Raw genomic sequence first — 72,089 nt, forward strand, 5'->3', positions numbered from 1 at the left:
CTGATCACGATTCTGATTTGTCTACCGTTGATCTTTCTAAGCCACTAGTCTTTGATGATCCATCTTCTGATGAATTGGAAACTCCTCAAGCTATCAGGGCACTTTAGCCCGAGCTGATGGTTATGTCAGGTTCTTGTAACCTTGAGGTTAGTTCTTCTTTATATCAAAAATCTATTGAACTTTTCCAAGCTCCTCATCACTCTATTGTTCACAGTGAAAATCAATATATTTCACAGTTTTCGCATCCTCCATCGGAATCACACAATCCTATTGCTCACACATTGGAGGATTCATACGTAGCAAACATTGTTGTGAAACAAAAGTTTTCTTCTTTCTTTATGTTTGCTCGTCTTTCAAGTTTGAAGGTGTGTACATGCCTGTCTTCCACACGTAATGTGACAGTACACCATGATACATTTGCAGAATGCCTTTCATGTGCTTTCAAGCTTTACTTTTCTGTGGATGTATTCAAGCTTCAAACCTATGGGTTTGCACTATTTTATATTTCTGTTATGATGGTTTGCTTGGATATCTTTCTTGTCAATCATGCTCTCACCTACACGGGCCAACCAATGCACCGATGGCTACATTGGAAGTATCACTTTACATGAGTTGGCCTATGCTCTACTTAGGTTAGGAGTAGGAGTGGTGTTTTCTTTCTTGTTTTCTTTCTTAATTTGTTTTTATTTGTCTTACTTCTTCCCTTTTTTTGTTTTCTTTTGTACTTGTAGGTTAGTTCTGCATGAAACCATGTTTGGATTCTTAGACAAGCAGGGTGAAATCCAAGAGGAACTTGTACGACTATTAATACTTGGTTATCTGTCTATCCTCTCTCTTGATGTGAATCTTGAATTTCTTCTAGTCGATGATACACTGATGGAAAATACATTCCTTTCAGAGAGAGTCATGGTGAAATCACGATGCTTTCACTCTTAAATATTATTTCCTACTCTAATCGATTTTGTATTTTTGGTTAACCCTTGTCCACTTAGTCAATTAAAGTAAGGAGAGGGGGGAAACTTTAACAAGTATGTCAGAGGTATATATAAACACCCTTCTCTGAAGGGACAACCTCTTATGCTCTCAATACGTCAAGATCCCTCTTCCACCTCATGAAATAAATAAGTTCCTATGCACAGTTCTTTGAAAAATGAAAAAGTGGAAAATGAAATAAAGGCAAAAGAAGAGAAAAAATTCCTACGTAGGGAGGTGAAGAAAGTAACTCCATCAGGGTACTGTCCAACCTTGTTGGCAGCAGAGAAATGCTTGTGTTCTTAAAGTGACTCCATCGGTGTTACAGGGAAAAGTGTCTACACAGAACTGCTTATCCCACTAAGGTGTGGTAGCTACCTTAGAAACAAACAAAGTAAAGCTACTTTCATTTTTCCTTTATGAAATATAGATGAGAGAAGAACAAAGAAGACCAACCTCTGTCTTGCATTTATCTCCTAGTTCGATTCCTCTCTCTCTTGATAGTCCTTCGCTACTTGCTTCCTTGTACGCCCAGCTTCATAGAGTGCCTGTAGGATCAAAGTAGCATAACACTATACAAGAACATGGATCTATAATCATAAACAATCTAGGATCAGATGTAAATTGACCATACAAATGCATAAAACATAAATGACACAAGAGTATGGAGGAAAACTTGAATAGCTTTTATTGATAATCAAGAAAGAGCCAAGGGAGTTACAACCAGTTGTTTTGACCCAACATCATCCTCTCAGCAAGTAAGCCCTTATTCACCTCATACAAAGCTTAGATCACCCAACACTATGATGTTGTCTCAAGAAACCAACAACAATTCCTTACAAGATGCAAAATTCCAGCCTCTGGATCTCTGGGATGAGGGATCCATATATAGATACCTGTAAGGGAGATGAGTCAGCTTGTGATTTGATTAGTGTCTTCCCTTTGATAGTTCTTGCTTCCACTTGGAGATTGATGATCTCTTACTCATCCTTGGTCGAACTCAGAGAGGCAAGTGTCACAGGAGAAGTTTCTGGAAGATTCCATGCCTCTCTACCTCGCGGATTGACACTTCCATTTGTCACTTCTTGCCCATCGCACCCCATAGAAGGGATTTTTGAAATGCAACACACCCACAGAGTGTACTTAGGTGATATGCAATGCACTTTGCCTATGGAGCAGCTGGAATGATCCTGTTTTGACCAGTTTTGGGTAGTTTTTCATGGAGAACTTCTGGGAGAGGCTGTATGCAGTTGACCTTGTTCCTTTAGGGTTAGAACAACACTTTTAGGGACTTAGGAGCCCTTGGTTTATGGACATTTTATGAATGGTTTTGCAGTGCCCAAAAATGTCTATAACAGTTGCCCCCTAAAGCATGAGGTCATTAATTTTTTGATGTCGGGTGAAATGCTTTATTATGAGGATCCGAAGTTCTTTCAAGCTGGGAGGAGACCTGTAATAAGATACAATACAATACGTTATCTTCATAATATTTTCATGATCTAGTTGAGGCGGGCATTCCCATGCTCAGCTTTATAAATTCATTTTCATGTACATAGGACAGACAATCGTCTGAGTGTAGACTGATGATTCTGGTAGAGCCATCATCCCTTTGATTGGATGATTATCTCTGCAGCAACGATGTACATTTGATGTATTTATTTCCCTGAATATATATCGCAGCCTGGATGGGTGAAACTAGATCCGAGGTCTTCAATCTCGTTCGATCTTCACTCGAAGTACAAGTCTATCCATGTGAGAGATGTTCTGGAGTCGAACATGGAAAGATATCGCCTGATTACCAGCCAATGATGTAAGCTGTTAACAGGCACGAGAGGAATCACCGATAATGATAATGACCCTCAAGGTACTGCAGTACAATTTACGTGGTGTGAATAAAGGACTTGGCGTCGAACACCATGCAAAATCTTTCGGTCGAAGGTCATTGATGTAAACCTGTCGCCGGAAGTGAGAAACTTGCCATTGAGGCATGCAAGCTTCAAAGTACTGAACAGGGTGTTCCTAGATCGACTTCTTGGATAATGAGCTGATGTCGACAAGAAGTGATCCATCATAGGAGGGCCTTAATGAATCCCACATCAATGACATGGAACGGAGCAAATGATTTTAATGGAGGTGAAAACGATCTGGTGATATAAGGTTCAGGGTGGCGGTCATGAAAGAATGGAGTGTAAATGTATTGCAGCGGGTGAGACACAGGTGAATTCTCTGAATGACTTCTCTTGAACATATCGGCGACACTGACGTGATGGATTGGTAGCATTAACCCCGAATGTGGATGGTGTGATGGGACCATGGTGATGTGACCGGTGAATGAAACAACCCAAGCCGACTTGGATGCGGAGTGAAAGTGTCATGTTCAAGAGCGACTTGCTACCAACAAAGTTTCTTCAAGTTTTCTTCCCAATTTTTCCCCAGTCATTGCTGACCAGTACCTCTCTATTTTTGTCAAGCTTGAGGAGGATAACATATGCTTGTTCTATAATTTTCCCTTCGGGCAAACCCATCGCTATGTTTTAACGAGCCTAGCGCTAGTGAAACTTGTTCTTGTCTGCTATGGAAAAATTTGTCGCTATTAAGTTTTAACGAGTTTAACGACAAAGATAACTCGGTCCTTTTCAATTTTAGAGAGTCTGAAAAGGGACGTAAAGGAAACTCCAAAATTAATTTTTCGTCATCTAATCCCTTAAGTCCGAAAAAGTATAAAACAATACAGAAGGGATGAATTTTCGATACTTTTAACGAGCTGAAAAAAACAAGCGCTCGATCTTTTTGTGTAATAATCCCTCAGGTCCAAAAAGATTAAAATCTAAAGGAGCGATAGCACTTCCGGTCCCTTTAACGAGCTGGAGAGGCCAATGGCTCGAAAATCTTTTCATATTTTACGAGTCAGTTGAAAAGAGCTTAAAGGAGACTCGTCTTTTGAGGAATGAGTGATAAAATTTGGTAGTAGCTGATTCTAGGTAAGGTTTGGAATTTTCCAATCACGGCAGTGTTACAAGGATGGCTAGTGGGATCACTCTTCGCAGCTGTTCCTCAAAAGGGGTAAACAATCAAATGGAGGTGAATGATCGGCCAATACAGAGTGGAGGTGATGATGAGAACACGACCAAGGCTTTAAAGGCTGAAGTACTACATTCACGATGGTTATTTACTGGGAAATAGTTCATTTTTTAATGAGCTTAAATGCGGGGAGAAACATTTGCTCATGACTCATGTTTATGTTTTAACGAGCTTGAAATATGTGCAAAACTGCTCGATACAACGGTCATTTTTTGATTTTACCATAAATAGCTTTGTTCTTTCAAAAATTGTACTGCATTTTCAATTGCTTCATCAAAATAGTTAGAAATGAACAATATATGTTTGAAAAATGAGTCAAAACACTAATATTTTACTCGAACTACGTAAAAAGTAATTTAAAAGTGCTTTTACCTCTCACTTTACCATTTCATTTGAACTTTGGTTTGTTGGAGCTTTGGAGGTGCTTTTCCCCCTTGATTTTCATCAGCTGATTCCGGGAGATTCTGTGGACGATTCTCGGCGCCATCTGGACCAGGTAGGAGCTAAACCTGAGCTCTTTCATTTCATGCTTTCCATTTTGCATTCTGAGCTTGATTCCTGGTTTTTCTGAGCCTCTGGGGTTTGAAAAACTCGCCCTGGCTTCAGCACACCCCTTGTGTATCGAAAGGTGCGTTGGATGTTAGCCTGTCTACTGGGTAACTAACATGCAACGCACCCAGAACACTATTGTAGGTGCGATGGGTGCAAGGAAGGAAGTTTATGCACAGTTTTTGATGGAAATTTTGCCTGTCTCTCACCAAAATCAGGATCTAACTCTTCTCTTGTTTGTTTTCATAGATTTTTGGAGTAAGATGACTATTACATGGCGAGAACGTGAGCATGAAGAAGAGGACATGCTTGCTTTACATGATCCAGTTACAGTAAATGCATTGCGGAACTGTGGCTTGCTAAAGTTTTTCCGCATTTCTAGCATGAGACAACAGATCAACTTGCTGCAGTATTTGCTCGATGCTTGGGATCCTACCAGCCAAGTGTTCCAGATTAGGGACAAATCCATCCCCTTGACTGTAGTGGACATCTATTTCTTGACCGGCTTATCGAGGCAGGGTGCCCCCATCTCTTTATCAGGTTCGGCCTGAGGAGGTGAATCTGTGAGAGATTATGTTCGTAGATATTGCAGAGAGGGATCTCAGCCGAGTAAAGACGGCAAGATCATCATCCGTGACGTCACTGACAGGTCCCTGAGGACTATTCTGTTTACTTTTGGTAGGATGGCTGGTGGTGCGGCTCTTCATGTAGCCAACCGATCTTATATGCAGTATGCCTTGGAATGTCTCCAACCGAAGGTGTTCAACTGGTGCGACGCAGTACTCCTTGTGATAAAAGAACAGTTGACCAAGGTGAAGAGTGGGAGGTTGAAGAACTTTGGGTATGGTTCTATCTTGACCGCCTTCGCCTTGGAAAAGATACCACTGATGCAGCCGCAGTATATTGCACTCGATTTACCTTCACCGACTGAACCACGTATGCAGAGATGGGTCGACCATATGTCTAGGCATGCTGGTCAGTCTCAGATTTCCTTTTTTGATACCTTCTTTGGGTGGTTTTATCGTCAGGAGATGTTTTATTCCGAGTATCCATATGCTGGTATGGACTTCCGGGGTGACCCAGATTTAGTACTGCCGGCTGGCGAATAGTGGGGTGCCATTGGTAAATTCTTTGACCATATTCCTGTTTATCATTTTTCTTTTATAATGTCCTTGTGCTTTATTCTATTAAGACTAATCAAAACTCATGTGTTCATGCAGATGTCGGTCTCGTTCGGCCAGTAGTACGCCTGAGAGTGCCAGCTGCTGCTCCAGCAGGAGAGGTTGTTTTGTTACATGGAAAAGTGTCTACACAGAACTGCTTATCCCACTAAGGTGTGGTAGCTACCTTAGAAACAAACAAAGTAAAGCTACTTTCGTTTTTCCTTTATGAAATATAGATGAGAGAAGAACAAAGAAGACCAACCTCTGTCTTGCGCTTATCTCCTAGTTCGATTCCTCTCTCTCTTGATAGTCCTTCGCTACTTGCTTCCTTGTACGCCCAGCTTCACAGAGTGCCTGTAGGATCAAAGTAGCAGAACACTATACAAGAACATGGATCTATAATCATAAAAAATCTAGGATCAGATGTAAATTGACCATACAAATGCATAAAACATAAATGACACAAGAGTATGGAGGAAAACTTGAATAGCTTTTATTGATAATCAAGAAAGAGCCAAGGGAGTTACAACTAGTTGTTCTGACCCAGCATCATCCTCTCAGCATGTAAGCCCTTCTTCACCTCATACAAAGCTTAGATCACCCAACACTATGATGTTGTCTCAAGAAACCAACAACAATTCCTTACAAGATGTAAAATTCCAGCCTCTGGATCTCTGGGATGAGGGATCCATATATAGATACCTGTAAGGGAGATGAGTCAGCTTGTGATTTGATTAGTGTCTTCCCTCTGATAGTTCTTGCTTCCACTTGGAGATTGACGATCTCTTACTCATCCTTGGTCGAACTCAGAGAGGCAAGTGTCACAGGAGAAGTTTCTAGAAGATTCCATGCCTCTCTACCTCGCAGATTGACACTGCCATTTGTCACTTCTCGCCCATCGCACCCCATAGAAGGGATTTTTGAAATGCAACGCACCCAAAGAGTGTACTTAGGTGAGATGCAACGCACTTTGCCTATGGAGCAGCGGAAATGACCCTGTTTTGACCAGTTCTGAGCAGTTTTTCATGGAGAACTTCTAGGAGAGGTTGTAATCAATTGACCTTGTTCCTTTAGGGGTTAGAACAAAACTTTTAGGGACTTAGGAGCCCTTGGTTTATGGAAATTTTATGCTTGGGGTTGCACTGCCCAAAAATGTCTATAACAATCGGGGTACTGTCTAGGCTTGCTGGCAGCGGAGCAACACCAGAGATGAAAATAAAACTATGATATTCTATTTTACTTGTGAATATATATATATATATATATATATATATCCCTCATCCCCAATCGAAGCAACTCAGTTTGACTTGGTTTGTATGCGTGCTACTGATAAGGAGAATGGTTGGGACAACATATTTAACTCAAGCTAGTGAAGAAGCTATGACAATCAAAGAACTGGAAGAGTTAGACTGACGTTGCACGTGATAAGGTCCATACAGAGACATGGAGTTCTACCACTGTGTTGCCAATTTTGTAGCGGATACAACCACCCTCCAAAATTTTTCTTATGCTTTGTTTTGGAGCCTCCCTCCTAAATCACAACAACTCATCTTACACCGATCCATGTACTTGTGCTTTGATTGAGCGTCATCCTTTGCATCTTGACTTGTGCTTACCTACTTGGTTTACTGTCTAACCCACAAGTAGATCTCTTGCCTTGGTTTTCATCCATTTCTGGGCTTGGCTTAGAGAACTGCACAATCCTTGAGTGCAACCAACCTTTCTCTCGGGAATTGTGTAGTCTAAGCTGATAGTGAGCCTTCAGATCAAGAATTGGGTAGTGCTAGATGGCAGCCAACTTTGAGTTGGGAAATTGCGCAGAACATGAGAGGTAGACCAGAGCCACTCAACCCAGAAATTGCACAGAACCAACTACACTAAAAAATTACGCAATGCATGAGCCAAAGAGTTGCCCGGTTCTCCCTAGAAATGTGCAATCTCTCCAGGTAATGCAAGGCAATTTTTCCCGAAAAAGAAAAAAAGCATCCCAAAAAATAGGGATCTATTATTAGTTTCGTGAAGGTGGCACATTTCTATATTTAGAAGTTTTATCTAGGTGTCATTTTTGTCCTTGATCTTAGGCATGCACGTCATCAATTCCAATTTTCTCAATTCTATTATTGGGCATGGGATCCCCCACAACATGTTTTTGGGGCTTAAAGCCCGAGTTTTGGTCAATGTAATGTAAAGACTCCGCGAAGTATGGACGTGGAAAGCGAAAGTTTAGGATGAGTCATAGGGTTGTCCGCCCTAAGAATTTTAAAATAATATCAAGATGTGTCGGCCTACCCATGGTCTACAGACCATGGGATTGTATAAATAGAGCGAGGATCTAAGTGTAAAGATAGGTTTTGAGCAGGCAATAATAGATAGATGCGAAGGCATGGTTAGAGGATAGAAGTGGATCTGAAGTGTATTGGGTCATAGTAGTAGGAAGAGGCTCTGCAGCTGAGTGCGCAGAGGCCTAGTAGAGTCCGCAACTGAGTGCGCGGACCCTTGCAGCTGAGTGCGCAGGGCGGAGTCGGGTTTGTAATTGAACTGAACTTGAAAAGGATTATTAATAAAGATAAGTTTGATTTGGAATATTGTGCATCTATGGTTCTGTTTATCTTTATGCATTTATATTGGTTTTGATTACGTGCACTTACTTGAAAGTTGAATAAGTAATAAGAATATTGGGCTCGCACAAACTAAGTCAAAACACTAATATAATAGCGCAGTAAGGATCGAGATCAGGATAGTACTGTATTCGCGCCCCTTATAGAGGTGCGCACAGGCTACTGCGTGGAGTAGCAGAAGCGCAGGTTCAGACCGCGAACCTCCAGAACCTTCATCAAGACATCCCTAGGGTGCGGAAACCTGGTTCTAGTACCCTCCCATACTACTTCAGGTGATACCTCAGTCTGCATTCCAGGACTGTTGCCGAAAGGGCCAGTAGTACCGGGATTTGCTTGGATAAATCACTTCTGAACCTGGGTCAAGCCCCACGTAGCCAACAAATGGTTCTGTTGCTGGGACTGGGATCTGCCTAAGGGATGTCTGATGTCATGCCATTGGAACCCAACAAAGAAGAAAATTGAAGAGTGGTTGGACAAGAAGATTCATGAGTTCGCGACACAGGAAAACAAAACTCCACAAGTATCTGAGAAAAAGTGGTTGGATCACTAAGTGTATACAGAAATCCATGAGATTTTCTTTGCATCCTTTCCTTCTTAACTGTATGAGTGGATCGCGAGGTTAGATGACAGTCAGGAAAGGTGTAGGGTCACCAAACCAATAGTGTGGACTCCGGAATTAGTGCACAGACTAGAGGCATCAGAAGATAAGATCGCGCGGGCTGTTGACCATTGGCTCGACCGGATAATAGGGGGATTTATCACTGAGTTTGCAATAGAGATGACTGTGAGCTACATCGAAGTAGAATGATGTTTTCTCAAGGGACCGCGAGGTAAGTACATTAAATCTTTGAATACCTAGATTAAGATGCTGTTATGTGAAAAGAGGGACATGCAAATACATTAATGTTTGGGACAACGCAGAGTAGAAAGATCTACAAAATCAGCGAAGAGTTACAAAACAATCCCTTAATTTCATCTTCGCAAGAGAGCGAGGAAGAGCTCGCTAAGGTCTCTTCGAGAAGCGCGGTCAGTTTGATAAGGCAGCACATTCTGCAGTTACCATCTCCAGCCATGCCACCTCCAACTTCACCTCCCTCACCTCCATCTCCACCCACTCCACATCCACCACCCCCACAGTTCAGCATGGCAAGCACGATCAAACTACTCATATTCAGAGGAGTAGGGAATGAAGATCTTGACCAATTCTGGTTCGTGGTAAGAGTAGTATGGGAAGCACAAGGTGTCACAGATGACGATATTAAGAAGGCTACGTTGGTGAGCATGTTGCAGGATTGCGCATTGACATGGTATATCAAGCACTGTAATGACCACCCAAACGTAGGGATAGCAGAGATCTAGAATGCGTTGAACAGAGAATTTAGCAAGCCAAAATCGGAGGCACAATCAATCATTAGGTTTAAAGAGATCGTGATGCTTCAAGGTGAGACCCCCTGGGATCTAGACCAAAGGCTAAAGAGTATGATCACGCATGGTTTGTCACATCTCTGACACTGCACTTGAGGACGACGCTGTCACAACAAAAACTTTCCACCTAGGCCAAAGCATTGGAAATGGAAATGAGGTTGCATGAGACCCCGATACAAGACCCTGGGTTAGGATTTCAACAATCCACACGCAACTACAGAATCTATGCCTGGAAATGAAAATTTTGAATCTGGATAGAGCACCACGGCCAGAGGTGCACGAGGAAGTATGGTGCATAAAATGCAAAGGCCAGGGCCATGACCAGGATAACTGTCCAGTGTTTGCGAACTACTTGGCAGGAGGGGGGCCAATTCCGTTGAGACCAGAGGCATAGGCAAGGCTGAGTGCGGAACCCGCATTATGGTGTGCGATCTATCAGATAGGAGGAAAAAACACGATGGATAATTGTAATTTGTTGTGTTATCAAAAAATAAGGCCATGATAGGCTGCTGATCAGGAAGACTTTGAGTAACTATTTCAAACCAACTTTTGGCTGAGGCTTGGCCTACCCAACCTGAGAGGGCTCTCTCACAAGATTAAAGATATTTGATAATGAATTAGATGGCTAACTCTATGAAACAAGTGAAGAAATATGAATGGTTAAACATGATCAGTAAGCATCCATTGGGCTTATGGATTCAATAAATGCTTCTGTATGACAATAAAATTAGCTTTACATGGAATTCAGGGCATCTAGAAATCAACATATGAAGGGTACATCAGTAGCATAAAGGAAAACACAATCTACAAATGTATGAAGGAAGTTAGAGAATAACCAATGAATTCTAAGTATCATACATTCATACTACTGCAAATAAGGAGATAAGGAAAAACATAAACAAGCCACCATTGCACCATTTAACTCTTTCTGAATCCTGAAAAGTAAAGCCAAAGTCTGCATTCATAAAAACATAATCTTCTACAATGGCACAATATGAGTCTTTCTCTGAAAATTTCCAACCCTTTGTACATTAGATCTTCTCCTATATATAGAGCTCTTTACATGACTTAGATTCCTCCTCTAGGATGAGGAAAATTCGAATTCTACCTGACCTGACACCTATTGACACTTAAAACTAACTATTAAATGCAAATGACAGCTAACTAGCAGTCCTAGAGACCTAAAACAATTAGGAGTGTAACTCCTCATTATGATTAAAACAACCTTATCTAGGAATTAAACACTCCTTTTGACACCTATAACTCCATGAATTCGAATTTGATGATGCTCATAACCCTCCAGCTGGCCCTTGATGACTCATCCTTTTACTATTCCTAGAAACTAGGAGACTGTTCCTTGCTCTGTTCTGGCTGAAAAATAGGTCTTGGGACAGAGCTCATATCTTTTCATAAGAAATGCATTTGGAAAAACTTAAGGAGGCTTTTGTGAACCAATCCATGCTGAAAAAAATTCTCTTGGTTTTTTGAAACACCTTTCCTACTGCCCAGAATGTGTCTTTGAAAAACAGGTGTAAAACAGAGAAATATGCTTGTGAAAAACTGCACCTACAGCAGTTTCGTAGCGCAAGTTTGGTCCTTCATTTCTCCCAGATCATAATGGATTTGAAGAAATTAGAAGAGGTTTTTGTACTTAAGTATCTTAGGAATGAAAACCTCTTTCACTTTTCAGAGAGGAGTTTTCAACTGCTCAAAAACTCTTCTAGAAGTTGACTGGTAAAAACAAGAAGATAGTTTGACTGATAAGTTGATTGATAAAGTTTGGAGTTCAAAAATGTCTCTCCTCTACTTGTTTTGCCCTTGCTGAATGTTGACACCTTTTAAATGATCCTTTGTAGAGATTCCCCTTCAAGAAGATTTGCCTTTGTCTTTCAACATTGGTCCATGAAATCATAATGTGCAGCTACAGCAGTTTCATAGCGCGCTACGAAACTGCTGTGTAATTTTAAAAACACAGCTTGAGGCCAAAAATTCAACTCTCTTGATCTTTCCTTTGCTTGAAATGGCCTTTCCATCTGCCATGAAGTTGTTCAAAACTGAAAACAAGACACCATTCTTTTAAGGTAAGCGTCAAAAAGGTAATTTGACAAAAATTAGGACTTAGCCTTACTTGCTGTGTGATTTCTTTTAGATAACTTGCTCCTGGTTATTCTTCTTTGTACCATTTCACCTGTGAATTGTTCTTGTATCTTTTATTTGATTTGACCTTTCCCTTTTTTAGCCTACTGGGGTGTGTCTTGAATTACTAATGGTCTTGTGGGCTCCTTTCTTTCTATAGACCCCTCCATGGAATTCCTGCAACGTGAATATTAAAGAAGCCTGCACCGTCTCAATTTCGATCACTGCCTTGCTTGCAATGGATAAGGAAAGCTGCCTCGCTTGATCTTCAAAGAATTCAAATTGAATGCCTATCAATGTGCTCCTCATGCATGAATCCAAACCTAAATCATAACTGAAAACACTTGGCACCTTTTTTTTTTTTTTTGAAATTTGAAACTTGAGCGCACCAAGACACCTAACGAACCTAATGATAAGAATGAGCAGTTGAATGTGATAGGCAAGGTGTATGGACTGACAATTGGTGATGAAAAATTAACGAATTTTGATGGAAAAGACAGTTAGACAAGATCTAGCACAAATCCCTGATTTCATAGCGCAACCAGTGTAAATTCTGTGTTTTGCGCTACGAAATCTCCTAGTTACGAAACTATCTAGGTGTTTTCGTAGCGCACATAGTGTATTTTTGTGAGTTTGCACTACGAAAACTCTTAGTTGATTTTGAAACGCATGTAATTTTCGAAACAGCCTTAACACATGACACTTTGAATAAATGTGGGACCAATGGTGGGTAAAACAAGATTGTTGACCATATTTAACAAAGGGAACAAGACTCCTAGGACTTAGACACTAAAGCAAACATGGAAAAACTAAACCAGGACTAACACCTAACCTTTACAATCAAACTGATGTGAACAATTTAGAAAGTGCTTCTTAAGTGATAACATGTTGCAGAAGTATACATAGACTCCCCAGCAGTTGTTTTGTAATTTCTGCAGATCGGTAGGCCATGATGAGTGCACTTGTCGTAGCTACGAGTTAATTATGGATCGAACCCAAACATATAGGATGTAGACAGAAACACAAGCCCTTGACCCAGCTGTGGGGTTGGCACGTGCTGTATTTCAAGGGTGAGGTCGAGGACGAGGAGGAATGGAACCAGCTGCAGATAGTTAATTTGTTATAATTGCGGAGGACCAGGGCACTATGTCCGTGATTGTACCAACTCGACGAGGATATCCTATTCATACTATGCTCAGTTTGATCATGAAATAATAGATTTCCCTACGATGATCACACAGATGAGTGAAGAAGGGGTATTCCAGCTTCCTCCAACTTAGAATATACAAATGATGAGGTTTGAACTGCACGAAGAAGACCCGAATGTGAACATGATGGTCAGAAGCGGTGCGACCACGAGAGAGGATAAGGGGAGGCAGCCCCAGGAAGATACATGGGTTCGCAAGGCTCCTGCAAAGGAACTTGAGTTTGACTTAGAACACGCAAAGGAAACGTTTATGGAAGCTAAGAAGAGCTTCACAGAGGCCTCCACTTCAGGTAGTAAGGATCAACCAGAGCCAGGAATGGATCCTTCAATGCTCACTACCTTTCTGGAGACATGCATGAAACTACTACGGGACAACAAGGTAGTTAAGGGACTACAGGAGCTGATCACCAGGTGTGCGAGGTTAGGAGAACTGTGCGTAGTCCAGAAATTAGGGAAGCATGCCTTGCGCACCAGAAGGGAAATGAGATTGACTGCGTAGATTGGTGAGTATGAAATGGATCAGGTAATCCTAGATCTAGGTTCAGACGTGAATGTGTTACCAAAGAAAACATGGGAACACATGGGCAGGCCCGCGTTATAATGGTCCCCTATTCAACTACGAATCGTGAACCAACATAAGATTTTTCCCATGGGGAGGTTGCAAGGAGTAACAGTTGATATTGAAGGCATGAGCACACAAATAGATTTTGAAGTGATAGAGATTGTCGATGACAACAATCCCTATCTCGTGTTGTTAGGAATATACTGGGCCACCGATATGAACGGAGTCATCAACTTGAAGAAGCGGGAGATGATATTCGAGAAAAAGTCACTACGCGTAGTAGTCCCGCTAGACCCAGCCGAAGGAGCGCGCTACATTGAACCAATGTGTGATGATGAAAGCGAAGATGAGCTAGATTGTATTTACAAGATAACTACACGAGACTAGGATCAGGTGAATCCGACTGTAGATGGGAGAATCTCGTGGGAGCGCGAAAGCTACTGCACTTCGGATTCAGACGAAGAAGTAGAACGATGGAAAAATTGTTTGCATGAAGTAACAACGTTGAATTGCAACATGATGGTTAGAGCAATGCATTACGTGACCACAGAGGCAAGGGAACTGCTGACATATGATGGATTGACAACGGTTGATGAATTCCTGGGAAAATTTAAAAACGCGGTACCCGAACAACAACGGTTCGACGCGTTGAAGTGGGCGCTGCGTGCAACACTTGCACGCTGGTGGGGAACACATCAAGGAAATTTTGAGGACTAGTGCGGATATAGAAGGATGATGCGCCTACGGTTTGGAAGCCCCCACCTTCGAATGAGAGTCAGGCAGCCAGGATGAAGCAGCTTGCGCGCCCACCTGTGTCGATGGGTACAAACGTGTGTTGTGCAGTCCACACGAACACACCCCAAACTAAGGATCGAAAATCAGAACAGGACACAGCAGCAGGAAAAGTGACGCGCACCACAAACGTTCCACGTAGAAGCATTCAAGAAGGTATGCGGAATCCTGAACAAGTTTCACCAGGCGAGACAAACTGATTGGGACCTGCGCGTACCAGCGGTCCGATGGGCCTCTAGGGCCATGTACAAAAACTTGAGTGCAGAGATGATCTCGAAGTTGACGAGCAAAGTCGAGGCCATAGTTTTGGAAGGAAGGAATCCTCACATAGTAGCTCTCACAGTTGGGATAGTACGCGAGGACCAGGACAAAGGAATTATGCAGCCGCGTGAGGACGAACATATGCAGATTCAGAAAGCCATTCTGCAAGGGAACCTTAAGCTTTGTGAACTCAAAGATCGGGTACGACTGAGGAAGAAAAGCGTGTTAATGGATGCAAATATCAAAGAACTGGAAACTGAAATCATGCAAGCCTGCCGCGTCGATAAACTAAGAATGACAGGACAAGATATGGGCAGCCATTCTATTACATTAGAAGATTTCTACCAAGAATTTGTGGCTTTGCTACCATGGCTGCGACTACACCTTACCATACAAAGTAACCAAGGGAGCGCACTGCATAAGGAAGAATGCACGGTGCTGACTATCGCGAGGGTAATTGAGGAGTGCCCGTGGACTAGGCTAGAAAGTGAATTGAAGCCTCGCACAGGTGGTGTGACCACCTGACTATCCGTAGGGAGCATAGTCTCAGTGCTCCAAGCAGTTGAAAGAGAGCGCGGGACTATAAAAGAGTCTGTATGGGAGTTGCGCGATAAGGAGGTTGCGCGCAGGATCAGTATGTCACAGGGGTCACACCCACGCATAGGGGGTTTCCTGCCGTGCGGGTAGGTTGGGAGGTGACCGTTGGTGTCACTGTTCATGACAAGAGGTCCAATTTAAGGTAAAAAGGAGTGGGTAGCGGGCAATTAAGACACGAATTAAGAGCTAGATTTGGGACGATCTACCGCCAAGAAGGCATTAATGACTTAGAAGTGGGGGGAATGGTCAAATTAAAATTCAAAAGATGCTATAAAATCCCTAGGGCTAGCCTCGCGACAACACTTGGTTGTGTGAGAATTGAGCAGTTACAGAGCAGTGAGCATTGCGTACTCTTACCACCTTTGACTATAGACACGATGATGGCTGCTAGAAAAAGCGTGTGATTCGCCAAAGTTACCACGGAGCCCCATATGGCCCATGAGGAGCCTGGAGAAGCGACAGTTGCTCCAGAAGTTCCAAAATCACCACGAATGCTGCGACCGAAAAAAGATAAGCAGACTATGGGCCCAGTCTGTGTATCCCCAAGAAACCCATGGTTTAGCAAATTGTCAATGGCAGAAAAGGGAAAAGCCGTCACCGTTGAATCAGAAACAGAGGAGGAAGACTTGTAAGCTCTAATCGTTCAAATTGAGGTGCAAGAAGATGCGGCAGAGGATGTCTCACCATTTCCTTCCGCAACAATGTTACCTATGTATGTCCCCTCATGGAAAGGGAAAGCCAAGATACTGAAAGACCTGGAGGCCATGAAGAGTGCGCTCCAGACCCTGCTCCTCCCCGACGGTATAATGTTTGAAGGTCCGCCTTTGGGACGAATACCGACCATGAAGTTCAAGGATTGGGACCTTGTGGACAACGAGAAGTTCCCACACCTGGCCACGGAAAGGTTAATGAAGCAGAAATGGTTGCGCGATGTGAAGAAGGCTGGGTTACTCCATTTGCGATAAATACCCCACTACCACCACGCGCCCATCACCATTTGCGTCATCAGGCAGTTACTGTGCCTGGTCCTTGATGGGTATCTCTGGCTGGAGGAACCTATTCCCATCACGGCCAACCTAATTCACAAAATTTCTCAACTGCCCTTCAAAGGACATGACCCCATGGCCATAGCAGGAAAAAGCAGCGACTTGGCCCTCGCAGAAGCCATGAAGGCCAAGTATAAACTAGAAAAGAAAAAGAGGGGGTACACAATAGCAAGCATTAAGGACAAAGGGGTGCACGTAGCCAACTAGCTTCTGGCTGGCAAGCTAATAAGGAAATTCCATGCCGATGAAGTACCAATGTCTATGATTGCGTTGGAAGAGCAGTGCACAAAGGGGTATAGTTCAAGTACGCGCAATTCCTCTGCGAAGAGTTTCTGACGAACTGCAAGGAGGCCCAGGAGTAGGGTAAGACCTTCCACTACACGTAGTTTCTCTTATCCATCTTGTTGGTTGCAAGGGAACTACTTGAGGATAGTCAGTTTCCCACTATTGAGGGTGATCTGCCCAAAGTCATGAGGTACACCTCACTTTGGGATACAAAAGACGCGAAGAAGATTCGTGAGACGAAGGTGTTCTAGGTGTTCATGGAGGCGAGCATCCGAATGTGGATCAACCGAAGACCACGCCTGTCTCCTACAGTTCATAACAGCTTGCAGAGCGCGACAGAGTTCAAGGCGGATATGCATAACTTGTATATTCGAGCGCACAAGGACCTAACACAGAAATGGGTGAAGCTTCCGTTCATCGCAATGGATGATGCGATCTTCATAGTAATGGAGTCATGGCCTCCAGAATGGCGTGCCCCAGACTTGGTTGAAATGGAGAAGGCCATAGCCCAACAAAGAAAAAAGGACACCAAGCTGCACATCGCACAGCTGGCTGAAAAGAGGCACTAGGAACAAGAAGTAGTCACACAGCAGAAGACGGCTGATACAGTAGCAGCGACGCAGATGGCAGAAAGCACAACAGCACCAACAAGAGAGCCCGAGGAGGGCCAGGAGATGTCCATGGGGCAACAAATCAGGGAAGTGGATAGGACAGAAGAACGTGTGGACCCCATTTCAACATCAACCCAACTCCAGTGGCCACGCGGCCCTAAGAAAACAACTCACATGAAGAAGGTAAAAGCAACGAAGACGTCTGTTGACCCGATCACAATCATAGAAGGTGATCTGTTTGACATCAGTGAAATGATTCACGAGGTCACGAAGGAAGCGCTCCGTGAACTGAGGATAGAGTGGAACACTGTGTTGGGGGCGCTCAGCGCGCAGCTACAAGGCTTACAGGTACAACCCCCCCAAGTAGGTATAATGGCTCAGTACATTGTAGCAGGAACTGTTACACAGTAATTTGTCACTATCTTCATCCCAATCCTCCTACTGTGTCATGTGTCCAAAGTTATACATGCTCATATTAGACAAATGCTCTTTGATGTTGCCAAATGACCCACTTTTCCAAAGGTTTCTGCCTCATCGTGTTTGTTGGATAAATAAACGCGCTGAAGGGTGCCCCAAAATAGTCCGGAAGCGCTGCCATCGCAGAAGTACACCTGATTCCCACGATGGTCGGATTTTATGTGCCAGCGCGACTGTCGCTCGTAATCTTCGATGATGACCTAACTAGCTACGTTATTCCATAGTGATGTCAACGCAGAAGACCAGTTATGTGCCCGCGATGATCCAGATTGGACGAATTTGTTCCAACAGTCGGCCTTCCAGATGACTCCAGACTTGGTTGTTGGCCTAGTTTATGTCGCCCTCCTTTCTCTGGCATGGCTGTTCTGTCATTTGTGCTACCTTCCTTGGAGATAAGCTCATTCTTCCACCTTTCATGGAGACTCCTTCTCCTATTTAAACTCTCACCATTGCTATGTGCTGCTAGTTCTTAGTCTTTGGAATGGTTGCTGATAGTGCTGTTAGTGTTTGTGAGTTTGCTAGATAGCTGGTGTGAGTGTGACAAGTGTGGGATTGTTGATAGCTTGAGGAAGGTTGTGAAGTACCATTGATCTTGTGTAAAACTTGTGAGTGAGAGAGATTTGTATGTTGGGAGATCCATCTTCAAAGAGTGAATGCTTGAGGAACATGCTGGCTAGACCCTTCTGAGAAGGCTTGTGACGTTAAGACTTTGGTTGTAAGCTTACTCTTATTTCATTATTAATGCAATCAATGATGTTTCCTATGTCTTGTATGTGATGTACTTGATTGCTCATGACTTCTTGATTTTGTGAGTAAATAGATCATTGTTGTTCGAGTTACATGCTTTGTTGTATTTCCTTTGCATTGTTTCAGTTTGATTACTCATTAGGAGAAGGAAGTGGAAGCTGGAGCAGCGCAACAGAACTCCATCGACCATCGGTTGAGGTAGGCCTCCAACTATGACTGTTTAAGGAAAGCTATTGTTGATCTGTCCTTGTTTGTGACCAGACCCACTCTAGGGCTAGAGAGGTTGCCTCTGTCCGCAGAGGGAACAATTTCCTGCATCAAAAATTGGCGACTCCGCTGGGGACCTTTGGCCTTTGTTCTTTTCTTGTTTACTCTTGTCTTGATTTTTGTTTTGGTCTCTTTTGAAGTGTTGGGGATTAGTTACCTGTCTTCTGAGTTTCCTAGCCTGATCTGGGAAATGCCCTTATTTGATTAAAGATTGATTGTCTTTGATTTGGGAGTTTTTGGTTTGCCTGTTACTGTTTTGAACATCATCGCGGCTTTTAATTTAATAGTCGCACTGTCATCGCATCACCCCTTTTGTAGTATCCTGTTCATCGCGTAATTACGCTTAACAGTCGCGACGGTTCTGTAAATCGGACCATCGCGGAAAAGTCGTGTACTTTCGCGCTGACATCGCTTTGTTGCTGCGGTGTGTTCTTTATCAGCGCTTGTTGCTTGTGTATCACCCGCGCTGATTGCTGTAGAATTTATTTTTTCAATTCTGCCTCCTTAATCCATCAGTCTTGCTAGTCCCTTACTGTTCTCACTTGTTTGATAACTTGTTTTTCACTGTTTATAGGTTGAGGCACTCTCTTGTAAGCTTTGTGGAATGAATCCTGTTTTTCTTGCTTTGTGACCTAGTTTCATTGTTTCAAGTTTTTGGATCAGTTTCACTTGGTTGCTTGGTTGCTCAGAGATTCGTTTGTAGCTTGCTGTTGGTTTGGTTGAGCCTTCCCCTTTGCTTACTTTAGGTTGATTGTTTAGTGATTTTTATTGGACCAATCTTGGCATTGATTCGATTTCTCTTCACTACCCGGACATAGATTACAATTGTTTGGATCAACCGTTTTTCCACATTTGTTTATTGCTTATTAGTTTCTTTCAGATTAGAGACATCAAAATCAAAAGGATTGCATGCATTTAGTCTACGAAAGTGAAAGTAAATTTGCATTTCAAGTTGCATATTGAAAAGAGAATGATTAAATCTCTCATTAGTAGTATCTGTGCACTTTAGGAATTGATGTCTGTTTGCATTGAGTGGCTGCTTTGTTGTCTTGGTTTTCTTGCTTTTGGAATGATCTCTCTACCCTCCATAGGTAGGTGTTCATCGAAAAAAAAAGGATATTTCATTCATTCTAGCTGCATCCTAGGTTTTGTTATATACATACGGTAAGGCCTGAAAATTGAAACATAATTCAAGATCAACTCTAAAATGAACTGAATAAACCTAACAACGCATTGGAACATAACGCACACTATTTAGAGGTCTAGGCTAGAGACGTGCTCCGGTGTCGTTAAACCTAGTCACTTTTGTTTTCACTCAAGGTTGGGTGATTCTTCCTTTTGTGACTCAATAGTGGTCTAGTACAGAATTGTGCTCCCATGTACTGTCGAGTATATGTTGGGATACCCCACTAGGTTATTATCCTTTATCTCTAGGAAGCCATGTCTGCCACCTTGCAAACTGTAACGCACCGAATACAGCATTTGGGAAGATTGACTGCCGTACGGAAAGTCCTTGGTTTTCATATGACTGCCAAGGTGTATATGCAGTTTTACGGGTTGTTTGGTAAACCTTTTGCCTAGTTCTCCAGAGCAGTCACTTTCATTCCTTTTCGGACTCCCTAAAAGAAAAGGTCCATCTAAGAACTTGTCCTTTTAGGCTCATTAAACCTCGAAAGAGATAGAGTCACCTTTTCGTCCTTTTCTCGACTCTTGAAACATGAAAAGGTCAAGTTTTGTTCCTGCATCATAAAATTTACTGCCCACGAAATATTCCTGGTAACAGTTAGAATTCTTCCTTACAGTTCGATTGTTTTTCAGGCTCGTTCCCGATGGCAACATTCCCTGAGTCTACCGGCCAAGGTATTTTCCCAGATGGGAATCCCAGTCCATTTCCTCCTTTTGGAAATGTTGGTGCTCCATATATGGCAACACTGTCCTTGCCTAGGTTAACCATCGGTTTACCCGTTTGGTTGTTTTCAACCTCGGTGGTCCCGAGTGTCATGACTCCTGTTCCACCATCTCCTTCATCCGAACCATGACATGTTGATTCCAAGGTTGAGCCTATGCCTTCTTCCCTTGTTTCTTCCTCCTCCTCTCCTCCTTCGCCTGGTGAAAGTTTCACATCTAGTAACCAGGAGACTAAGAAGAAGAAGAAGATGAAGAAGAAGAAGATAAAGAAGAAGAAGATAAAGAAGAAGAAGTCCGATAAACGTGAGGTGACCTGTGCAGCTATTGCTCCGAGTAGATCTCAGGTGGGAACACCTTCTGCTCCTCTGCGGAAGGTTAAGTTTCCTTGTAAATTGTGTAAGGGTGACCATCTTCTTCATGATTGTCTTGGCATTCCTAGGATCTTAGAAGTATGGTATCATGATACGGCTCATCCCTCATCGTCCTCTTAAGCTCATGGCGATGCTATCCTATCAACTGGTAACGGTAAGAAGAAAGGGAAGATCCGATTCTGCTGTAGGCTATGTGAAGGCAACCATCCCCTTCACCTTTGTCCACTCATGGATAAAGCTTCCGCCGTTTTGGAAAGTCTTACAGCTTCTTCACCCCAACTTCCCGTTGGTTATCAGAGGCTCTCTTTAGACCCTCTCTCTGTTGACAAAGAGATTTGTGATGCAGGAAAGTGTTCCCTCTGCAGACAGAGGCAACCCCTCTAGCCCTAGAGTGGGTCTAGTCATAAACAAAGACAAATCAACAATAGCTTTCCTTAAATAGTTCAAGTTGGAGGCCTACCTCAATCGGTGGTCGATGGAGTTCCGTTGCACTGCTCCAGCTTCCACTTCCTTCTCTCAATGAGTGATCAACCTGAAACAAAGCAAAGCAAATACCACAAAGCACGTAACCGGATACAACAAATGATCTATTTACCCACAAAGTCAAGAAGTCATGAGCTATCTAGTACATTGCATACAAGACATAGGGAAACATCATTGATTGCATTAAATATGAAATAGAGTAAGCTTACAACCAAGGTCTTGACGTCACAAGCCTTCTCAGGAGGGTCCAGCCAGCATGTTCCTCAAGCATTCACTCTTGAAGATGGATCTCCCAATACACATGTCTCTCTCACTCACAAGTTTTACACAATATCAAAGGCACTTCACAACCTTCCTCAAGCTAACAACAAACCCACACTTGTCACACTCACACCAGCTATCTAGCAAGCTCACAAGTACTAACAACAACACTCCAAAGACTAAGAATTCCAAACTAGCAGCCCATAGCAATGGTGAGAGCTTAAATAGGAGAAGGAGTCTCCATGAATGGTGGGAGGATGAGCTTATCTTCAAGGAAGGTAGCACAAATGATGGAACAGCCACGCCAGAGAAAGGAGGGCGACATAAACAAGGCCATCCACCAGGTCTGGAGTCATCTGGAAGGTCGACTGTTGGAACAAACTCGCCCAAACTGGATCATCGCGGGAACATAACTGGTTTGCCGCGCTGACACCGCTATTACATAACGGAGATAGTCATGTCATCGCGGGAACATAACTGGTTTGCCGCGCTGACACCGCTATTACATAACGGAGATAGTCATGTCATCGCGGGAAACTACAAGCAATAGTTGCTCTGGCTCATGAAATTCGACTATCACGGGAATCATGTGTAATTCCGCGATGGCAACACTTATGGACTATTTTGGAGTGCTCGCCAGCGCGTTTATTTGGCCAACAGACGCGATGATGTAGAAACTTTGGCAAAGTGGGTCATTTGGCAACATCAGAGAGCATGAGCATGAATGAATTTGGACTCATGACAGAGTAGGAAGACTGAAGTGAAGACAATGACAAATTGCTGTGTAACAGATGCCCCCTAAAGTATGAAGCCCGAGAGAGAGGGAGGGGTGAAATGCTTTACGAAACTGACTGAACTAGAACACCATCCGGAAGAACCTGCACGCAAGTACAACTGATATCTTTGATAATGAAGTACATGTAGTCTAGGCATGGGCGCAGCCATCCAAAAGACATACAAAATAGGTCTGTGGTATGGATGTAGCCATCCAACTAATGAGACCATGATGATGGTAAAGGTATGGTCGCAGCCATCCATGAAGACTCAGGCATGGTCGTAGCCATCCATCAATGAGTCATGTAGTCATAAAACCAATCCATGCAGCTTGAACATATGTAATCTAAGTTCGGGGTCTTGAACCCATCCGATCATAGTACAAATCCTAACATGCGAATAGATGTGCTGAGGTCGAGCATGGTAGAAAATCGCTTGATTACCGGTCAGTGATGAAAACCGTTAACAAGCACGAGAGAAACCACCAATAATGCCAATGGCTCTCAAGGTATTGTCCAGCATAATCCACGAAGTGTGAAAAAGGAGCTGAAGTCGAACACTCATGGAATCATCTAATCGATGACCAATGATGAAAGTCGACCGTCAGGTGCGAAGAACTTGCCATTGAGGCATGCAAGCTCTAACGTACCAAAGAGGATCTCTAGATCAATCTCCTGGATAATGAGATGATGTCGACAGGAGACAACCCGTTGCACGAGGGCCATAGTGTTTCCCCCATCAACGACACGAGATAAGGAACAAGAGGCAGATGGCGAAACAGAGTATTCAGAGGAAAAGGCGAGGGTGTAAACTGCAGAAGGATTATACTCTTGAACATGCTCGGCTATCTTTTCATGTTTCAAGTCGAAAAAGAGCTTAAAGACGACTTTTTCGGGATCAAGTTGTATACGAAACTGTCATAATTCCACCACCTGAAGCTTTGCACAAAAACACGTCACACGTAACTCCATTCGATATAAAATGAACAATATCCATAAAAACATAGTTAAAACATCATATTTTGACTATCCATATGGTAAAAATATGAGAAAAAACCCACATTCATAAAATGTAACTTTTAAATTTGCAAAAATCACTATAAAAAGGAATTAACCCATTCATTTTTACTAGAGCATTTTTTAATTCATCGTGGAGCAACTTGGAGTACTGAAGTTAGTGAGTGAAATTCGGCCCCGTCCATGCATCATTCATCCCGAAACTGGTTTCAGGTAGACACATGTTGCCTTGCGCCACATTTTGACGCTTTTTTCATGTGTTTTGGTCGTTCCAAGTGTGAGTTTAGGTGGGTTTTTAAACCAGGTTCCACCACTCGGTCATCGCGGGTTTACCCTATCGGGTCTGCGATGGCCGAAAAGATTTTACACAAGGCGCACCCCGATCATCGTGGAAAAGTGATGTACTTCTGTGATGATTGCGGAAAAAATGAACTACGGACCTCGCGTCATCGCATCTGTTTTTAAATAGATGCGATGACGACGCAAACTCATATTTTTGCAAATTACACGTTAAAATTTTCAAACGAAGTACTAATTCAATTTTCCTCGTCCTGCAGGGTATAATGGCATTCGTCTGGCAAGAACGCACGCATGATAACAATGATATAGAAGCTTTCGCCGATGCGGGGTGCCAAAACGCATTACGGGCATGCAGATTGCTCAAATTCTTCCTAACTCCACTCTTGCGGTCACAACCTGACTTGCTGGAGCTACTGATCAGGGCCTGGAATCCCACAGATGGGAAATTTATCATCCGAGGCCGGGATATCAAGTTTGACTCTACAGACATCTATTTTTTGACTGGGCTGTCTCGTCGAGGTGAGAGGCCCATTCTAGAGGGGCAACGACCCGGGGGTGATTCCCTAGATATGCTGATGGCTCAAGTGTGCCCAGGGGCACGCAAGACAAGGAGTGGGAAGGTGGCAATTCCAACAGTGAACGATGTAGTCCTTCATGCTATGCTTTTCATGGTGACATGGGCAGCGGGCTCCTTAGCCCAACATGAGGCTTCGAAGACTCAGCTTCGGCTGGCTCTCGAGTGTCTCAATCCCACCATGTTTAACTGGGCAGAGACGGTGATGGCAAACATAAAGAGGCAACTCACCAACTGCCGTTGAGGAGAGACGAAGCAGTTTGGTTATGGATCCATCTTACTCCAGCTCATGCTAGAGCGGGTGCCGGCACTACAACTACAAGACATGGATTTGGACTTACCTAAGCCATGTGAGATGAGGGCCACGCGATGGGCTCACGTCATGCCACGAGGAGGTGGCGGGCGACTAGTGGCGTGGGGGACATTTTTTCGAGAGTGGCTCGAGTGATAAACGATCTTCGTGGAGGATTGGCCATATGCCGGCATGGACTTCTGTGGAGATCCTGACATGTAGCTGCCCGCTAGAGAGCAGTGGGATGATGGTGGTAAGACACTTGATCTCATTTTTTTAATTTTTAATTTTTATGATATTTTTGATTTTTTCATGTACATGTCCTAATGACGAACACTATGGTATGTAGATGTAGGACCGGTGAGACCCCTTGGACTAGCTCCAGAGGCACGGAGGGACGCGCAGGGTGTTGCAGCACTAGCCCTAGCTCCTTCGGAAGATGATACGATGGAGACAGTGATCCAAAACCTTGAGGGCCTGCTAGCAGGGATTCCAGATTACATGGGGATTGAGGAGGTCCCCAGAGCATCCCAGATCCACACAGTAGGAGTGGAACCCAGGATGCACCGCCTGTTGAGGTGGGTGGCACGAGCGGCGGTGTATTATAGGGAGCACAACCCACCACAGTAGACACCTAGGTTTTTATTTCCTGCTGGTGATTTTCGAGAGACATGTGTCTCAGATGTACAAAAAACACAGACTCTATTTGGACATGTACACTTATTTTTGAGCGCCTTGGTGCGCCACACGATATATATATACATATATACATATTCCTATGGTCTATTATTGTGCTTTATATGCTTCCTTGTATGATGTTTTGATTATATGTTACACAAATGTCTGTTTAACACATGATTAGCCAATGCATCAGTTAACGTGTTTAATCGTCGTGGAATATGCTGATATGTAATGAAATCAAAATTCCTCTCTAACAATTTAACATGTAAATACAACCTTAAAATGCGATGGTCTCTGACGGAATATCGCCCATTGAGCTGGTGGACAACAAGTTGAGAGTCTAGGTTCACAACCAATGTACGAATGCCGAGATTAATTGCCTTGGCTAGTAACTCAATCACAACACTATATTTAGCAACATTGTTTGTGGTACAACCTAAACACACACCTTCAAGATCTATCAACTCACCATGAGGATCGTAGATCATACATGCCGCAGAGGACAAGTTGCGGGTACTGCGGCAGGCACCATCAGCGAAACAAACGTAAGGTGCACCAGACATCTGCACAAGAAGAAAAAGACACAATAAGTGGCAATCACGCCCTCACACCTAGCCAAAAAACATGAAAACACACGCACACAACACACCTGCTAAAACACACGTATGTACAAACCAAAGTGCATGGAATTCATGCATAGTACTTTTTCAAGTACAACCCGTTTCGAGGCTTATCGAGAGGATTCCCTTCGTAATCAATTAGCTCGTAGGCCCCTTTCTACAAAACTCTCTTTACAATATAAGGCCCTAGCCACATGGGCTCGAGTTTTCCTGCCCCCAGCTTATCATTCGCTTGATCGTAAAGCAGGACTAAATCTCCCTCAACAAAAGAATGAGGATGGACAGTATGATCGAAGTGAGTTTTCACTCTCTTCTTCTGTGCTTCGATAGCTAGAGAGGCTAGCCGATGGGTCTTGTCCAGCCGTTCTAGGTAAAGAAGGCGTTCTTCTACCGGAGTAGTGTTGGGAAGTAATTCGACGGCCAACTTCAACGAAGGGATCTCGCACTCGATTGGAAGGGTAGCCTCCAGTCCGTAAACTAATTGAAATGGAGTGAAACCGGTGGCATCCTTCACAGAGGTTTGGTAGGCCCACAAGGCAGAGAACAACATTAAGTGCTAGTTAGACTTATGCATGCCAACAGTACGTTGAAGCATTGTAACCAGAACCTTGTTGACGGATTCAACTTGGCCATTGGCCTGAGGATAGTATGGAGTCGAACTATCATGCCGTAAGCCTAGTTGGGTTGTTAGCTCGGTCATCATGTGATTACGGAAATGCTTCCCGTGATCAATGACGATGGCATGAGGGACTCCGAACCGTGAAATAACATGGTTAAACAAAAATTGCGCTGCTGTGTGACCATCTTCAGTTAATGTGGGCAACGCCTCGACCCATTTTGTGAAGTAATCGACGGTAACGATAATATACCCATACCCCCCGGCCGAGCGAGGGTTACAGGTCATATAATCAATGCCCCATATTGCAAAAGGGTCGATGGTAACAACAGGGTGTAATGGAGCGGGAGGCGCACGCATCTTTCGCTGGTATATCTGGCACTCATGATAGGAGCGGATGACAAGAATGCAATCCTTAAAGATGGAGGGCCAGAAATAACCGACGCGGAGGATCTTTTGAGCAGTAGCATATCCAGACATGTGACCACCACAGGCACCAGAATGGTAGTCATTCAAAACTCGCTCAACTTCCTCAAAAGTTAGGCATCGGCGGAGAACGGAATCGGTGCCGAGACGGTACAAGGTGTCCCCAATGATATGATAGGGCTGAGACTAATGACGAATCCATCGCTGAGCATCCTTAGACACATTGGGACGAAAATAGGATGTCTATAGATATACAATAATATCCCCGTACCAGGGATTAAGGGTGCTAATTAGGAACAGAGTTTCGTCCGGGATATGGTCCTCTGACCGAGATGGCGCGGTAGGAGATGGAAAAGAGAAAAGTAACTCAGCAAAGACAAGGGACTTCTTAGACTTGGTGGTGGTGAATTTCAAGTCGAGCTCTTGGAGGATGACGATCCACTTCAAGTACTTTCCCCCCAGTAGCTGACGTGGCAGAATGTACATCATCGGGTTACAATCAGAAACCATGGTCGTAGTGCGCAACAAGATATAATGGCAGAAACGTTGGATGGCACAAACGGTGGCCAATGCCAACTTCTCGACGTAAGCGTATCGAGTTTCCGTATCTAAAAGATTGTGGCTAAGATAATATATGACATGCTCAGTGTCATCATTGTCATCTAGAATGAGAACCATGCCAATAGTGGTATCGACAGTGGCCAAATACAAAGTATAGTCGCGATGATAATTCGGAGGACGCAACAATGGAGCAGAAACAAGGAGACCCTTGAGACGCTCGAAGGACTCTTGAGCGACGACATCCCAATGAAAAGGGGTATCTCGCTTCAGTAACCACGTGAAACCTTTAGCCACTTCGGCGTAGTTTGGAATGAATCGTCTTAGAAAATTTGCTTTGCCCTGTAAGCTTTGCAATTGCTGCAAAGAAGCAGGGGGAGGAAGATTCAGAATAGCCTCTATTTTAAGGGGGTCCAAATGGATGCCCTCTCGGGAGACGATAAACTCGAGCAGTCTGCCTGACTCAATGCAAAAGACACACTTATGAGGATTAATCCTGATGTGGTAGTGTCGACAGCGGAGAAAGATTTCGCAAAGATGAGCAGGATAGTCCTGGCATTTTGCCGAATGAGCTGGTAGATCATCCAGGTATGGTTGTACAATGTGACGAATGTCATGGAATTCATAGGACATTGCACGTTGGAAGGTAGCACCGGCGTTCTTCAAACCGAAAGGGAGCTTTTTGTAGGCGAAAGTGCCCCACGGACAGATAAAGGCGGTTTTGTGCTGATCAGCGGGCGCAATATTGATCTGGTTATACCCAGAAAAACCATCCATAAATGAATACATTTCGCTCCGAGCACACTCATCAATGAGCTAATCAATGAAGGGTATGGGGAAGTTATCTTTGGGACAGGCCCGGTTAATATCACGATAATCAACACAGACTCGAATGGTACCCTATTTTTTATTCACAGGGACGATATTAGAAACCAAATCTGTGAGTGGGATGGGGTAAATAAAACCAGCCTTAAGAAGCTTTTCAACTTCCGTTTTAATGGCTGCCGCCTTTCGGGGGTGCACGGGGCGTAGAAGCTGGCGAACAGGCTTAGCACCCGGATACGTAGGTATCTCATGCACCACTATGCTAGGATCAATGCTGGGCATTTCTTCATAGGACCAAGCAAAGACATCACGAAATTCGCGAAAAAGATCCGTATAAAGCTGAATTTCCTCCAGAGTGCAAGTGACTCTGATATGGATATGCTCGACAATCCCTGGTTTCGCAGAGATGTCGATGGACTGGGTTTGCGTGATGTTTCCCATATTTCCTTCAGAGGACACTTGATAAACTTGAATGGGTGTCTGAAGGGGTTGTGATGGGAGACAAGGAGAAAACTGCTCGAGACAGGTAAGCATTTCCCAGTGGGCAGGGAGAAACGAGGAACGATGGTGATGATCAGACCAAGGAGGTTCCTCGAGAGACATGGTCTTGATAATGGCTTCATCAGAAGGAAATATTTCCTTTAAAGGATCCAAAGAAGCGTCATCTCCAAGCCAAGGGGAATGAGCGTACGAGTCGGGAGCCCTGCTCGAAGGAGCAGGTTCAGAAGGGGGAGCCGATGCAGAAACAATTTCGACGTAGTTGAGCTCAGCAGGACTCAACGGCATCTCATCGCCCCAAGATTCTACCTGATCAGCAGGGGGAAGAACCCACGGATCAAAGCGAATGGAAATCATATTGATAGGAGCAACGTTAGGAGGTGGGAGTGAAAAAACACCCATCAGAGCAGGATCTTTAAAAAGTCCAGCTCCCACACTCTCATATGGTTTGGAGGTATGCTCCACAAAAGGCACGTTGCCTTCGGAAGAGGAGGCGAAGAAGGATAGTTGGTCTACGGTGATAATCTTCCCTTGATGAGGGAAACGAATGACATGAAATAGAGATGAAGCCATGGCTCGCATGGCGTATGTCCAGCTACGTCCCAGAAGGAGGTTGTAGGTAAGATTAGCATCAACAACTTCAACTTCCACTTCGACCGTCTTCCCTTCCAAAGAAATGGGCAAACGTTGGAGTATACCATAAGGGAGAGATTCTCTCCCATCAAAGGCTTCCAAGGTTGTAGGAGACTAGCTCAGAGTCGAAGAACCAATAGCCTTCCAAGAGGCAACAAACATGATGCAAGTTGAAGCGCCTTCATCAATGACTGTACGATGAATTGTTTTGGAATTAATAATGACCTGTATGAGGAAGGAAATTTGGTGAGGCAGTCTCAGTATATGGCTTTCCAAGTCAAAAGTAATCATATCCGAGTCAGCCGGGTCTATGCCACCGATGGCTGATAGCAAGGAATTCCTTTGAGAGGGGCAGCTCTGGAGTACTTCTAAAGTGGACATAGCTGACAGAGCCTGGGCTAAGTCCTCAACGATGCTGTAGTGTTGAGCAGCACGAGTGTTATGGTTGTAAGAATATTTCTGGAGTACACCTTTCAGAAGGGGTCGGACGGGCGTCTTAGTGCTAGGTCTCTCGATATGGAGCGGACTAGAACTGGATGGAGGAGTGTTAGAGGGAACCTCAGGGTCTTTCCCGGCAGGAGACAGATACTCTTTTGCCCGAGTATTGATGTGGACGGGAATTGTCCCAGCCATAAATACTTGAGAACCAAAGGAAGAAGAGGGTTGAGATGGATCAGCCACCATTTGCGTTTGCTGTGAGGGGAAAGGTTCTTTGAGCATAGCAGGAGTCTTGGGAGCACCTTTCAACAAACGACTAACTTCAGACTGCCTTGGGCAGTCTTTGGTATAGTGATCCTCATCACATATAAGACAAGGGTACTTGGGCTTGCGTTTGGTGCCTTCCTCGGGTGGAGGTTTAGGGGAATCTTGCTTAGGTTGATCCGATTTATTCTTTCCTTTTCCCTTCTTCTTTCCTTTCAAGGCTTTGTCCGCCGTGGTGGATTGGACGGCGTTAACCTCAGAAGTATTAACCGCTGTGGTGGATTGGACAGCTTCTAAGCTTAGAGCCACTACACAACCACAATGAAAAACATACCCAACAAGCAAAACTCCTAGGAATTTCACCTAAAACCCTAACACTAATGAAATCAATCCAAGGAAAGCTTCTGACAAGTTATATGCAGGTCTGGGCAGTGGATAACAATTTCTAAACATAAACTAAGTTGACTAACAGAGGAAACCTTAGGGTTTTTCAAAATTTTGATAGGGTCCGTAGGCCCACAGTTAGCACAGGTGCGGTCCCGCTCTGTGCTAAAAGCCAAGCTGCGGGTAGGTACGCACTGTGTCAAACGGCTAGGGTGCGGTCCTCTCCCAAAGCTACGAAAAACAAAAAATAACCCTGGATCTACAAACTCTACCCAATTTTACACACAACAAGCCAAAAATAGAAACAAAAATAGAGTTTCTCAGGTCAAAGTATAAACAAGGAAAACGATCAAGTCCCCAGCGGAGTCGCCATTTTGTCACACGGAATAAGTCGATCTTGTGGACAAGATAGACCTTCCTAGAATCTAAAGAAGACCTAATGACAAGCAAACCAACCAGACACTATCTTTCTCTAAATATGCTTTTATAAACAATGGCAAACAAGTGTTTTTAGGGCCTACCTTAGGTCCAACGCAAGCTTGTCGATGCCCTCGCTCCTTTGATCCAAATGAGCTCCTTTTCACGAATCTGCAAACACAAACAAGGCAAACAAATTAAATAGCACCTGAAAAGCCAATTGCATAAAACATATTTAACATGAAAGTCAAGGAGTCCATGAAACAAGTAACATAAGATACTTGTTGAGAAAAATGAGTTTGATTGTATTAATTCAAAAGAAGAAGAACTTTACAACCTTTGCCTTGACGCTGTACAAGCTCCTCCTAGGGTCCAACAAGAAGTCTCCTCTACTTTGACAAGTTTCAATCACTCCCCAATGAAGTCAAAAAGATGTGTGATCTCACCTCTTAAGCTCAACTAGGAAGTCTTGATTTCACCAGCATTTACCCTAAAAAATGTTCAGCTTCTAACCTCTCTAGCAACCAGCCCAATGCCTGTATTTATAGTGCAATGGAGGGAGGTTACTAGGTCCTCCTTCAAAGGGATAAAGCCCTCCTTCAAAGGGATAGCTCCTCTCATCAAGGGATTAGCTCCTTCTATTTTCGGATGCATGAACCACCTCAGAGCGAACAATCCACGTCAAAATTCCTTCTAGAAACCTCTAGAATTAACCCAAAGTGAGTTTTTTAAGATAAAACTTGCGCCTTTTGACTTTCACAGGGGTCCGCACCTACACCGTTAGGGACAGAGCGGGCAGGTCCGCAGTTTTTGTACACAGAAGGTGCGGGACCACAGGTGACCATGAGAGAAAGTGCGGAACCAGAGTTACATTGATTTTTAATGTCTTTCTCTCATTTCCAAAGCTTGATTTGAAGAGCTGAGGTCTGAGACTTGCTTAGGAGGACAGTACAAGTGATGATAGACCCATACTGACTGCAAATAATCATGGTGACGATATTTTTGTGTAACAGATTGCCCCCTAAAGTGCGAAGTCTGTAGTAGATGAGGATTTCTTATCATTTAGGAAGAGTGAAGTACTTTATCATTTCGAGGATCATCTTGTGGAGAGCCCGGTTGGAACCTGTAAAAACATTTAATGCAAGATATATATATGAGATCATATCATCGCTGAGGTAGGCATTCCCATACTCAGATCAAAACTGACTAGAAAAACTAACTACTGCTCTGATACAGGAATGATCTTGTAAAACATCACAAGTATAGACTCATGTGGACACAGTATGGACGCAGCCATCTGTTTATGAATAGTCCATTATATAATGAATACAAAATTCCTCGCAGCCTGGATTGTGGAAACTAGATCCAGGGTCTTCATTTCTACGTCCCGAAACAATACGATTCTATCCATGCGAATGAATGTGTTGATGTCGAACATGGTAGAAACCACTTGATTACCAGTCAATGATGTAAACTATTAACAAGTGTGAGAGAAACCACCAGTGATGTCAATGGCTCTCAAAGTACCCAGTACAATCCATGAGATGCGAATAAATGTATTGATGTTGAAGATGTCACGGAATCTTTTGATTGAAAGTCAATGATGTAAACTGTCATCAAAGGCGAGAAACCTACCATTGAGGCATGCAGATCTCAAGGTACTGACGATTTCTAGATCATCTTTCTAGATAATGAGCTGATGTCGATAGAAAGTGATCCGTCGTAGGCAAGCCCACAACACGAAATCATAGATCAATTTTAAGAAATTTAGTTGCAAGGAATGACTCAGGGATGGTCAAGATGGATGACAGATATTTTGCAAATGAATGGCTTATTGGCAGTGACCTCTTGAACACATAACGACACGACAGATGGCTTGGTGACAATTGACCCAAAGTTAATACCCAGAAACCGGCTGAAGACTTTCAATGTGGTTTGATCAACTGTTAGGCAAAGGATTTCCCAACCCAGGTGAATGAAAGTGTCGTGTTCAAGAGTGGTTACAAAGTATAACAAACAGGCTCATTTTTCTCTCTTTTCCCCCACCATTTCTGGCAAGTACCTCTTTATTTTTTGACAAGCTTGAGGAGGATAACATTTGCTTGATTATAAGCTCATCCTTTGGATGAGTCCCACTTAGTTTAAATTCGAACCCTAAGAAGGAGTGGTTCGTTCCTGTTTGTAATTGAACAGGTCCTTTACTGTGAAATTTTAACGAGTCCAGTATAGGAGAAACTCGGCATTTTTCAATTTTAGAGAGTCTAAAAAACTTAAGAAGACTCCAGGGTTGACCTTTTTCGTAAATTTGTGTCTCCCAATCCCGAAAAAGTATAAAATAATACTTGAGAGAATCGCTTGATCTTTTATGAACAAGGAGTACTTTTCGTCATTAGTGCCCTTGACCCGGAAAAGTAAAAAAGCGATCAATGACACGTCGTTTTATGATCGATATCGAATTTGAAATGACAAAAATCCGGCAATCTTTTTATGTTTTTACGGTCGGAAAAGAGCTGTAAGTGGACCGTCTTTTAATTCCATTTTAACGAGTTTAAAAGAAACACTCGACAATCTTTTCATGTTTTAGGAGTCAGAAAAGAGCTTAAAGATGACTCTACATGTTTTTTCGTCGAAAATGATAGATTTCGCCTGAATAATCCTTTATTCTACACAAAAACACAAACATTACTCATACCTGTTTGAAATGGATAAAAATGTCGCAAAATACCTTTTCAAAGTGAAACATAGACAAATTTGCAATTTATTTACTCAAAAAACTTATAAAAAGGGCTTTTGTCAATTCATTTTTACCCTTTGAGTTGGGTTGAGAAAATAGCGCTTTTGCTCAGAAAACTTCCCGTGAAGATTGCGGAAAATCCAACCGTTGGAATCGAACGCTGTCTTCTCCAAGTAATCCACATCATCCCACTCTTCATTTTTAACCGTTTAATTTTTTGTTTTAGTCATTTATTTCATTTTTGGGAGGGTTTTAGGCACAAAACCCGCGCGCGGGGGCCCGCAGGTTTATGATTGCGGGCATGCGGACCCCGACTTTTTCTCCATTAGGAAAAAGCTCGGACCACACCTTCCGTGTAGACAAAGTGCGGTCCCACGCACTGTGTGTAACCTGGAGGGTGCGGTCCTCGCCGCAAGGGTTTTTAACTGAAAAATTCTCAAAAATGGACCACACAAAATAATTTCTAGCAATTTAATTTGTCTTTATGCTTGATGCAGAGAGTACATCATGCTAGATTGGCGTGAACGAGAGCATGAGGACGTGGATGCTGCCGCATGGAATCATCAGCCTTCACTTGATGCTTTGAGGGCGTGCAGATTGTACAAATACTGGGCCATTCCTGGCATGAGGGCTCAGGTGGATTTCTTACAGTGGTTGGTTGACAGATGGAGCATACAGGACCAGTGCTTCTTCATTGGTGGCCACCAGCTCGAAATCGAGCTGGCAGACATATATTTCTTGACTGGTTTGCCTAAGAGAGGCGAAGACTTGACTCTGTTTGGGGCTAGGGCAGGTGGCCAGTCTGTCGATAGCCTCAGGCTAGAGTACTGCAACAGCCAGGCTAGAGACAAAGGGATAGACATAAAGACCATATCCCGTCCTGAGCTCATGGTGATTGCGTTCACTGTCACCAGACTTTGCGGAGCTGCCGCATTACATATTGCCACCGGATCCCAGATGCGTATGGCAGTTGATTGCTTTCGAGGCACCATCTTCAACTGGTGCAATGTCGTGTTGGCCAATCTGAAAGGCCAACTGACCAGAGCCAAAAACGGACAACTAAAGACCTTTGGTTATGGGGCTTTGGTTGTGAGTTTTGGCCTGGAGAGGGTTCCTATGCTGATCCCACAGCACCTTACTGTTGGAGCTAGGCTTCCTTGAGAGCCCAAACTGATGCGATGGGTCGCAGTCATGGCCCGTCACCCGGACGAGAGGACAGAGGTTGCTCGATTCAAACCTGAGTATTTCCAATGGCTGGAAAACCAGGTCTTTTCTATTCAGGACTTCCCTTATGCTGGGATAGATTTTTGTGGTGACCCAGACATGGTTCTTCCACCAGGAGAGCAGTGGGACGAGTCAGGTAAAATCCTTTTCAACATTTTTTATTTTAATTTTTTTTGTTATTTTTTCATCGTCTCAAAACTGATAGTAAAAATTTCAAATGCAGATGTGGGTCCACAGTGACCAGCCGCTCTCCGGCCTTACGAGAGGAGGCAACTAGTTGCACCTGCGCCAGCCCCACAGGACGAATCAGCAGAGGTTTTGGCCGAGTTGGAGGGTCATCTCGAGCGCTTGACAGGAGATATTCCTGAGACCACTATAGATGACATTCCTCGTCGACTTCAGCGCTATGTGATTGGGGTTCTGGGACCTTTTAGGAGGTTCCTTTGCAAGGTGGCCCGTGTAGTGGTTTCTTATAGAGATCATCACCAGTGATAGGATGATCGCCTATTGTGGGCACATGTGACATTTTTGTTTTTTGTACTTATCATTTTTGCCGATCATAAGGTGTTTTTCAACCTATGATCGAGGACGATGTATTTTTTGACACACTCCCATATATATATCACTATTACCAGCTTATCTTGTAAAGCATGTTATGGAAGGGTTTTAAATTTACATGTATGATTATTTCAAATGTCTATTTAACATTCGAGAAGCAATTGCATCTGCTAATGTATTTAAAGACCTTGGAATATGCTGATATTTAGTATAATCAAATTCACGTTCCAAGAGACGCACTCTCAAAAATTATCTGAACAACACTGGATTTCTAATGGCATACACTCTATTAAGCTGTAATACAACGAGTCCAGAATCTAACCTCACTATCAAACTCCGAATCCCAAATGAAATAGATTCAGATAATAACTCAATCACTGCACTATACTCGGCAATGTTGTTCGTTGTTTGACCGAGGCTTACCCCATGCATAGATACTAACTCGTTAGAGGGCGAATAGATAACCCAAGCTGCGGAAGAGATGTTCCGTGTATTACGACAAGCACCATCAGCGAAACCAATGTATGTTTGGAGAGGCATCGACATCTGCAATATCAAGAGTAAAACCAAGATAAGCAGGAATAATGACGAAAAAACACTCTCTAAGCTAAGCACACTGTTTAAACTAAAACACACCAGCTAGAAAGAAAAAACTATCCTAACTAAAAATCTCCATACCCATTCTTTTAAGCATAATACCTCTTCAAGTAAAGGCCATTTCTGGGTTTACCCAAAGAGTCCTCGTCAAAGTCTACCAACTCATAGGCCCCTTTGGCTAGCTTTCGCTTGACAACATAGGGACCATGCCACATAGGAACGAATTTTCCAGCGCCTAATTTATCATTAGCTTGATCATAAACTAAGACTAGATCTCCTTCCGAAAAATTTCGAGGGGTCACATTTCGATCATACTGAGCTTTCATTCGTTTTGTGTGAGTCTCGATCGCCAATGCAGCATCACGTCGATTCTCATCTAATTGAGCCAAGTATAACAAACGCTTTTCCTCTTCGGAAGTGGTTGGAAGTAACTCGATGGCCATTTGCAGTGACGGGATTTTGCATTCAATGGGTAACACAACTTCCAAACCGTAGACTAGCTGGAAATGAGTGAACCCTGTTGATGTTTTTACTGAAGTTCGGTACGCCAAAGCGCTGAAAATAGCACGTTGTGCCAATTCGACTGATGAATCCCAATGATTCGTCGGATCATGATGACTAAAACTTTGTTGATGGATTCAACCAGACCATTCGCTTGTGGATAATAAGGGGTTGAACTATCGTGACGTAAACCAAGCTAGCCTGTAAGTTCAGTCATCATAATGTTTCGAAAATGACGCCCATGATCAGTGATTATCACTTGTGGGACACCAAACCTAGCAATTATATGATTGAACACGAAAATTGCAGCTGTCTTGCCGTCTGCCTCAAATGTAGGCATCGCCTCGGCCCACTTAGTAAAATAATCTACCGCAAGGATGATATACACATGCCCCTCGGCCGAGTGAGGGTTACATGTAATAAAATCAATACCCCATTTGGAAAAAGGACCAACGTCAATTATAGGGTGGAGAGGAGCAGGTGGAGCACACATCTTACGATAAAAAATCTGGCAGTTGTGGCATTTTCGGATCGCCATAATACAATCTTTAAATAAAGACGGCCAGAAGTAGCCAGCGCGCAATATCTTTTGGGTTGTGGCAAACCCAGACATATGACCGCCACACGCTCCAGAGTGACAGTCATTTAGAACCCTTTCAGATTCCTCGTGAGTTAAGAAACGTCGAAAAACAGAATCCACCCCACGGCGATAAAGAGTATCTCCAATAATCTTGAATTGTTGGGACTGGAATCGAATTTTTCGACGTTCTGACCTTGAAATTTCTAGCCGAAAGGATTGGGTCTGGAGATAAACGATGATATCCCCATACCACGGATCTAAAGTACTGATTAGAAACAAGGATTCGTCCACAATGGTCTCCTCTGCCACAGTTTCCGTGTCAGCACGTGGGAAGTCACACATTAACTCCGTAAAAACTAAAGATTTCTTAAACTTAGATTTTTCAAATTCCAAGTCGAACTCCTGCAGTATAACGATTCATTTAGAGTACTTGTCCCCTAGCAATTTCTTGGTCAAAATGTAGATCATAGGGTTGCAATTCGAAATTACCATAGTTTTTCGTAGTAGAATGTAGTGACGAAAACGTTGGACAACTTGAACAGCTGCCAATGCCAATTTCTCCACATGTGAGTATTTTAGCTCAGTTGGATTTAAAGTTCGACTAAGGTAATATATCACATGTTCAGTTCTGAATTCATCTTCCTGAACTAAGACCATTCTGATGGTGGAATGAGAGGCGGTGAGATACAAGAAGTAATCCTGGTTGTAATTGGGAGGATGCAACAACGGTGCATGGGTCAACGCGTGTTTGAGTGCATCAAAAGATTTCTGAGCTATCTCATCCCAATAGAACGGAGTGTTTTGCTTCAACAACCGGGTAAAACCCTTTGTAACCTCAACGTAGTTAGGAATGAATTGTCGTAAAAAGTTTTCTTTCCCCTGCAAACTTTGGAGTTGGCGAAGACTCGAAGGAGGAGGCAATTTGATGATAGCTTCGACCTTCGAGGGATCAACGTGAATGCCGGGTTTTGAAACTACAAATCCCAGCAATCGACCCGTTTCTATACAGAAGACACATTTGTGTGGGTTCAACCGAATACAATAATGCCTACACCTCATAAATATTGCTCGTAAATGGACGAGGTGATCAGCTCGATGTAATGAATGAGTAGGCAAGTCATCGAGATAGGGTTGCACAATGTGCTTGATGTCATGAAACGCATAAGACATCGCCCTTTGAAAAGTTGCTCCGGCATTCTTAAGCCCAAAAGGTAATTGCAATAAGCAAATGTCCCCCATGGACAAATGAAAGCCATTTTTGATTGATCGGCAGGTAGAATATTGATTTGATTGTATCCGGAAAAACCGTCCCTGAAGGAGAATATTTCGCTGCCGGCACAATCATCAATGATTTGATCGATATAGGGAGTTGGGTAATTGCCCTTTGGACAGGCTCGATTAATGTCCCTATAATCGATGCATATTCTTATTGTTCCCTGTTTTTTGTTAATCAGAACAATATTCGATACCCAATCCGTTAACGGGATCGGATAAATGAAACCTGCTTTCAATAATTTTTCAACTTCTACTTTAATTGCAGCAGCTTTTCGTGGGTGAATCTGACGCAAACGTTGCTGGATGGGTTTAGCGTCCGGGTAAGTCTTGATCTCATGAACAACAATCGCGAGATCAATTCCTGGCATTTCCTCATAGGACCAAGCAAACACGTCGCGAAATTCTTGAAATAGGGCCTTATATAATTGAATTTCGTCATCTGTAGACGAGGCACCTATATGAATGTTCTCAACAATTCCGGGCTTAACCGAAATGTCAATAGGAATAGTTCGAGAGATGTTTCCCAAATTTAACTTTGAATCGGGATGTTTCATTGGATTCTGAGGTTCCTTGACATATTCAGTTGTAAAAATTGATGAGAAATCATTTTCAAAACGATCATCCTCAGGTAAAAACGAAGGTCGGTGATGGAGATCTTCCCATGGTAAATCATCTACACATAGGATTTCACGAATTTGCTCATCAGAGTGAACAAGTTCATAAAACGTAGTTAAATCCGAGGTTGATGTGAAAAGTGATTCCTCACGGACCACATTCATTAAGTCATTTTCGGTTGAACATGGGTCAGCAAACGACTGCACGGCTTCATAGGCAATTTCATATGGACTCAAAGGCATGGCATTACCAAACGAGTCGATCTCAGATTCAGAAGGGACAATCCAAGGATCATCATAAATAATGGTGTCTGATGTAATCATATGAATGGTTGCAAATGAAGATGATGTGTTGATTGGAGGAAAAGGAAAAGTTCCCAGTAAACCGGCATCTTTAACTAATCCTACTCCAACATCCTTATATGGGATAGTTGTTTTACCGACATGCTAAATACTCTCCGAAGAGGCTGGATCGGATGAAAAGTAAGCCAGCTAGTCTATTGTTATGATATTTCCATTATGTGGAAACTTTATTACTCGAAAGACTGATGAAACGACCGCTGTCATAGCGTAAGACCAACTTCGACCCAAGAGAAGGTTGTAATCTAGAGGGGCATCAACCACCTCCACATCTAGACTAACGGTTTTTCCTTCAACGCCTATAGGCAAATCCTGTAGAATGCCAAAAGGATGAAACCCATGGCCATCAAAGGCCTTTAGAATCGTCGGGGATTGATTTAGCGAAGGAGAACCAAGTGATCTCCAACACTGTATCGAAATAATACACGTTGAGGCTCCCTCATCAATTACAGTCCGATGAATAGGCCTGTTTTTGACAATCACTAGAATCTAGAAAGCCATTTGATACTACTAATGAGAGATCTAATCATTCGCTTTTCAATATGCAACTTGAAATGCAAATTTACTTTCACTTTCGCATGCTAAATGAAATGTAATCTTTTTGATTTGATGCCTCTAATCTAAAGAAACCAATAAGAAACAAACAAATGTGGAAAAACAGTTGATACAAACAATTGTAATCTATGCCCGGGTAGTGAAGAGAAATCAAATCAATGCCGAGATTGGTCCAATAATAATCACTAAACAATCAACCAAAAGTAAGCAAAGGGGAAGGCTCAATCGAACCAATCAGCAAGCGGCAAACGAATCTTGCAAGCAAGCAACCAAGCAAAACTGATCCAAAGGACTTGAAATAATAAAATTAGGTCACAAAGTAAAAAGACAAGATTCGCTCAACAAAGCTCACAAGAAAGTGCCTCAGCCTCTAAATAGTGAAAAACAGGTCATCAACCAAGTGAGAACAAAAAGGGACTAGCAATACTGACGAATTCAGGAGGCAAAATTGAAAAATTTCAATTCTACAAAAATCAGCGCGGGCAATACACTGGCAATAAAGCGCTGATAAAGAACAACATGCAGTAACAAAGCAACATCAGCACGAAAGTACACGCCTTTTCCGCGATGGTCCGATTTGGAGAACCGTCGCGACTGTTAGGTGTAATAACGCGATGGACAGGATATTACAAAAAGGGTGATGCGATGACAACGCGACTGTTAAATTAAAAAACATGATGATGTTCAAAACAACAACAGGCGAGCCAAAAACTCCCAAATAAAAAACAATCAATCTTTAAGCAAATAAGGACATTTCCTAGATCAGGCCAGGAAACTCAGAAAATAGATAACTAGTTCCCAAACTCCAAAAGAGACCAAAACAAAAACTCAAGGCAAGAGTAAACAAGAAAAGAACAAAGGCCAGCTCCCTAGTGGAGTCGCCAATTTGTGATGCAGGAAAGTGTTCCCTCTGCGGACAGAGGCAACCCCTCTAGCCCTAGAGTGGGTCTAGTCACAAACAAAGACAAATCAACAATAGCTTTCCTTAAATAGTTCAAGTTGGAGGCCTACCTCAACCAGTGGTCGATGGAGTTCCGTTGCGTTGCTCCAGCTTCCGCTTCCTTCTCTCAATGAGTGATCAACCTGAAACAAAGCAAAGCAAATACAACAAAGCACGTAACCGGATACAACAAATGATCTATTTACCCAAGAAGTCAAGAAGTCATGAGCTATCTAGTACATTGCATACAAGACATAGGAAAACATCATTGATTGCATTAAATATGAAATAGAGTAAGCTTACAACCAAGGTCTTGACGTCACAAGCCTTCTCAGGAGGGTCCAGCCAGCATGTTCCTCAAGCATTCACTCTTGAAGATGGATCTCCCAATACACAAGTCTCTCTCACTCACAAGTTTTACACAAGATCAAAGGCACTTCACAACCTTCCTCAAGCTATCAACAAACCCACACTTGTCACACTCACACCAGCTATCTAGCAAGCTCACAAGTACTAACAACAACACTCCAAAGACTAAGAATTCCAAACTAGCAGCCCATAGCAATGGTGAGAGCTTAAATAGGAGAAGGAGTCTCCATGAATGGTGGGAGGATGAGCTTATCTCCAAGGAAGGTAGCACAAATGACGGAACAACCACGCCAGAGAAAGGAGGGCGACATAAACAAGGCCAACAACCAGGTCTGGAGTCATCTGGAAGGCCGACTGTTGGAACAAACTCGCCCAAACTGGATCATCACAGGAACATAACTAGTTTGTCACGCTGACAGTGCTATTACATAATGGAGATAGTCATGTCATTGCGGGAAACTACAAGTAATAGTTGCGCTGGCTCATGAAATTCGACCATCGCAGGAATCACGTGTAATTCCGCGATGGCAGTGCTTATGGACCGTTTTGGAGCGCTCGCCAGCGCATTTATTTGGCCAACAGACGCGATGAGGCAGAAACTTGGCAAAGTGGGTCATTTGGCAACATCATAGAGCATGAGCATGAATGACTTTGGACTCATGACACAGTAGGAAGACTGGAGTGAAGGAAGTGACAAATTACTATGTAACAAGATTAAGTTAGATTCTTCTCTTGTCCATCCTCCTCTTTCCAGACCTGGTTGTGCTACGCCTGTTCCAGACTAACCATTGGTCGAAGAGAGTGTCGACTTCGGTTCACCACCTATTGATCACTCTGTTTCAGAAGAGCGTCATGCTCATGTTCTTCTCGTCTCATCAGATTCTCCTGAGTCTGAGAATGACCCTCCTATCCCTGCTGATTACGAGAGTCCTTCTTCGATTCCTCTAGAGCATGGGGGAAATCATACGATTCCCCCACCAAGTAGTTTGGTCGTTACCTTCGACTGGAGTCATTTGATTGCATTCCACCTTCCATCCTATGTGCCTTTCGAGATTACAGTACACGCCTACGATAAGGCAATACTTGGCACTGTCCTGGATGAGGGTGCGTCTGTCAGTCTTATGCCCTCCATTACTTGGAAAGCTTTGGGTTCCCCACAGCTTGTGCCAGTCACACAGAATCTGTTGGCATTCGACGGAGAACCTTGTCAACCTATTGGGATCCTCCCAAAGTTTCCTATTACTTTGGGGGGAAAAATCGTCTATATAGACATCATGGTTGTCCAAGGTGCGAATTTCAGTCTTCTCCTTGGCTGTGACTATGTTTATGCCATGGGGGCCCTCGTCTCTTCACTTTTCCATGTGGCTTGTTTTCCACACGAGGGAAGAATGGTGACTATAGATCAATTATCGTTCTTTAGTCCTCCTGTGCCTCCTGCACAACTGTCATCCTCTCTCGGTTCTTGCTCGCAAGCAGTGCCTTCTTTGCCACAGGTCAATTATGTGGCTACCTGTTCCATCTCTGCCTCTGTTGATGATCATGTAGATGGTCTCGTACATCATGTGCTAGGGGCATTGGAACCCGATCTGTCATTGGTGCATCATGACATGTATTCCTCCCAAAGTGCATTTCTTCCATCCCGCGAAGATCTTTTGGGAGCCATGTTCTCATCTAGCCCATGAATGGAGTACAGAGGATAGTTTTGATCTTGTGTCAACCTCGTTAAAAAATGAAATAAGGAGTGTCCAGCATAGTTCCTGATCTTGTGTCAAGCTCGTTACAAAATGAAACAAGGGTTATGAGGATAGTTCTTTTACTATGTCAACCTCATTAAAAAATGAAACAACTCATCCTTTTCCAAATCGAGTCTTTGATTAAGATCTTTTAAAATCCAAGTCGAGTCTTTCCAAGATCTCGAATGTGAACCTTCATTCCATCTACCTTGCTGAATGCAATGAAGCTTGGGGGGCATGTACCTCGATTTGCGTCATTATGCTAGGGGCATGCAAACTTATAACAAGCATAGTTTTTCGTTTCAAGCTTGTGTAAACATGAAACCAAATCCAAGCAGAGTTCTCCATGGTTCAAGCTTGTGCAAAAATGAACCCATACCTAATTTACACCTCGTGATTGTCGTTTTTATCCGCTAAATTCTGCTAGATGAGCCTTGGTTGTTTCCATCGCCACTGTCTCTTTGGATGATCATATGCTTTCACTTGATTATTTTTTCCTTTCCTGAGGAACCGCATCAATGAGTGGTTTTATTAGCCAGCCTCTTGACCATTACATGTTTTGGGCAGTTCCACCATTGCCGGAACCAGTTGCTACCCTTTATACCTCTCATTCCTCTAGGATGAGTCTACTTTAAGCTCTTTTCTGACTCGTAAAAGATGAAAAGATTGCTGAGTATTTTTCCCTTTTTGACTCGTTAAAGAAAATAAAAATGGAGGTCTACTTTCAGCTCTTTTCCGACCTTTTAAAGATGAAAATATTGCCGAGTTTTCCCTCCTGACTCGTTAAAAGAAATAAGAGGCGGTCGGCTTTAAGCTCTTTTCCGATCGTGTAAACACGAAAAGATTGTCAGGCCTTTGTCATTTCAAGCTCGTTATCAGTTACGAAATGACGTGATTCCAATTAGTTACGAAAAGTACTCCTCGATTGTAATGGTTGGGCGGTTCTTTCGAGTATCGTTTTATACTTTTTCGGGCTCGAGAGACACAAACTTACGAAAAAGGACCCCTTGGAGTTTTCTTTTCCGTGTCTTTTTCAAACTCTCTAAACATGAAAAAACTTTGAGTTTCACCTATGTTGGACTCGTCAAACCCTGACGACATTGGATTCTTCACCATGACGAGACTCGAGCTTCTCCTTCCTAGGGCTCGTTAAAATATTACTAGGTTGGACTCAATAATAGGTTTATCATTGATTGTCTATGGCAACTAGTCACTCTCGAACATCGACACTTTTGCTTCTTGTCGGGTTGGGATATCCATACATTGTCATTTGGCCTTCCGCGGGTTTGGGTTATCATTCTAGCCTCATTCTATCTGATTCATGCCATCTCCTTCGAGCCTCTGATCCCTTGGTACTTGAATGCTGCCACGCCCCTCTCGAGTCATGTCGCCTACATGTTCAAGAGTATAATCCTTCTGCAGTTTACACCCTTGTCTTCTCCTCTGATACTCCACTTCGCCATCTACCTCTTGTTCCTTATCTCGTGTCGTTGATGGGGGAAACATTATGGCCCTCCTGTGACGGGTTGTCTCCTGTCAACATCAACTCATTATCCAGGAGATTGATCTAGAGATCCCGTTTGGTACCTTAGAGCTTGCATGCCTCAATGGTAAGTTCTTCGCACCTGACGGTCGAATTTCATCATTGGTCGTAGATTGGGTGATTCCACGAGTTTTCAACTTCAACTCCTTTTTCACACTTTGTGGATTGTGCTAGATAGTACCTTGAGAACCATTGGCACTATTGGTGGTTTCTCACGCTTGTTAGCGATTTTTTTCTTTGACCGGTAATCAAGCAATTTTATATCATGCTCGACTTCAGCACATTTATTTGCATGTTAGGATTTGTACTATGATCGGATGGGTTCAAGACCCCGAACTCAGATTACATATGTTCGGGCTACGTGGATTGGTTTATGATTACATGACTCTTTGATGGATGGCTGCGACCATACCTGAGTCTTCATGGATGGCTGCGACCATACCTTTATCATCATCATGGTATTATTGGCTGGATGGTTGTGTCCATACCACAGATCTATTTCGTATGTCTTTTGGATGGCTACGCCCGTGCCTAGACTACATGTAATTCATTATCAGAGATATCAGTTGTACTTGCGTGCAGGTCCTTCCAGATGGTGTTCCAGCTCAGTTAGTTTCGTAAAGCATTTCACCCCTCCCACTCTCTCGGGCTTCATACTTTAGGGGGCATCTGTTACACAGTAATTTGTCACTGTCTTCATCCCAGTCCTCCTACTGTGTCATGTGTCCAAAGTTATACATGCTCATATTAGACAAATGCTCTCTGATGTTGCCAAATGACCTCATCGCGTCTGTTGGCTAAATAAACGTGCTGAAGGGTACCCTAAAATAGTCCGGAAGCGCTGCCATTGTGGAAGTACACCTGATTCCCGCGTTGGTCAGATTTTATGTGCTAGCGTGACTGTCGCTTGTAATCTTCGGCGATGACCTGACTAGCTACGTTATTCAATAGCGATGTTAGCGCGGAAGACAAGTTATGTGCCCGCGATGATCCAGATTGGGTGAATTTGTTCCAACAGTCAGCCTTCCAGATGACTCCAGACCTGATTGTTGGCCTAGTTTATGTCGCCTTCCTTTCTCTGGCATGGTTGTTCCGTCATTTGTGCTACCTTCCTTGGAGATAAGCTCATTCTTCCATCTTTCATGGAGACTCCTTCTCCTATTTAAACTCTCACCATTGCTATGTGCTGCTAGTTCTTAGTCTTTGGAATTGTCGCTGATAGTGCTATTAGTGTTTTTGAGTTTGCTAGATAGCTGGTGTGAGTGTGACAAGTGTGGGATTGTTGATAGCTTGAGGAAGGTTGTGAAGTGCCTTTGATCTTGTGTAAAACTTGTGAGTGAGAGAGATTTTTATGTTGGGAGATCCATCTTCAAAGAGTGAATGCTTGAGGAACATGCTGGCTGGACCCTTCTGAGAAGGCTTGTGACGTCAAGACTTTGGTTGTAAGCTTACTCTTATTTCATAATTAATGCAATCAATGATGTTTTCCTATGTCTTATATGTGATGTACTTGATAGCTCATGACTTCTTGACTTTGTGAGTAAATAGATCATTGTTGTTCCGGTTACATGCTTTGTTGTATTTCCTTTGCATTATTTCAGGTTGATTACTCATTAGGAGAAGGAAGCGGAAGCTGGAGCAGCGCAATGGAACTCCATCGACCACTGGTTGAGGTAGGCCTCCAACTATGACTGTTTAAGGAAAGCTATTGTTGATCTATCCTTGTTTGTGACTAGACCCACTCTAGGGGTAGAGGGGTTTCCTCTGTCCATAGAGGGAACACTTTCCTGCATCACAAGAACCTTCAAGGCCAAAACAGATGCTGCGCGCCCGTATGGACAACCCTTTCATGTTGCCCGAAGGTGCGCTAGTAGCAGCAAGTGAGGGTGACTGGGTTGCGATGAGCAGCATGAAAGGCATTAGCCTGATCTTGGCAGCCCTACTACGTGAAATTATGTACCAGCTACAGGATGGGGTCATTGCAGAGCTTTGTGCTCGGGAAGGCTGCGTGATCTAGGTCCTGAACGAGAAGAAAATCAACATGGACCAACTCAGCCTCCAGCGTGATGAGTTGGTTGCATAGGCTCGTGGACTGGAGCAAGCAGTAGAGGATGCATGTAGGAGCGTCCCAGAGTTGGCCGTGCTGGTAGAACTACCAGCAGCAGAGCGGGTCCATAGATTGGCGGCCAAAGTCCACGAGGCCAAGGAAGAAATGGTGAAGGTTCAGTTGGAGCTGAACCTGCAGATCACCAAGCTGTGATTGAAGGCACAACCCTCCATGCCCCTAGAAGTAAGAGAGCAGTGCACCCGCGCTATCCAGATGGGGTTGGAGAAAATTGGCCAGGTGACACAATATTGTACGAGGATGTTGGAGCAAGCACTAACCATGCTTACGCACCTGCAGGAAGACCTAAACCTACAACACCTAGAGACAGAGGCACGCGAGTTGCAGCAGGAGTACGACAGTGTTTGGGGCACCGTGTAGATGGTTTTCCTTACTCAATGACTTTCTAGACTACAACAGGCAAGGGCTCTGTGCTCTAGGATAAAATGCATGGTGTATGGAGAATGGAGATACCCTCAAAGGTCTTCTTGGGACCTTTGGCAGACTGTATGATTATCTGCAACCATCACAAAGTTACATGCATGTTCATAAACAATAACTAACTATCAAAGTACAACAAATAGATTACCTCAAGCCTCCATGTAGATTTGCTAGAGAGTGCAATGTAGCTAGGTGGAAGTCCCCTGAGCCAGCTCCAGATCAAGTCCTGCACATATAAGAGAAAAGCATAAACACAATATACAACTCTTATAACTAATATATGAATACATAAAATAACATCTAGTTACACATAACTAAGCTACTCATGCTAAAAGGTGTTGGAAAAACAAATAAATGAATGATAGTACCAACACCATGGAGTAGACAGTACAACTGCAGTTCTATATTAATGTCGGAAGAGTGATTACAACCATCTGTTGCATCAACCTTCCCTTACCCCTCCAGCTTCTCTCTCTCTCTCTCTCTTCTTACCAACTTCTTATGATTTGAGACAATGCTCGACAATCAAGTATGCTATCCTTTCAAATGATCTGACCTCTATCACCATAGCCCTAGATTTGCTTATGTAGCAATTGAGTTAGGGTTGCCAAGTTTCTCCATGAGTTCCTTAGGGTAAAAGCAATGAAGTTTCCATACTTTTAAGCTCTTTCCCATTTTCCTCCTTCATTAGGATTAGAAATCCCTCAAATAGGTCGAACTTGAGATGTTTGCTTGCTTTTATTGAGTATATCTAGGAGCAAATATCTAGATTTTTATGAGTCAATTCACTCCTTTGACCCTTAGAACTTCATTAGGGTCCACTAACACTATTCCCGAACTAACAACTAGAGTTAGTTGGGTCACTAATGCACCCTTAGGCTTGAAGAGAAGCTTTATAAAGCAGGTTGTCAGTGCATAGCTAGCGTTAGTGTGGAAACAAGGCATGTGATCTTGGTCTTTGCTTCAGCTATCATGTCTTTCCCCTCTGAGTTGATGAGGGGGTCAATTTGCTATATAACAAATGCCCCCTAAAGTGTGAGATCAGAGGCTGTGACTGTTGGGTAGCGGATCCCCCACGTAACGGTTTTGGGGCTTAAAGCCCACAATTTAGGGTAACGATATTGTAAAAGTTCCATGAGGTGCGTAGAGCACGAATTGTAATGGGTTGAGTCAAAGGGTTGTCTGCCCAAAAATAATGTAAAATAATAGAAAGCAAGTCGGCCTGCCCATGGTCCGTGGACCATGGGAAGGTATAAATAGAGTAAGATTTTAAGGATAGAAGGTAGCTTTTGGCTAAGATCTGATGTATTATGGGTTTGTGAAGGCAATATTCGCTCTGAGTCTGTAAGTCCGAGTCGTGGGTAGTAGTAGTTAGAGAAGGCTCTGCAGTTGAGTGCGTAGAGGCTTGGTAGAGTCTGCAGCTGTGTGCGCGGACCCCTGCAGTTGAGTGCGCAGGGTGGAACTGATTGTACTGAACAGAAGAGTAATAAAGATAAGTGTTTCTGAATTATTGTGCCTTTGATTGTGGATCTATATGTTTATGCTTATGTTCTGATTTTATGCATATCTGTAAGATTTATGGTTGTGCGCGTTGGTTATCACTGTTGAATGCTGGGTTAAAGACTTTAAGAATTAGATCTGATCTATAATAAATACATTAATAATAAGAATCTAAGAAGCGCCTCATCTCCGAGCTTCGCGAAGGCTCGAGTGCTGTGAAGAGTAGCGCGAGTGCGCAGATCGGTTCGCGACCCTTCCAGTCCTCATCAAGACATCCCTAGGGTGCAGAAACCTAGTTCCAGCACCCTCCCATACTACCTCAGGTGAGACTTCAGTCCGCGCTCTGCGGACTGTTGTCGAAAGGGCTGGTAGTGCAGGATTTGTTTGGCTAAAACACTTTTAAACTTGGGTCAGGCCCCATCAAGCCAACAACGACGATGGTCAAAATACTTTACTTAAATGTAATTTTCCTTCTTCGAAAAGAAGAGAGAGAGAGAGGATCGGAGGTTCGGGTGGTACGAGAAACCTGATACAACACATATATATAAAACTACTAAAATCATGCCCTGAGTCGGGCATTCCCATGCTTAGTAGCTATGTCAGAGTGAGTTTCTCCAAAGAGATATGATGATGCTAGCTGCCGATAAGAACAATGCGGATCCGGTGTCATAATAGAATCGTCCTGATAAGCTGTCTCCAAAAAATAATATATGCAACTGAGAGAGGAAATAAGGCTAAGTGATGTAAGCCTCTACCCAAGGTCTTGATTTTCACTTCACCGAACAACATAGATCGGTACATGTGAATATATGCATTGATTTCAAACATGCATGAAATCATCTAATTACCAGTCAATAATGGAGACCATTAATAGATGCGAGGAAGGTCACCAATAATGGTGATGGTCTCCAAGATGCATAGTACAATCTAACGAGTGTGAAATGTGTTTTTGTTATCGAACATCCGTAGAATCGCTTAACCAGGAGCCAATAATGAGAACCCCTGATCAAAAAAGAGGTGGCTTGCCACTAATGTCTACAAGTACGAAGGTACTGACTGTGTTTCTGGGTTGTCTTCCTAGATAGAGTGTTGAAGTTGATAGGAAGATACCTGTTGAAAGGTAGGCAATAATGTGTCCTACATCAATCGACATGAAATGGGACAAGAATGATTTGTTTTCTGAGGAATCTTTGAGCATTGGGTCTAAACAACAGAGGGCATAATGAAAAGACATGCTTGATGGGTTGATGAAGGAAACAAAAGGTTAACCCTTGAACAATAGAAGGCACGACAATGGTTTTAACCATGCAACACTAGAACATGAACACCAAAGAGTGTTAGGATACAGAGATGCAAGAACATCGACGTATTTAGGCTAAACTCATAGGATGGTAGGATTAATATTGAGAGGATGTCACAAGGAAGGTTTATCTGAGGGAGTGCCATGTTCAAGGGAACAACTGTTGCCAAACCATACTTTCTAATACTGAATGCAGTTGTATTGTCTACTTTCCCCGTCTAATTAGTTTAGTGAGTCCAGATGGGTAAACTTGTCGATCTTTTAATATTTTAAGAGTCTGAAAAGGACCATGAAAAGAGCGACTCTATGCCCTATCTAATTAGTTTAATGAGTCTAAACAGGGAAACTCGTCAATCTTTTCATGTTTTGAGAGTTTGAAAAGGATCGTAAAAAGAGTAACTCTATATCTTGTTTGTGTAATTTAATTAGTCTAGAATAGACAACTCGGTGGTATTTTCATATTTAGAGAGTATGAAAATATCGTAAAGAACGACTCCATGGTGGTCCCTTTGTCATAGTTGTTAACTGGGTGCAACAAAAGGTTAATAGTATACCCAGATTGATTACTTTTCTGTGAGTTAATCTATTGAATCTGAATAAAGAGAAACCTATGTTCAATAGATGTCAACCTCATTATGTTATGAGTACGAGGAGACACACTAAACTTGTTTTTCGTCATGAATTTTTAATGAGCCACGCAACGACAAACTCAATACCTTCATCAAATTTTAACGAGTCAAATGAAGAAAACTCAAGGTATCTTTTTTAGTTTATTGATCAAGGAAAAAGAGGTAAAAGAACTGCTCATTCCTTCTTCATAGATTTAACGAGCCCGAAGAAGGGGAAAAACTCGGGCATTTTTTGATTTAAGAGCGAGAAATGATTCCAAAAAAGCAAGTGCTCTTGTTGCTACCATAGATTTTTAACGAGCTCGGTGACAAAAACTCAAAATTTTTTAGTTTAACGAGCGAGAAAAGTACCTAAAAGAATGCTCGGTTCATCTTTGAAAATGTTTAACGAGCCTAAAGAAAAAACTCAGATTTTTTCAGTTTTACGAGCGAGAAAAAATCACCTAAAAAGAATGCTCTAATGATCTTTTTCAGTTTAATGAGCTAGAAAAAGAGCAAAAAAAAGTTGCTCGGACCATCATCATATGTGTTTAACAAACCCAACGATGACAAACTCGGGGATTTTTCAATTTAAGAGCGAGAAAATATCCCATAAAAGAAAGCGCTCATATCTTCTTTGTAGTAGTTTAACGAGCCCAAAGAAGGAGACTCGAGGTTTTCCTGATTAACGAGTAAGAAAAATACCATAAAAAGAACGCTTGATCTTCTTCGTGGTAGTTTAGTGAGCCCGAAGAAGGAGACTCGAGGATTTTTCAGATTAACAAGCATGAAAAATACCATAAAAAGAATTCTCGATCTTCCTTGATCTCATGCTTGACAATAGAAGGGTCTATGCCATGCATTTCCTCATAGGACCAAGGGAAAACATCACAGAAGTCCTTAAACGGGTAGGTGAAGCTCGCAATTTCCTCAGGATTGCAATTTGCTCCAATCCGTATGTTTTCCACGATGCCTGTCTTGATTGAAATATCGATGGGCAATGTCTTTGAAAGATTACCCATGTTTCCCTCTAAGTCCAAAGTTTGGATAGTTTTATATGGTGAGGAAACAATTTCAGGTGTGTCAGATGACAGGATTTGAAGAGGCATCGTGTCCAAATCAGATATCGAAACATGATGGTGCGAGTCCTCCCAAGGTCACTCTTCTAAAGTCATGATCTCTCTAATAGCTTCGTCCTTAGGTAGGACTTAATTGAGTGGATCTAAAGGAGGAGCTGTTATGGGAGGGGTTGTGGTACCGGTGGCCGTGACCAAAGTGACGAAGACTCAGATGTAGATTGAATGGCCTAGTAGGAAAATTCAGCTGGTGACAACAACATTTTTTCTCCGTAAGTGTCAATGTCTGAAGGGGTTGTGAGGATCCAAGGATTGTTCGGTTCGTGAGGAATGGATGACACCGTAGAGACCATCTGTGGAACTGCGGGCGATAGAAGAGGGAAACAACCCGTCAGGGAAGAGCCCTTCAGTAGACCGGTATCGATATTGACGTAAGAGTCAGGTACACCACCCACTAAGGGTACAAAGCTGCTAGGTAACGAAGAGTAATCTGGGGTGAAAAAGGACAGTTGGTCCACTGTGACTATTTTTCCATCCAAGGGAAAGAGGATGATACGAAATACTGAAGACACAACGGCCTTCATGGCATAAGTCCAAGTGTGGCCAGAAAGCAGATTATAGTCGAGTTTATGATCCACGACTTCAATATCTACCGTTACCATTTTCACACTCAAGGTGATGGGATAGCTAGCTAGGTAACCTTTTGGGATGAAAGTGTGGCCGTCGAAAGCTTTAAGGGAATTCGATGGCGGGGATAGTGTTGGAGAACCCAAAGTGAGCCAACATGAAGTCGACATGACGTAGGTAGAAGCACCTTCATCAATGATAGTTCTATGTATACCTTTACCTTTTGAAAAAATTTGCGCTTGAAATGCAAGCTGGTGGGAAAGGGGAGGTTTACGCTTTTCCATGTCGAAAACCGCAAGCGTAGAATCTTGTGGGTCGATACCACCAATAACTGAAAGCAAAGCTTTCCTTTGTGCTGGGCATGTTTATAATACTTCGAGCACTGACATAGCCGACAACGCTTGTGCCAAGTCTTCTACAATGTTGTAGTTTTGGGTGGCACGTGCAGATGTATTGTGCGTTGTGTGTCGAAGTGCCCCTTTGGGGGCACAAATTACAAGGTCAACAACCAACCTTTCAATATGCAAATCATTAAGCGACAGTGGGTTTTGACTTGAGGAAGGTTCCTCTGCATGAGCGACAGGAGCTCCATAGGATTTGGCTCTTGTTTGTAGAACTACCATTTCAAAGGTGTAAACGGTAGAAGATAATTCACCAGCTAAAGGACGTTACGAACCACCGTTTCCCCCTTATGGGGATTGGGGTTTGTTTGCGATAAGTTTTTGCTGCTGCTGAGCGGGGAAAGGATTATTAAGGATAGCAGGGGTCCTACCAGTATCCTTTTTAGCAATGTATTCTATGCATACCTGAAGACGTGGGCAGTGATAGGTCATGTGGTCTTCAACACATATTTTGCAAGGGAATCTAGCAGGTTTATCCTTTCCATCGTCAGGAGGCACAGCGGTCTTCTGTTTTGGGTTTTTCTTCTTTGTTGACTGCTCCTTAGAAGGAGCGGTCTTTTTCTTATTCTTCTTGTTCTTACCACCAGGTTTTTCCGTAGACTGCACAGAGTTTATCGCGGTGGTAGGAAGCACAGTCGATTTGGTAGAATGATCCACTGACATCTGGGCAATGTGACCTCTGAGTTGTTTTACAGCAACCTCAAAGGCTGCACCAATAATCCCATCGGCGTGCACTCCGAGCTGCTAAGTAGCGGAGACATTGGAGTTACGAGGGGCATTGGGGATTACATTGTAAAGAGTGCCAGACTGTGAATAGATCAGTTCTAAGTGCTGGGCACGATGTATGGATTGGTCTTCTATGACTGCACCACCTAAAGCGACATCTTTAGCGATTTGCGGGAGTAGGGACTTGCAGAACTAGTCCTCTAAGAGATAGTCTAGGAGGGGAGCTTTAACTAACCTCCACCTATGTCTCCATTCATGTATATGATCAGAGATGTGGGTGGCAGTATCCTGATGTAGTGAAGTGAGGAGATATGTCCCAGTCTCATAGCGGATGGGTAGCTGGAAGTGCTTTAGGAATTCCATCACTAGAGCGTTGAAGGTATTTATTGACGCATGTGGTAACTCTATGTACCAATTAGCTGCATTGCCAGTGAAGGTGCGGAGAAAAAGACATAACCAGACACTATCATCCACCATGGAGTTGGAAACACACCAAAGATGATAGGTGGTGATGTGAGTGCCCAGATCCTTCCCTTGTTTCGCTTTGAATTTGGGGATGTATGTTGGTATCTTATGCGGGATTGACGACCAAAGTAAGTTGTGGTAGATGGGGTTATTTGTAAGTTTGTACAAGTCGGGGATATCCAACATTGCCAAGAAAGGAAAAGTGTGTGGTGCCCCCGACTTGAACCAAGGCCATGAAATATGACTTGAGGAACCTTGCGGTCCTCCCATCATTTGAGTCCCAATATTATACATAGGCTGTGTGGTATAGTAGTTGCCTTGGGGTATGGCGTTGTAGTGTGGATTTCGACGGGGAATTTGATGTTGGGGTATAGAGTTGCCCCAAGGATAAGCAGTGCCCCCTTGAATCATTTGAATTTGTGAGTAGGGTGCCCCCATGGATTATTTGGGACCTCCTTGAGAATTACCGCCCGCCACAGAACTAACCATATGTCCTTGATTGACATAAGGAATGCTCATGTAAATCAATGAATGGCCATGCATGCATGAGAATGGAGGGGGAACTGTTACATTCCTGACCGGTATGTGCATATTGGGAATGCCCCCAGATACTTGAATTTGGGGGATTGAACTATATAATCGCTGTCGACCATATTGTTGGTGGACGGGAACCACGCTAATAGTGCTATATTGGGCATTATAAGGAGTGCTGTATGTAGCACTTGTCGAAGGTATACAGTTTGACACTAAAGGGGTGGAACCTGGCATCGGTTGGGTTCCACTCATGAAGGGTGTCATGTGAGTGGTTGTACTTGGGACAAATGGGATAGTGGGGTTTGCCATCAATGGTGTGGTGGTGACTATCGACTGGGGAAGTGGTGGAGGACCAAAAGTGTCCACAAAGTTCCACGACCCGTTAGTCATCGACGAGATGGATGGAAATGTTCTTTCTAAAGATACAGGGAGTACAGGTGCCACGGGAACCAAGAGTGGGTCCAACGGATTTGTGAGTGGAGGGTTAAAGGGAGGAAGAAATCCTTCGGTAAAGAAATCCTCTGGCAAACTTGAATCGTCGATTGTCCAAATAGATTCTGTGTGAGATCTAGGAGACTGATTCCTCGAAGATGGGGAATCCGATTCACTGGAGCTCGGCGGATCTTCCATAATGAGTGGAGGAAGTCCTAACAATCGTCTAGATTGATGACGAGGGCTGAATGTAGCCACGGTGACCGTTAATTTTTATCAATAAATTTTATCATGATATTTGTTAAAGTCTCAATGATAGCACACTGGTACCTAAAAAATATAAAAAATACACTAAGTTGATCAATCAACAAACATAGGGAAATGACCCTATCTGATAAGCACCGATCACTGGAGATGAAACCCAGTATCATAATGAATAACAGGGAGGGCTGGCCAAATGTATAGTTACGGCTACTCTAGAGCATCGCTTGAACCTCAGATTGAGGGGCCAAGTACTCTCGTGAAGACGAGCACCCTCCAAAAAACCGAAGACAAAGTAGGTCCGTCTATGTCAGGTACTAGAGCAGCTTGCCCCAGTCACCTTGTGTAAGTCCCTAAAAGCTTGGTCACTAAGGATACCTCAGATCATAGACACCATTGGGGGGACATAATCGCAGACAGTACGCTATGTGGGTAGGATACTTGAGTCCCCGACTCAGATCTGAAATCCCCGAAGGGATCCCCAATACACAGAATACCCAAAGTATTTGCAAGCGAAGGTGGGCGACCTTCACTTACAGTCCGATGTTGTCTTATATTTAGCTCTGCTTTGACTGGAGTGGTCCTGGTAGTATGAGTGCAAAAAGAATTTTCGCTCTTTTAATGACACTAGTTTTGGTTTTCGATCTTAGGCAGTTTACTCACACTGTCTATCCCAAGATCCTAGCTTGAACTAATGTTTGTTTGCTCAATAAAGAGTTACTGATTGATTTTTAGGTAAATTTTATGTGTACTTTTTTATTGTCTTTGGTAGGGGAGTTGACGTATGAAATGTGATGGGACGCTGACTCAAAAAATCATGCACAAGACAATGCTTTAAAAAATATTCAATTCGATGAAAACAAGTTGTATTCTATAGGTGAGAGTCTTTCACATATTCATATTTGTTCCATGCATCTTAGTCATTATAACACATGCATAACAAACATAAATCTTTCCAATTCTATCCTAACAACTACTTGAAACCAAAACAAAGTAGTTTTTAACCAGCTAAACAGAAGAATGAATAAAACAATTCATGATTTTTTTTTTCTTTGATAAAAACTTTTTCAAGAAAGAAAAAACAACTTATTTCCTAAAAAAACTTTTAGGACACCTATCTTGCTAACAAAATGTAGTAGCAGATCCTCTTTCAGTCCATGAGTAGGCTTCCTATCCCCTTGGGTTTGCAGACACAGCTGGAAATCAAGATTTTGGGAGACTAACGCTTTGTAGCAGTGGCCACAGAGAGTTACTGGGTCCACTAACGCTCTGTGTGTGCAGACACGGTGCTTTATAAAGCACTGTGTAGTCTGCTAACCTGTGTTAGTGTGGGAAAATAGTTCAAAACAGGGCTTCTTGGATCAGATTCAATGATGAATATATGTAGGCAGGATGCAGCAAGGTTTTGGTGGGTCAGAAAGGGAATGCAAAAGTATAGGGAGGTCTTAGAAGGAGGAGGAAACTGAGAACTGTTTGGGTAAACTGGGAACTAGATGTATAGTCCCCAGTGGAGTCACCAATTCTATTGTAGGATAAAATGCACAGTGCATGGAGAATGGGGATACCCTCAAAGGTATTCCTGAGACCTTTGGAAGATTGTAAGATTATCTGCAACTGCCACAAAGTTACATGCACGTTCATAAACAATAACTAACTATCAAAGTAGGACAAATATATTACCTCAAGCCTCCGTGTAGATTTGTTGGAGAGTGAAATGCAGCTAGGTGGAAGTCCCTTAAGCCGGCTCCAGATCAAGTCCTGCACATAGAAGAGACAAGCATAATCACAACATACAACTCTGATAACTAATACATGAATACATAAAAGAACATCTAGTTACACATAACTAAGCTACTCATGCTAAAAGGTATTGGACAAACAAATAAATGAATGATAGTACCAACACCATGGAGTAGATAGTACAACTGCAGTTCTATATTAATGTCGGAAGAGTGATTACAACCATCTATTGCATCAACCTTCCCTTACCCCTCCAACTTCTCTCTCTCTCTCTTTTCTTACCAACTTCTTATGATTTGAGACAATGCTCGACAATCAAGTATGCTATCCTTTCAAATGATCTGACCTCTATCACCATAGCCCTAGCTTTGCTTATGTAGCAATTGAGTTAGGGTTGCCAAGTTCCTCCATGAGTTCCTTAGGGTAAAAGCAATGAAGTTGCCATGCTTTTCAGCTCTTTCCCATTTGCCTCCTTCATTAGGATTATAAATCCCTCAAATATGTCGAACTTGAGATGTTTCCTTTCTTTTCTTGAGTAGATCTAGGAGCAAATATCTAGATATTTATGAGTCAATTCACTCCATTGACCCTTAGAACTTCATTAGGGTCCACTAACACTGTTCCCAAACTAGCAACTAGAGTTATTTGGGTCACTAACGCACCCTTAGGCTTGAAGAGAAGCTTTATAAAGCAGGTTGTCAGTGCATGGCCAGCGTTAGTGTGGAAACAAGGCATGTGATCTTGGTCTTTGCTTTAGCTATCATGTATTTCCCCTCTGAGCTGATGAGGGGGTCAATTTGTTGTATAACACATTGAAGGACCAATTAGACACCACGCGCCAAAAAGAAGCCCTTATTAAAGCACACATCCAACCATGGATCAATGAAGCTTTCACAAATTATAGCTACCATTGAACGGAAGGCACAAATGCAGGAACTTTATGCGGTTAGACAGGAATGTGACCTTTCTCACGAAAGTTCAAAGATACATGTGAAACAAGTACAATAGATAGCGGAATAGTGTTTTGCGGACACCCGAGCTACGTGAGACCTGTTGGATGGACTTTGCGCAAAGATTGCCACACCAGCAGAGTGACTTGGGACGAGTCACAATGATTGTGTTGGGGGCTTGTTGGGCATGGGATCCCCCACAACATGTTTTTGGGGCTTAAAGCCCGAGTTTTGGTCAATGTAATGTAAAGACTCCACGAAGTATGAACGTGGAGCGCAAAAGTCTAGGATGAGTCATAGGGTTGTCCACCCTAAGAATTGTAAAATAATGTAAAGTTTTGTCGGCCTACCCATGGTCCGCGGACCATGGGATTGTATAAATAGAGCGAGGCTCTAAGTGTAAAGATAGTTTTTAGAGCAAGTAGTAATAGATAGATGCGAAGGCATGGTTAGAGGATAGAAGTGGATCTGAAGTGTATTGGGTCGTAGTAGTAGGAAGAGGCTCTGCAGTTGAGTGTGCAGAGGTTGAGTAGAGTCCGCAGCTGAGTGCACGGACCCCTGTAGCTGAGTGTATAGGGCGGAGTCGGGTCTGTAATTGAACTGAACTTGAAAAGGATTATTAATAAAGATAAGTTTGATTCAGAATATTGTGCATCTATGGTTCTGTTTATCTTTATGCATTTATATTGGTTTTGATTACGCGCACTTACTTGAAAGTTGAATAAGTAATAAGAATATTGGGCCCGCACAAACTAAGTCAAAGCACTAATATAATAGCATAGTAAGGATCGAGATCAGGATAGTACTGTATTCGCACCCCTTACAGAGGTGCGCACAAGCTGCTGCGCGGAGCAGCGCAAGCGCGCAGGTTTAGACCGCGAACCTCCAGAACCTTCATCAAGACATCCCTAGGGTGTGGAAACCTGGTTCTAGCACCCTCCCATACTACTTTGGGTGAGACCTCAGTCCGCGTTCCGTGGGCTGTTGCCGAATGGGCCAGTAGTACCGGGATTTTCTTGGCTAAATCACTTCTGAACCTAGGTTAGGCCCCACGTAGCCAAAATATATGTAATGGATGCCTCTAGAGCTCATTTGTACATTCAATCATCAAGCCCTAACTTTCCCGAGGAGATCAAGGAGCATTCAGAGAATTTTTGTCGCTTTTTGGGGTGAGTTTTGCTTTTATTGTTTTTTCTGTCGCTTTTTGTTGTTTAGCTTGTGAGAGTGTTATTTTTCTTGTTTCTTTGATTGACTGTTGGTTTTTTAACTTGTTTTAGCTTGTAGAAGTGTTGTTTCAAGTTATAAATTTCATTTCCCAAGTGTCGCATGAGTTTTCTCGTTTTTGCACCAATGGTCATCGTTGTGGAAACTCTATTCACATGCTTCATTTTCCTTCAGTTTAATAAATTTTCCACACTTGCTTCACATGCAAGCATTTACACTTAGTCAGATCTGCACTCAGCCTCACATCATCTTTCAGATATGATTATTTTTCACACTCTCTTGGGTAGATCTAGGTTTCCCTTACCCGTATCTCACAATGCATAGCATGCACTGTGCAATCTGGGGACTCAAGCCTCTGCCTTGGCATCTAGAATTGCATAGAGCATGGCTTGGGTTGGATCCAAATGCGCACTGGGCAGTTCCAGGAACCAGTTGACAGGCCTCTAAATTAGACATAAATTAAGGCCCATGCCTTTAAATTAGACGTAAATTACCATGATTCAACACATTAAACCTGTCTTTTTGCATTAGATAATGTATTTTTAACTTTAATATGTTTACTAGGAAGGTTTATGGATAATTTCATATTTGTGCCTAATATTATTTATTTTTGTGGAATATTGGGTAGATTATGAAGATTTGGAAGAGGAGATAATTTAGGGACTTGGTCCCTACTACAAGAGGATCAATATTGAATAATGAATAAACAATATATTATGGAATTATGGCACAAATTCTGGAACTCCAATGATTGAGAAAATATAGGAATGTGTTATGTGCCATTTAATGCAGATTCCTAGTATTGGGAACCAAATCCACTAATCAAGGGATTTTGGTGGGGAAAGATTCCTCCTTTCATGGGGGATGATTCTTAATCATTTTGTATAAGTAACAAGTCAAATTTTCCTCTAGGGGTTGGTTTTTATTAGTCTTATTGTGGAGAGAACTCGTATTTTTGCAGTTCCACATTCATTTCTTGTAGGGATGTAACTGTATTGATGGAAATAATGAAGATTGGTGCCATGTTCAGTTTCTAAATCTTGGTCTCCTCCATAGGAATATTTTTTTCCTTGGGCTTGGCCATCACTGGAGCCTCATATCCCTTTTGTATCATTTAATTTTCTTCTTTTCACTTATTATTCACACGCATCTCTTGTTCTTGTCTTTTTTTTTCAATTTTTTTTTTTTTTTTTAATTTCTGCATTTAGTATTAATGATTTCTTGTTATAGGATTGGGTTAAATGGTTTAAGTAAGTTATTTTGTAGGATAAAAATCATCATTTCATCATTGGACCAACTTTGGAAGGTCATAGTAATCATTGAGCTACTTGGATTAGTTTTCTTATTCCCAAATCTAGATTTTTGGAAGTCCCTTGTGGCAAATAACAATAAATTTCTGTTATTTTTTAGAGCATTCTAATGAGCTTCAATCGAGTTGATTCTAATTGCTTTATATCAAAAAAAAATTCTAGCTAATAAAAAAAATTACCCCACTTCATTTTCACTTGATTAGGTTAGGCATTTGATAAATTTACTAGCTCACTAGTTCTCGAATTTCTAGATTTTAGACTAGTAATTTTCGGCTATTTTTTAGCATGGGTTAACAAAGGTATTTTTGAGTGATTTCACTTAAAATGGAAACCTAATACATCCTAGTCAATAAAAAAAATTTTCCCATCCAATTTGGATTTGATTTTCCTGGTCATTCGGTGAATTATAGTTTCCTATAGTAAATTTGCTCTTCCCTGTAGTACTCTTCTAGCGTGTATATATTTACCCATATTTGCTCAAAATATTGGTTTTGATACCTTAGGGTTCAATCATGACCCCTAGGCTCTAAATAAATGATTAGGGAATACTAAATACCCCTTAGGACTTGCCTCTTTACCCATGCAAAACATTTAAACAATTTGGGCTAATGGGCAAATTTATGAAATAGATAATACAATGATGATTGCCACATCCAATGAGATTTGTTAATGGATCTAAACTCTTTGAAATGTAATGGTTGACATTTAGTTCATGATATTTATTTTATGCAATTAGAATAGGTTTCTTTCCTTGTATTTTCTCTCTTGCAATAGGTTAAGGTTTCTATTTCAAACATTTCATTTTCTATAATAAGTTGATGATTTGATTTCATTACATGCACTCCATTACATCATGACAGCAAAGAAAGGACACATTGTATGCTGCATATATAGTGATGATAAATCTTAAGTTTGTACGAACCCCGGGTTGATAATTAAAGTTGGTAGACTTGGGAGTTGCAGCGTTCTTGTTGCAATACCGAGGCTCATCACCAGTCTCCCAGCTTGGCCACTAAGATTGTGCAATGCACAGTCTCTCCCAGGCCCTAGCCCAGTTTGAACTTCACATTGCGTAGTTCTAGTCATCAAACTTCCACATTGACTGTTAGGACTACGCAGTGTGTAGTTCCCACAGTCAGTTAGTTACCCCTGTCAGTCAAAATTGTGCAATCCCTCTCATCAGATGCCCTGATTGCTGCTTGGTCATGTTGTGAAGTTAGTTTTGAAAGAACTAATGTTTGATTTCTATGAGTGTCCTTTCTGTCTCACAGGTACCACATTCATGAAGCACTTATCTCCAGCATGAATTGTACCATGGCACCAAAGAGAGCTACTTCAAGATAGATCCCTGAAAGAAATATTAGGGAATCAGTTGAGGAAGCACCAGTTAACTTGCCAATATATGTGAACACTCAATTTTTGATAGAAAAGGAGTTAACACTAACATGGCAGTGAGTCTAGTAGAAATAGTAGAAGGAAACAATCCAGTACAAGATTAGGGAAAGAGGAAGTTGCTGACATAAAAGAGGGAGAAAAAAGCTACATAGTGAAAGTGGATTCAATCTTCATGTAGGTAGCTTTGGCAGCAAAAGTAAAGGGAAGCATAGGACACATGCAATAGACCAGAGGAAGATAGAAAACAAGAGATTTCAAGTAGCAAAACTGAAATCGTAGAAAGCAGAACAAAAACAGAAGGAAGAATGGGGGTTGAGGAGGAAAGAATAGGAAGAGAATAAGAAATAGGAAGAAGAACAAAGGCATGGTGTGATGACGAAGGAAACAACGACCATACAGGTCGAAGAGTTAGAACATCCATAAGAAGAGGTGGATATTCATCAAGGAAAGGGGTGTCATGCGGAAAGAGTCGTTAGTGCGGACACAACCGACCTCCCTAGAAGCCTAAGACTTTCTAGTGACAAACAAGACAAAGAAGAGCAATCCTTCTCTAAATATGCATTTACAATATGAGAAATCAAGTGTGTAGATCCTACCTGTAACCCAACGCTGTTGTAGTAGTCCAGCTTCGTTGATCCGGATGAGCTCCTCCTTTTCTTCGAAACCTGCATTCACTAACAATCAAACGATTAAATAGCACCTGAATATCACATAAAATAAAACATATTTAACATATAGACCAAGGAGTATATGAAACAACTCATAAATAACAAATTGTTGAGAAGAATGGACTTATTTGTATTAAAAGGTAACAAAAGGAACCATTACAACCTGAGCCTTGGTGTTGTGCAGGTCCCTCCCAGGGTCCAGAAGAGTTCTCCTTTACTCTGATCAGCTCACCCACTTCCAAATGAAACAAGCAAAGATGGTAATCTCTCCTCACAAGCTTCTACAAGGAAGTCCTAATTCCAGCAGCATCTACCCTTAGGAATGTTCAGCTTTCAACCTCCCCTCCCTTTGGCCCAATGCCTGTATTTATAGTGCTCTAGAGGAAGTTATTCAGGTCCACCATCAATGGGATAAGCCCCTCTTTGGATGGGATAGCTCCCCCCTTGATGGGATAAGTTCCTCTTTGGTAGGGATACATGAACCATCTGGAGGCGCTTCATACACGTCAAACAAACTTCTAGAATGCTCTAGAAATGACCACAAGTAACTTTTTTGGAGTGAAACTTGCGCCTTTTGACCTTTACAGGAGTACGCACCCATTGCTTTACAGACAGAGCGTACAAGTACGCAGGTATTGTGAACTTGGGGTGCGTACACGCAGGTAAGGCTAAGAGAAACTGCGTACCCAGAGATATATAGATTTTTAATGACTTTCTCTCTTCTTTGGAGTTTGACATGGAGAGCAGAGGTATGAGGCTTGCCAAGGAGGATAGTATGACAGTTGATGGAGCCATACTAACTGCAAATAGTCATGGTGACATTTTTTAGTGTAACAGATTGCCCCCTAGAGTGCGAAGCTTGTAGTAGATTAGGGTTTTATATGATCTAGGAAGGGTGAAGTACTTTATCATTTCAAGGAGTATCTTGCGGAGAGCCCGGTCAGAACCTGCAAATATTCAACACAAAATACATATATAAGATGATATCATCGCTGAGGTAGGCATTCCCATACTCAGATTGAAAATTTTAACTAACAATCTAACTACTGTTCTGATACAAGAATGATTTTGCAGTACATCACAATCATAGACTTTTGTAGACACAGTATGGACGCAACCATCTGTTTATGGTTAGTCTACTATATAATGAATACAAAACTCCTCGCAGCCTGGATGGTGGAAACTAGATCCAGGGTCTTCATCTCTACTTCCTGAATTGGTACGATTCTATCCATGCGAATAAATGAGTTGATGTCGAACATGGTAGAAACCACTTGATTACCAGTCGATGATGTAAACTGTTAACAAGTGTGAGAGAGACCACCAGTGATGTCAATGGTTCTCAAAGTACCCAGTACAATCCATGAAATGTGAATGAATGGGTTGATGTCGAACACGTCACGGAATCCTTTGATCGAAAGTCAATGATGTAAACTGTCGTCAAAGGCGAGAAACCTACCATTGATGCATGCAGACTTCAAGGTACTGACGATTTCTAAGTCATCTTTCTAGATAATGTGCTGATGTCGATAGAAAGCGACCCGTTGCAGGCAAGCCCACAACACGAAATCATTGCTCAAGTTGAAGAAATGTTGCTGTAAGGACTGACTCAGGGATGGTCAAATGGATGACAAGTATTTTGCATATGAATGGTTTATTTGCAGAGACCTCTTGAACACATAACGACACGACAGATGGCTTGGCGACGATTGACCCAAAGTTAATACCCAGAAACGGTTGAAGACTTTCAAAGTGGTTTTATAAGCTTTAAGGCAAAGGATTTCCCAACCCAGGTGAATGAAAAGTGTCGTGTTCAAGAGCAGTGGTAAGGTTATTCTGTAACAAAGGATACCAAATGGGTTCATTCTTCTCTCTTTTCCCCCACCATTTTTGGCAAGTACCTCTTTATTTTTTACAAGCTTGAGGAGGATAACATATGCTTGATTATAAGCTCATCCTTCGGATGAGTCCAACTTAGTTTAGATTCGGACCCTAAGAAGGAGTGGTCCGTTCCTGTTTGTAATCGAACAGGTCCTTTACTGTGAAATTTTAACGAGTCCAGTATAGGAGAAACTCGGCGTTTTTCAATTTTAGAGAGTCTGAAAAAACTAAAGAAAACTCCAAGGTGAACTTTTTCGTAAATTTGTGTCTCCCAAGCCCGAAAAAGTATAAAATAATTCCTGAGAGAACCGCTTGATCTTGTGACCAAGGAGTACTTTCATGATTAATTCCTTTGACCTAAAAAGTAAAAAACGATTAGAGGCATGTCGTTTTATTTCCAGTATCGAATTTGAAACGACAAAAATCCGGCAATCTTTTCTTATTTTTACGGTCAGAAAAGGGCTATAAGAGGACCGTCTTTTAATTCCATTTTAACGAGTGTAAAAGAAACGCTCGGCAATCTTTTCATGTTTTAGGAGTCAGAAAATGGCTTAAAAGATGACTCTGATGTCTTGGTTCGTGAAAAATGATGATTTTACCCTAAAGTCCTTTTGTCCTGCACAAAAACAACATATTACTCATACCTGTTTAAGATGGGCAAAAAATACATTGAAAAATATCTTTTCATGGTGAAAAATAAACAAACTTAGCATTCATTCATCCAAAAAACCTATAAAAAGACTTTTTACCATGTCATTTTTACCATTTTACTGTTGAGGGTGAGAAAAGGGCTTTTGACAAGAAACTTCTCGTGGACTTTGCGGAGAATCCGACCGTCGGAATCGAGCGCCGTCTCTTTCAGGTATTTCACAACATCCTCCTCTTCAATTTCATCCATTTAGAATTCCATTTTAAGTTTTAGTTTGATTTTTTAGAGGGTTTGGGGTTTTAGGGTCCGCTTTTCGGGGTACGCAGGTGCCCTATGGGTGACCTGCGTACCCCGACTTTTTCGTATATGGGAAAATGGTCGGAGTACGCAGCCCACCTTCAGAACAGCTGCGTACCCACGCTCTGTTTTCTGAACGCGGGGTGCGTACTCCGCGCAAAGCGGATTTTCAAAACCCAAACTCAAAACCTAACCATCAAAATTTGATTTAATGAATTCTAATCAATGTTTTTTGGTGTGTAGATTATCCACCATGCTAGATTGGCGCGAAAGAGAACACGAAGATGTCGATTTGGCTGCAATAGGTCATCAACCTTCCATTGATGCTTTAAAGGCATGCGGTCTCTACAAGTACTGGGCCATACCTGGCATGAGGGCCCAGGTGCCATTCTTAGAGTGGCTGGTTGAAAGGTGGAACATTCAGGATCAATGTTTCTATATCAGAGAACACCAGCTCGAGATAGAGCCCTCCGACATATATTTTCTCACTGGCTTGCCTAACAGGGGCGAGCAACTGTCTCTATTCGGGACTAGGCCGGGTGGCCAATCCCTTGCTAGTCTCCGGCTAGAGTGGTGCAACAATCAAAACCAGGAGAAGGGGATAGAAATCAAATACATATCCCGACCTGAACTTATGGTAATTGCCTTTACAGTTACCAGACTTTGCGGTGCTGCAGCTTTGCACATAGCCACTGGTTCCCAAATGCGGATGGCTATAGATTGCTTACGAGGCACCATTTTCAACTGGTGCGATGCTGTGCTGGCCAATATGAAAGGCCAACTGACTAGGGCAAAGAACAGACAATTGAAGACCTTTGGATATGGGCCTTTAGTTGTGAGCTTTGCCCTAGAGAGAGTTCCAATGCTGATCCCTCAACATCTTACTGTTCCAGTTGGGCCTCCTCAGGAGCCTAAGTTGACGCGGTGGGTTTCGGTAATCGCCCGGCATCCTGATGAGGGAGCGGGAGTTGTCCGATTTCCTGCGGGTTACTTTCACTGGTTGGAGAGCCAGGTCTTTGCGATTCAGGATTTTCCTTATGCCGGAATGGATTTTCGCAATGATCTGGACATGGTTCTTCCACAGGGAGAACAATGGGACGACAGAGGTACTTCATTTTTCACAAGTTTTTAAATTATCTATTTTTGTTTTGTTTTTTATATATCGTCTCAAAACTGACAGCAAAAATTTTCAAAATGCAGATGTAGGCCCACGGCGTCCGGCCAATCTCCGGGCTTTTGAGAGGAGACATCCAGCTGCACCGGCACCAGCCCCACAGGACGCGGCTGCAGAGACACTAGCTGAGTTGGAGCAGGATCTAGAGCGTCTGACGGCGGGTATACCAGAGACTACTATAGATGATATTCCTATCAGACTTCAACGCTACGTAGTCGTAGTCCCAGGACCTTTTAGGAGGTTTTTGTGTAGAGTAGCCTGTGCAGTGGTGTCGTATAGAGAGCACCACCAGTGATTGGATGGTCATTTGTAGACACATGTGACATTTTGGTTTTTGTACTTATCATTTTTGCTGATCATAAGGTGTCTTTCAACCTATGATCGAAGACGATGTATATTTTTTGACACACTCCTATCTATATATATCATTATTACCGACTTATTTTGTTAAACATGTGTGATGAAATGTTTATAAATTTACATTTATGATTGTTACAAATGTCTATTTAACATTCGAGACGCCATTGCATCTGCTAATGTGTTTAAAGACCTTGGAATATGTTGATATTCAATGTAATCAAATTCACGTTCCAAGAGACGCACCCTAAAAAACAATCTTAATAACACTGGATTTCTAATGGCATAGACTCTATTAAGCTGTAATACAATGAGTTCAGAATCTAACCTCAGTATCAAACTCCGAATCCCAAATGAAATAGATTTAGATAATAATTCAATCACTGCACTGTATTCTGCAATGTTGTTTGTTGTTTGACTGAGGCTCACCCCATGCATAGAAACTAACTCGTCAGAGGGCGAATAGATAACCCAAGCTGCGGAAGAGATATTCCGTGTACTACGACAAGCACCATCAGCAAATCCAATGTACGTTTGGAGAGGCGTCGACATCTGCAATATCAAGAGTAAAACCAAGATAAGCTAGAATAACGACGAAAAACACACTCTCTAAACTAAGCACACTTGTCTAAACCAAACACACTGTCTAAACTAAGCACACATACCAGCTAGAAAGAAAAAACTAACCTAACTAAAATCTCCATACCCGACATTTAAGCATAATACCTCTTTAGGTAAAGTCCATTTCTGGGTTTACCCAAAGAGTCCCCGTCAAAGTCTACCAGCTCATAGGCCCCTTTTGCTAGCTTGCGCTTGACAATGTAGGGCCCATGCCACATAGGAACGAATTTTCCAGCACCTAACTTATCATTAGCTTGATCATATAACAACACTAGGTCTCCTTCCGAAAAATTTCGAGGGGTCACATTCCGATCATACTGAGCTTTCATTCGTTTCGTGTGAGTCTCGATTGCTAAAGCAGCTTCACGTCGAGTCTCATCTAATTTAGCTAAGTATAACAGACGCTTCTCCTCTTCGGAAGTAGCTGGAAGTAATTCGATGGCCATTTGCAGTGACGGGATTTCGCATTCAATGGGTAGCACGGCTTCCAAACCATAAACTAGTTGGAAAGGAGTGAACCCTGTTGATGTTTTCACTGAGGTTCGGTATGCCCAAAGTGCTGAAAATAACATGTTGTGCCAATTCGACCGATGAATACCAATGATCCGTCGGATCATGATAACTAGAACTTTGTTGATAGACTCAACCAGACCATTCGCTTGGGGATAATAAGGAGTAGAACTATCATGACGTAAACCAAGCTGGCTTGTAAGTTCTGTCATCATAATGTTTCGAAAATGGCGCCCATGGTTAGTGATTATCGCTTGTGGGACACCAAACCTAGCAATAATGTGATTGAATACGAAAATTGCTGCTGTCTTGCCGTCTGCCTCGAATGTAGGCATCGCCTCGGCCCACTTAGTAAAATAATCAACCGCAAGGATGATATACGCATGCCCCCCGGCCGAGTGAGGGTTACAAGTAATAAAGTCGATACCCCATTTGGCGAAAGGACCAACGGCAATTATAGGGTGGAGAGGAGCAGGTGGCGCGCGCATCTTTCGATCAAACACCTGACAGTTGTGGCATTTTCGGACCGCAATAATACAGTCTTTAAACAAGGACGGCCAAAAATAGCCAGCGCGCAATATCTTTTGGGCTGTGGCATACCCAGACATATGACCGCCACATGCTCCAGAGTGACAGTCATTTAAAACCCTCTCAGCTTCCTTATGAGTTAAGCAACGCCGAAAAATCAAATCCGCCCCACGACGATAAAGAGTATCTCCAATGATTTTGTATTGTTGAGACTGGAATCGAATTTTCCGACGCTCCGACTTTGAGATTTTGGGCCGAAAGGATTGGGTCTGGAGATATAAAATTATATCCCCATACCACGGATCTAAAGTGCTGATAAGAAACAAAGATTCGTCCACAATGGGTTCCTCTGCCACTATTTCTGCGTCAGCACGCGGGAAATCACACATTAACTCTGCAAAGACTAAGGATTTCTTAGACTTGGACTTCTCGAACTCCAAATCGAACTCCTGCAGGATAACAATCCATTTGGAGTACTTGCCCCCTAGCAATTGTTTAGTGAGAATATAGATCATAGGGTTGCAATCCGAAATCAGGGTAGTTTTACGGAGAAGAATGTAGTGACGAAATCGCTGGACAGCTTGAACGACTGTCAGTGCCAACTTTTCCACATGCGAGTACTTTAGCTCGGTCGGATTCAACGTCCGACTGAGGTAATATATCACATGTTCCGTTCCGAATTCGTCTTCCTGAACTAAGACCATTCCAATGGTGGAGTGGGAGGCGGCGAGATACAAAAAGTAGTCCTGGTTGTAGTTGGGAGGATGCAGCAATGGTGCATGGGTCAACGCGTGCTTAAGTGCATCAAAAGAATTCTGAGCTATCTCATCCCAAGAGAATTGAGCATTTTGTTTCAATAACCGGGTGAAACCCTTTGTAACCTCGGCGTAGTTAGGAATGAATCGACGTAAAAACTTTGCTTTCCCCTGCAAACTTTGGAGTTGGCGCAAACTCGAAGGAGGAGGCAATTTGATGATAGCTTCGACCTTCGAGGGATCGACGCAGATACCGGCTTTTGAAACGACAAATCCTAGCAATCGTCCCACTTCTATGCAGAAGACACATTTGTGTGGGTTCAACCGAATTTGATAATGCCGACACCTCATAAAAATAGCACGTAAGTGGACAAGGTGATCAGCTCGATGTAAAGAATGAGCAGGCAAATCATCGAGATATGGTTGCACAATGTGTTTGATGTCGTGAAACGTGTAAGACATTGCCCGTTGGAAAGTGGCTCCGGCATTCTTAAGTCCAAAAGGTAATTTGCAGTAAGAAAATGTCCCCCAGGGACAAATGAAAGCCATTTTTGGTTGATCGGCAGGTAGAATATTGATTTGGTTGTAACCGGAAAAACCGTCCATAAAGGAAAATATTTCACTGCCGGCACAATCATCAATTATTTGATCGATATAGGGCGTGGGATAGTTGTCTTTTGGACAAGCACGATTTATATCCCTATAGTCGATGCATATTCTTATTGTTCCTTGTTTTTTGTTAACCGGAACAATATTCGATACCCAATCCGTTAACGGGATCGGATAAATGAAACCTGCTTTCAACAGCTTTTCGACTTCTGCTTTAATCGCAGCTGCTTTCCTAGGGTGTATCTGACGCAGACATTGCCGAACGGGTTTAGCGTCCGGGTAGGTCTTAATCTCATGAACAACAATGGAGGGATCAATTCCTGGCATTTCCTCATAGGACCAGGCAAACACGTCGCGTAATTCTTGAAATAGGACCTTGTATGTTTGAATTTCTTCATCTATACACGAGGCACCTATATGAATGTTCTCAATAATTCCGGTTTTGACTGAAATGTCAATGGCAATAGTTTGGGAAATGTTTCCCAAATTCAACTCTAAATCAGGATGTTTCATGGGATTCTGAGCGTCCTTGACATATTCAGCTGTAAAAATTGATGAAAAATCATTTTCAAAGTCATCACCCTCAGGTAAAAATGAAGATCTATGATGAAGATCTTCCCATGGTAGATCGTCTACACTTAGGACTTCGCGAAGCTGTTCGTCAGATGACACAACTTCAGGAATCGTTATCCATTCTGAGGTTGATGTGAAAAGTGATTCCTCACGGACCACATTCATTTGGTCGATTTGGGTTGAACGCGAGTCGGTAAAAGACTGCACGGCTTCATAAGCAATTTCATATGGACTCAAAGGCATGACATCACCGAATGAGTCTATCTCAGATTCAGATGGGACAATCCAAGGATCATCGTAAATAATAGTGTCTGAAGTAATCATATGAATAAAAGCAAATGAAGGGTCTGCGTTGATTGGAGGGAAAGGAAAAGTTCCCAGTAAACCGGAATCTTTAACTAATCCTACACCAACATCCTTGTAAGGGATAGTCATTTTACCGACATGCTGAATGCTCTCTGAAGAGGCTGGGTCGGATGAAAAGTAAGCCAGCTGGTCTATCGTCACGATCTTACCATTGTGTGGAAACTTTATAACTCTGAAGACCGATGACACGACCGTTGTCGTAGCGTAAGACCAACTGCGACCCAAAAGAAGGTTGTAGTCTAGAGGGGCATCAACCACCTCCACATCCAGACTAACGGTTTTTCCTTCAACCCCTATAGGCAAATCCTGTAGAATGCCAAACGGATGGAACCCATGGCCATCAAAGGCCTTAAGAATTGTCGGGGATTGGTTCAGTGAAGGAGAACCAAGCGATCTCCAACACTGAATCGACATAATACACGTAGAATCTCCTTCATCAATTACAGTCCGATGAATAGGCCTGTTTTTGACTATCACTGGGATCTGGAAAGCCATCTGATGAGGGAGACGCGGTGTACTATTTTCTAGATCAAAGATTATCAGGTTCGGGTCCTGAATATCAACAGCTCCTATAGCCGACAAGAGTAATTTTCATTGTGCTGGACATGATTGCAGCACTTCCAAAGCCGAAATTGCTGAGGGTGAAACAGCTAAATCCTCAACAATGTTATAATTCTGAGCTGCTCTCGCATGTGGATTGAAAGCAGACTTTCGAAGTATACCCTTGGCGGGCGGTTTGATTACCAAGTCCGGGTTAGGTTTCTCGATCTGTAGTGGATCGGAACCGGAAGCTGAGGTTGATGGATTAGAATGAGAAGATTCTGCTTCTTTGCCATCAACAGGACTCTTTCTATCGTAATCTTGCGATCGAGTCGCAATCCGTACATGAGACATCATCAATATGGGTTCTTCACTGGCACTCGAGGAAGAACCTATCATTTTACTCTCCTGCTTTGGAAATGGATCTTTCAAAACAGCAGGAGTTGGGGAACCTTTAACGATTTTCACAACCTCTGCCCGATGAGGGCAATCTCTTGTGAAATGATCTTCTTCACAAATTAAACAAGGATAGCGAGGTTTGCGCTTTTCGTCATTAGATTCCGACTTCTCTTTTTTCTCCTTTGGAGCCTTATCTGCTTTATCCTTCTTCTTGCCTTTCTTCTTCCCACCATTTTTTGATTTAGCCGTAGATGACTCTACAGCGTGAATATCGGCGGAAATTTCAGGAGAAGACTCTCCTGTCGGGGAATCTGGTAAGGTTATAATGGGCGAAGAATTCTTTGAAGATT

The sequence above is a fragment of the Pinus tabuliformis genome, chromosome 9 (genome assembly GCF_031772625.1).
Source record: "Pinus tabuliformis cultivar Carrire ecotype Pingquan chromosome 9, CPIR1, whole genome shotgun sequence".
Taxonomy (NCBI): domain Eukaryota; kingdom Viridiplantae; phylum Streptophyta; class Pinopsida; order Pinales; family Pinaceae; genus Pinus; species Pinus tabuliformis.